Source organism: Cibotium barometz, chromosome 34 (assembly GCF_041138505.1).
Source record: "Cibotium barometz isolate CiBa-2024 chromosome 34, ASM4113850v1, whole genome shotgun sequence".
Lineage (NCBI taxonomy): Eukaryota > Viridiplantae > Streptophyta > Polypodiopsida > Cyatheales > Cibotiaceae > Cibotium > Cibotium barometz.
In genome coordinates this window covers 27230469-27302557 of record NC_141079.1, presented here as the reverse complement: position 1 = coordinate 27302557, position 72089 = coordinate 27230469, and positions in this window count along the sequence as shown.

Sequence of the window (72089 nt, the reverse complement as noted above, 5' to 3'; positions counted from 1 at the left end):
TGGATGGATGTATGGATGATGTGGACTGATGCGATTGGATGTGATTTGATGTGGGAATGATGTGATGTGATAGGGATCGATGAAGAAAATAAAGTTGTGGGAAGATGAGAAAAGATGGGGACTAATGTGAAAGGATGTGGAGTAATGAGAAAAGATGGAAATATTGTTAGAACTGTATTTGTATGTGAAATCTATTTTTAAATGACTATTTTATGTCAAGAATGCTGGGGAAGCATTTTGACCGTCTTGTAAATAAGGTTGTGGAGACCTATATGTTAAAGTTGCAATTGCTGAGACGGAGAGTCATCGGAGGACATCTCGTGTAGCAAGGTCGGCATAGGTCTTACCAACCTCAGTTTTATTTAAATGGTGAGCTTCCGGTACAGTGGATGAGGGAACAAGGAAACGGCCTATAAGTGAAGAGCTAGGTGACCTGCCAAGGATCCTAGAGGGTGCTGATCATACGGTGCTCGGGCTCTAGGTCGCCGAAGATACCCACACGTACGTCGGGGAAGATTTTTGGAACAAGGAGTAAGAGTTGTTTTCTGAATTCGGGCATGGATCTGGTAGGTTGACCTTGCTGGTCCTCAACGGATGAGTCCATGGCTCTTTTATATGGATCCGTTGGTTGATCTTGCTGATCTTCAACGGAGTTTTCCATTTTGTTATGTGAATATATTGCCAGTTACTATGAGCTAGGAACTATCAAAAAGGCCCCTGAGTGAACAGGTGGTTCGTTCTGGTTACCAATGATGCCATAGGTACACCGATGAAGTAATGTTTGGAAATAAGGATTCAACTAGATAATTAAAGAATTATGATCAGTAACACTATAGTTTCATTAAATGATTGTTGAATCTGTGAAAAAGGCAAGTTCATATTGGGTGTGTAAGTGGTGTGACTAGTTTTATGTTTGCATGAATATCCGGCTAGGGGGCCTGGGAACTCTTTTCCCTGGTACCTGGGACAAAACCTAACCAAATTCCTAATTGAATCCCATCACTACAGTGGTTGGGCGGTTGGCTAACCCATGGGACTAGATGGGGGTTAGGCTGGACTGATGGATCCGTAAAATGAGACTCAATTTCTATATAGTACGATAGATGAGGTAAATCCTGGATAAAAATTATTCTATGGAAAAGAATCAACAGCTGTGCCTCTCAATGAGGAAAAATGCATTGGTCTCTATGATCCAAGTACAATCTTTTCCCTCATCTGACTATGGGACTTACGGGTTCGGTCAGATCAGTTCAGGTAGTTCAGGCTTTTGACTACGTTAAAGAAAAGTTATCTTGGAGGAATCGCTCGTGCTTTTCGGACAAGGGAAGTTTTTTCGGATTCGGATTTGGAAGAACCGATTAGTCTCTTGTCCGGGTATCCGTGGGTGAGGCCCCGAGTGTGGGACCGTGTCTCGGAGCAAAAGGTGCTACTTGCGCTGTGTGTAGTTTTTTGGGAACCTCAAACTCAACGTGTACATGTGTACATGAGTGATGTTCGTGTTGTGATAAGGTCATGGGAGCAGCCATTGACTCAGTGTGGGCGTCATGGATGCGGCAATCAAGCATAGGGCTTTGATGGAAGTGTATGTGCAGGAAAAAATGTTGAGATTCTGGAAGCACAGGCTCGTCCGGAACGTAGCTGCTGGAGGTAGTATCAGTTGTTCGATGGCTCTGGATAAATGTACGTGTCCCCAAGGATAAGTGAGCATTGGAAAGTTGCTATTGGAAGAGGCATGAGGTGCATGGGCAATAAAAGATAAAGAGGCCAAGGTTGCCTTTGCTTTGGTGTGAAAAGGAACATGGTGGCCATCTTTTAGGTAAAATGAAGAAATTATGATATTAATGTGCCCAAAAAGCAAAGACACGTGGAAGCTAGAGCTACTGCAAGCGTAGCTGGCTAGCACGTGAAGAGAAGATACGTGAAGCGAAGCTGGCGAGTCGGCGCAGCTGAAAAGGGAAAAGGGGTGACGCCGCCGTGCAGAAAACGGGGCCTCTGGAGCGTGCAGGCGTGGTGGCTGGAGGTCCAACATGAAGACGGGCTGGCGTGTGGAGCCAGGCGCGCAGGAGGACCGCGAGTGGGAGCTGCCTAAGAGCTATTGGCGAGGACAAAAGGGACCCCGTGTGTTTTTGGGTGGCTAGCTGCAGCCACAGGAGCAGACAGACGTGAAGTGAGATCGCCGTGTGGAGAGTTGGAGGCTCTTGGGTGTGTGGCCGCTTGGTGAAGAGCAGCGAGAAGGCGGCTCTAGAGGCTGGAGGGCGCTAGCTGTGAACGTCGACGTGTGGGCGAAGGCGTGACAGGCTTGCTATTGCTGCTGACGATGACAAGCATATAGCTGGTGACAGGCTGGTGTGAGCTACCTCCGGCAACTGATAAGGGTTGCAGGTTGGTGCTGGTGGATAAGGGGTCGTGGGAGGATGTCGATAGGCTGGAGACAAGTTTTTTTTTGGGTCGGTAGTAGCGCAAGCGAAGAGAGAGCAAGGGCGGCCTCTGGTTGTGGTAAGAGAGAGGAGCCGTCTCTGATAGGCAAAAGGAGAGAAAGTGTTGCGTGTGGCGCTGGTTGCAGCAGAGAGGGAGCTAAGAGAGTGAGCCGCCTAGGTGCTGGTGTAAGGAAGGGTTTGCAGAGAAGCTAGAGAAGTGTGGTTGCTGCCGTGTGGAGGAGAGACCTTTCAGGTGCGTGGAGGCAAGCTGCTGGGCAGAGGTGTGAAGACAGCCAGCGTAGGTGACCGGTTCTGGTGTGAAGGGAACATGCATAGGCTGGTGTTGGTGCTAGTTGAAGGCGCCTGGATTATCAAGTGAAGAGTCTGAATTGCTGAGGTGACTGGGGAGACAGCTACAGGCAGGCGAAGTGCAGAGGGGCGCAGGCTTGGTGGGCCTTTGGTATTGTGTGGCTTGGGCTGGTTGTTGGGTTTGTGACAAAGTCAAAAGGGTGACTGGTTCTTTGCGTGAGGACTGGTAGTGTGCTGGTGGTGTAGCAGAGAGACCTTCAGCTGAGGAGCAGATGCAGAGAACGAAGAGGTCAGCTACAGAGAACCAAGAGTGAGCGGATTGGGAGCGACCAGGAGCTGGAGAGGGCTGATTGCGAGCGGGTGCTTGATGCAGCTGGTGTCTGGGATATCTAACCCTGTAAAGGAAGGTCTGTTTGAAATATAAGTCTTGTTCATGCTCTCTGGTCTAGTGTTCTGGTGTGTTTGCATGCGTGTGTGGAAGTGTGGCATTCTATAAAGGCGTAGACAGCTTTACCGCTTCCGTGCCATCACCGCTGCTAGCACCCCTGAATTCGTTGCGCGGTGGGGACAGGGATCTCACAGCTAGTATCAGAGCAAATTGGCTAATGAGGATCAACCGAGAAGCCAAAAATGTCAAAAATTTATAAAGCAGTAAAAGGTTGTAATTGTGTGATAAAATTCATACAAATTGATATTCAAACTGAAATTCGTAAATTGGTAATTGGGTCTTCAGATAGAAGTATCGCAATTTTATGGAATCCCTGACTTGCTTGAGGCCTAGACATGAGGGTATTTACCTTATAGTTCCAAGGACCGTGACTACCCGTATATACCGAGGGTATAACTGTAGCTCTTTACTGGCAGTATATACGAGTAAATCTAAGACTTGAAATTATAAGCATTAATACTATCCAGACGATGAATTCGAATGTGGTTGATATGATTTTAAATTCTGGTTGAGAACTGATGAGTTGATTTGGATTTTGATAGAAAAATGAAGATTCTTGAATTTTGGTTGAAATGTAATAAACTAAGCAAAACCACAATGAGGATGAATGGGGACGAGTCCCTGTGATAATGTTCGTAGTAGCTGGAATGATGTTAATGACTTCAGCAAATCACTACGAGATTAGTGGATTGTGCTGGCAGATTGCTGCTGTTAACACTTGACCCAGTGGTGGATCAAGTTAAGAGGTGTCAAATTAAAAATCTGTAAATTTGAAAATTTCCATCAAGGACTGTTCAGATAGAAATTTCGATCTATTGGACCATTATTGTGATAAGGATTTGAATGTTACGATCTGAGTGAATTATTATCTGGTGATGAATTTTATATAAGGGATCTTTATCCCAGGATTCTATTGGGTTCACCAGACTATAAGGAACCCCAGAATCAGTTGGATCTTAAGGAAAAGAGTTCTCCTCTAAATTTATGAGATGAGGACATCTCGCGTTTTTTAAGTGGGGTAGGATGTAAGATTCCTCCCTCTGGCTTTTGAGGTGTGCAAGTGTAAGAACCTCTCCTTCTGATCTTATAATTATTCCCCTCTTTATGCATAGAAAGATGCATAAAAGATTTATTTTTATTTCAAAAGTGTTATTCTCCTTAAATTTGAATTTATGCATAATTAGATGAATAAACGGATTTTTATAAAAGTGTTATTTCCCACTGAAGTTGTTCTTATGCATAAATAGATGTGTAAAGAATCTTTATATCAAAAATAAGAATTCTCTTACATTCTATAAATGGATGTGATGAGAATAGAAGTAATGAGAATGAGAGGTAAATAGATGTGATGATATGTGATATGAATCAGATAGATGAGAATGAATAGAGAATGGATATGATGAGAATAGAAGTAATGAGAATGAGGGGTAGATAGATGTGATGATATATGATATGAATCAGATAGATAAGAATGAATAGAGAATGGATGTGATGGGAATAGAACTGATGAGAATGAGAGGTAAATAGATGTAATCAGATGGGATGCGAATCAGATAGATGGGAATGAATAGAGAATGAATAGATGTGATGAGAATGAGAGGTAAATAGATGGAATGAGATGTGATGTGAATAAGATAAATGTGAATAAATGATATAGGATGTGAATGAATGTATTAGCATGTGAATCGGGATGAATGAATGTGATAGCATGTGAATCGAGATGTGAATGAATGATAAGGGATATGATGTGATGTGAATCGAGATGTGAATGAACGATAAGGGACGTAAATGAATGTGTCAGCTTGTGAATCGAGATGTGAATGAATGAGATGTGATGTGAATTGAATGTGATATTATGCGATGTAAACTAGATAGATGTTAATGTATGTGAAGTGATGACATATATGGGTAGATGCAAGTGGATGAGATCTGATGAGGATAAATGAGGAAATAAGTGATGAGATAGAAAAAGATGTGATAAGAAGAGAATGGGAATACTTATGAAATGAATGTGGATTGATGTGTGGATAATGTGGATTGATGTAGATGGATGTATGGATGATGTGGATTGATGTGTGGATAATGTGGATTGATGTAGATGGATGTATGGATGATGTGGATTGATGTGGATAATGTGGATTCATGTAGATGGATGTATGGATGATGTGGATTGATGAGTGGATAATGTAGATTGATGTAGATGGATGTATGGATGATGTGGATCGATGTGTGGATAATGTGGATTGATGTAGATGGATGTATGGATGATGTGGATTGATGTGGATGATGTATGGATGATGTGGATTGATGAGTGGATAATGTGGATTGATGTAGATGGATGTATGGGTGATGTGGATGATGTGGATTGATGTGTGGATAATGTGGGTTAATGTAGATGGATGTATGGATGATGTGGATTGATGTGGATTGATGTGGATGGATGTATGGATGATGTGGACTGATGCGATTGGATGTGATTTGATGTGGGAATAATGTGATGTGATAGGGATCGATGAAGAAAATAAAGTTGTGGAAAGATGAGAAAAGATGGGGACTAATGTGAAAGGATGTGGAGTAATGAGAAAAGATGGAAATATTGTTGGAACTGTATTTGTATATGAAATCTATTTTTAAATGACTGTTTTATGTCAAGAATGCTGGGGAAGCATTTTGACCGTCTTGTGAATAAGGTCGTGGAGACCTATATATTAAAGTTACAATTGTTGAGACGGAGAGTCATCGGAGGACGTCTCGTGTAGCAAGGTCGGTAGAGGTCTTACCAGCCTCGGTTTTATTTAAATGGTGAGCTTCCGGTACAGTGGATGAGGGACCAAGGAAGCGGCCTGTGAGTGAAGAGCTAGGTGACCTACAAAGGATCCTAGAGGGTGCTGATCATACAGTACTCGGGCTCTAGGTTGCCGGCACCGAAGATACCCACACATACATCGGGGAAGATTTTTCGAACAAGGAGTAAGAGTTGTTTTCTGAATTCGGGCATGGATCTGGTAGGTTGACCTTGCTGGTCCTCAATGGATGAGTCCATGGCTCTTTTATATGGATCCATTGGTTGATCTTGCTGATCTTCAACGGAGATTCCATTTTGTTATGTGAATATATTGCCAGTTACTATGAGCTAGGAACTATCGAAAAGGCCCCTGAGTGAATAGGTAGTGATCGTTCTGGTTGCCAATGATGCCATAGGTACATCGATGAAGTAATGTTTGGAAATAAGGATTCAACTGAATTAAAGGATTATGATCAGTAACACTATAGTTTCATTAAATGATTGTTGAATCTGTGAAAAAGGCAAGTTCATATTGGGTGTGTAAGTGGTGTGACTAGTTTTATGTTTGCATGAATATCCGGCTAGGGGGCCTGGGAACTCTTTTCCCTGGTACCTGGGACAAAACCTAACCAAATTCTTATTGAATCCCATCACTACAGTGGTTGGGCAGTTAGCTAACCCTGGGGTTAGGCTGGACTGATGGATCCGTAAAACGAGAGTCAATTTCTGTATAGTACGATAGATGAGGAAAATCCTGGATAAAAATTGTTCTATGGAAAAGAATCGACTGTGCCTCTCAATGAGGAAAAATGTTAAAAAATAGGTAGAGGGAGAGGAGACACACACACAGGAGCAAACCCTAATGTATATTGCAAACCCTAACCATAGAGAGAAGCCATCTCCCTTCTCACACAATGCATAAAGCCATAATCCATAATACACACAACACACTATGAGTTGTGTCCACACACATCTAACCCTAGCTAATGTCCACACTCTATGACCAGCTGGACGCGATCATTTATGTCTCACACATGTTCCTACCTAACATGCCAGCACATAGCATAACTAGCTCACATTGACATCGAGCTTGAATCTCAACAGCCCCTCTCAAGCTCATGATGTACTGCCATAGATGAAGATGTAGATGAGCTTGGGATATCAAAGCTCTCAACACTCCCCCTCAAGCTTATCCCATGTACTCCCAACAACATAGTATGGAAGTTTGAGGTGGCCCCAAAACTCACAAAAAGCATTATCTATATGGTATCTTCTTTGGTTAGAGAACGATTTGTCAAAACCTTTGGGCACCTCCTCCACCACATTCAATCTCAATTTGTGGTATTGTTTGAGAATATGCCCCCAATACCACTCCTTCCTTAGATGCATTCTAAATTTTTAAGTGCTTCTATACTCAGAAATAGGGTCATCCAATCTACAATAGAGAAAATCTTTCTTCCTGTGGTTGCATGTAAGAACAAGAAGCTTATGACTACTCAAGCTTTACCAACATAAACAAAAAGAAATATTTGATTTTAATCCCTGCTAAGTGGCTTTGTAAAGATGTCTGCCACCTGCTCATCAATCTTCACATAGTGTAGATCAACTGTACCATCCAGCATTTTCTCTCTGACAAAGTGATAATGGACCTCTATGTGTTTGGTCCTCACATGAAACACTGGATTCTTTGCCAACTGTATATTGCTCATGTTGTCACAATGAATGACAACTTTGCCATCAATAGGCTCACCCAAATTTGCCAAGAGATTCTTTAACCATACTGCCTCACAAGTAGCAATGGCTGCACCTCTGTATTCAGCCTCTGTACTGGATAAAGCAACTGTAGGTTGCTTCTTGCTACTCCAACTCACCACGGCACTTCCAAGTGTAAAAGCATAACCACTAGTAGACCTCCTGTCATATGAGCTACCTGCCCATTCAGCATCTGTGTAGCCATGTATATCCAAGTCTTTACCTTTCTCATAAAGTAGACCATAATGTGCAGTGGTCTTTACATATCGCATAATGCGTCTCACTGCATCCAAATGAGGTTTTCTGGGGCTTTGCATAAATTGGCTTACTAGCCCCACAGCATAACTCAAATCCGGGCGTGTGATAGTCATGTAAATGAGACTACCAACCATCTTTCTGTACATAGATGGATCATCCAACTCCTCACCAAAATCAGCCCGCAACTTCACATTTTGCTCCAAAGGTGTACTCATAGGCTTACACCCTGTCATGCCATATTTTGCCAACATATCCAATGCATATTGGTGCTGCACTAACCATGTACCTGCATGGTCTTTGATCACTTCAATTCCAAGAAAGTATCTCAACTCACCCAAATCTTTCATGTCAAATTGCCCACTCAATGCTTTCTTGACATGCATCACATCTGCACCATGATCACCTATGATAATCAAGTCATCCACATAGATGATAAGTAAAACAATCCCATGATCTATTTTCTTCACATAGAGTGAAGAATCTGCTGTAGAAATCTGAAATCCAAGAGAGAAAAGATATCTGCTCATCTTATCACTACGAGGTGCTTGCTTCAAACCATATAATGCCTTTTTTAATCTGCATATGATGAGTGGGATACCTTTCGTGTACATAACCTTCCATTGAGGTCCTAATGATGAGTGGGATACCTTGCGTGTACATAACCTTCTGGCTGTGCCATATAAACCTCTTCTTGTAGATCACCATTTAGAAATGCATTTTTGACATCCATTTGATGCATTTCCCAACCATTTGCTGCAGCCATAGCAATGATTGCTCTCACTGTTCCCATCTTTGCCACTGGACTAAACGTTTCATCATAGTCCAGACCTTGGGTTTGTGCATAACCCTTAGCTACCAATCTTGCTTTATGTCTTTCAATGGAACCATCAGACTTGCACTTCACTTTGTAAACCCATTTACAACCAAATCCCATGTATCATTATGAACCAATGCGTCCATCTCAACATCCATTGCTTTCTCCCATACATGCTTTCCAATGGCTTCTGTATAGCATGTAGGTTCCACATGCTTCACCAAAGATGTCATATATGCATAATGCATAGCAAAATCACGGTATGTCAACCTGTCAACTGGATATCTGACTCTTTGGGATCTCCGCAATGCATGCGGATCACTCTGAACACCTGTCACTCTAGCATGTGGTGGCACATATCTATCCTGTCTAGCACCAAGTGTGCGTAAAACAGGTATGCCAAGTTCCTCATCCAAACTCTCTGAACTAGATGACTCATAACCTGTAATTCCAATTCCTTCAACCTTCTTCTTTCCTTTATCCACAGCACTACTCCCAGTGCTCACACTCTCATGCCTCAAACGTCCTGACCATGGACGTACAGTACTACTCTCAGCCTCTGCTGCTGGCCCAGACATAGAAGTAGAACTAGAACTTGCTTGTGGCAAGTTCACAGGCACATCAGCTTCAAGTGACTCAATGACACCCTCATCCTTTGCTTTGTACCAACTAGCAAGCTCATCAAACACCGCATCTCGTGAGATAACAACTTGTCTAGTTTGTGGATTGTAACATTTGTAAGCCTTTCGATCCTGTGCATATCCAACAAATACACATTTTTCTACCTTAGGATCCAACTTCCTCCTCCTTTCATTAGGCACATGTACATAAGCTATGCATCCAAAAACTTTGAGGTGTCCAATGTCTGGCCTATAACCTGTAAGCCGCATCTCTGGCGTACTTCCATGAATGGCTGCTGTAGGTGTTTTATTCAATATATACACCGCGGTAGCACAAGCTTCTGCCCAATAATAATCTGGCATGCTCTTTTCATTGAGCATTGCCTTGGCCACTTCACATATGACTCTATTCTTTCTCTCAGCCACACCATTTTGCTGAGGTGTATACCTGCAAGTCAATTGTCTTCTTATGCCATGCTTTCTCAAGAAATGCTCAAAAGCATTTGAGGTGTATTCACCACCTCCATCTGTCCTCAAACACTTAATCCATGAGCCATATTGCTTTTCTGCAAAAGCTTTGAAATCCATAAACTTTTCCAACACTTCACTCTTCTCTCTGAGAAAGTATATCCATGTCATCCTGCTGAAATCATCAATGAATGTCACATAGTATAAACTGCCTTTGATAGATGGGTTTTGTGCAGGACCCCATACATCGCTATGTACTATCTCAAGTGGCCTGCTACTCATGTTTCCTTCTCTAGGAAACCGCAACCTTGCCTGCTTTCCAAACTGACAGGCTTCACAAACATTCATATGCCCATCATACTTGAATCTAGGCAACCCACTAACAATGCCTCTTGCTTGCATGTTCTTTAATCTTTGTATATTGACATGTCCAATCCTCTTATGCCACATATCAATGTCCTGTACCACATTTCTGTTTTTAGAGAACATGGCTGATTTTAACTCAGGAATCCCAGCATCCCAGCTTAAACAACCTGCCTTCTTTCTTGCCTTTAGCAATGACTCTACATCCATGTTTGAAATCCTCCAACGAAGCAACCATGCTCGTTGAAACGAACCTGTAATCCCTGTTCCACCATTTGACCAAGCTTTTTGTGATAGAAGGCACATACAATACATCTGATATAGATTTTGTTTGACCATTGTGCATAACCAATGGTACACTTCCAACATGTGTAATGGCATGCTGAGTATCATCTCCTGTTTCCACATAGCCTTTCACATCCATAGGCTTCATATGCTCAAACCATTCACCATGACAAGTCATATGGTTTGATGCTCCAGAGTCCATATACCAAGTGTCATCATTCTCAGCATTTGTCATCATAGATCCCACAACATGTTTCATGGCAAACAAGTGATTTACGCTGCCATCATTACTGCTTGATGCATAATTTCCACGATGTTGTGCATAATTTCCACGATGTTGTGCTCTACCCCCTCTCAAATCATTCTGTTTGTGGAAACAATCTCTCGCCATATGACCAAATTTCCCACAGTAATGGCATTCCACATCTTGCATAGATGTTTGTTGGCCTTGCCAACGTCCTCTACCACGAGGATTACCTCTGCCTCTCTGAGGTGTATATCCATGACCACCTCTAGCACCATATGAAGGCTGAAAATTCTGTTGTGATGACCTGTCCTGCCATCCACGACCATTACCACGGCCATGTGATGCGAATCTCCCCCTGCCTCTAAATCCTCTTTGCGAATAGAAAGCCTGATTTCTGACATTATCATCATGGCTAGTAGATGCATCCTGAAATGAATCACTGAGTTTGATTTCCTCAACAAGCAAGAGTGAAACCAACTCATTAAAGTTTGGTAAACCTGTACTCCGAACCGAGATGGATGTATCAAAAGATTTATATTCCTTGCCAAGACCACGCAAGGTAATATCCACCAAATCATCATCAGGCATGGGGGCATTTATTGTTGCCAATGCATCTGCAAACCTCTTTATTTCTTGCACATAATCATGGATGCTCCTTCTATTTTGCTTCACATTATGTATATGTTGTCGCAAACAACTGAGACTTGCGAGCACTCGTGTCTATATCAAACAACTTCACCAATGTATCCCATGCATCCTTGGGATTCTCAGCATCATGTATGTGTATGAGCATAGCATCCGAAATACATATAGATAGATAATGCAACACTTTGAATGCTCTTTCTGACCATTACTTATGAGCTATAACCTGCTGTGTAGGTTGTCGGGGTAGCTCCGGCTCTTGCTCAGCACCTGTAATGAGATTCCAAAAACCTTTTCCCTTCAGAAAACTTTTGATCCTGTACTTCTATGCCTGGAAGTTCTTCCTATCTAGCTTTTCACCAACAATCTGTACTGGATTATCCGACATATTTGCTCAAAGCATACACCTTCCGCACACTTCAAATCTATAAATGAGCCTTCCTTAGCTCAACCACACTCCAATGGATGTTCAGATACTCCAATGTAGTCAACAAACTTCAATTTTGATGTAGAAAATCAACCTGTATGCATCCAAAATGAAGTGGCTCACACAGTCCAAGATACCCTGATTGACACCTAAACAACCTCAATGTTGAATATCAACACCATCCGACATGTGTACATATCAATTTTGTTAAACCCCTTTCTCTGTTTTGGGAAAAACCAGAAAAACCAAAAAAACCAGTAAAACTAGTAGTAATTTTGCTCTAATTTCTTCAATCTTTGTCCAAATTGAGCAACCAAGTATTCATTAGCTTAGCAATGATGTCCACTAACTCCATGTAAGAGGAATTTGTCCAATTGTTTAAGAGACCAAAGAGTAATTGATCGATTAAACTCATTCTGTTTCTCTGCAACCAGTAGACATGCTTTTTAATCAGCTCATTTCCAGCTCAATTAGGCATAATTAATCAAACCAACCATGTAGCATCCTTCTCACTAGTGTGTACCACAAATTTGCTAAGCCAATTGTGGGATTTATCAGTCACACTACTTGATTTTGAGCCTCCACCTATCAAAAAATATGAAAAAAATCTATGTTTCTCTGTCCAAAATGCGCCGCCTACTGTAGAGGGCTTTGGGAGTGATTATAGTACTAATTGATGATAGAATCAAGTGCCCAACACACCTAGGCAAGTGTGTAACCAATCAATTCTTTGATTTTTGCCAAAAACATGCTCCAAATGCATCAAATTTTGACTTCCTTTTCTCTGTTTTGTGAGAGCTCAAAAACCAGAATTTTTCACTCATTCAAATGCATCCAAATTGCTCCAAAATGAGTGTAGAGCTTGCATATGAGTTGCCAATACATTCCTCCTTGTAAGATACATGTGTCTTTGCCAGATTTACATGTATTTCCACCATACATCACCGCTTCCAAGCTTTAATGGAAAGCTTCCAAAAACCAAAATTTTTCTTTGCTTTGGGTTGCCCTAATTTGCTTTGTTTTTGCCTGAATCACCTGCAATCCACTCAAGGATGTTTAGAATACCTTACCCGATAGGCCAAGCTCTCAGATCTGATAGTAATTGGTGTGCTCCAAGCTTCACAGCTTCAATGGCAAGCTTCACGGCTTTTCTTCACAGCTTCTTCTCCCTCTTCTCTCACACACTCACATAAACCCTAATAGACAGCACAAGGCTCTGATACCATGTTGAAAAATAGGTAGAGGAAGAGGAGACACACACACAGGAGAAAACCCTAATGTATATTGCAAACCCTAACCATAGAGGGAAGCCATCTCCCTTCTCACACAATGCATAAAGCCATAATCCATAATACACACAACACACTATGAGTTGTGTCCACACACATCTAACCCTAGCTAATGTCCACACTCTATGACCAGCTGGACGCGGTCATTTATGTCACACATGTTCCTACCTAACATGCCAGCACATAGCATAGCTGGCTTACACTGACATCGAGCTTGAATCTCAACAAAAAATGTGTTGGTCTCTATGATCCAAGTACAATCTTTTCAATGATCTGACTATGGGACTTACGGGTTCGGTTAGATCAGTTCAGTTAGTTCAGGCTTTTGACTACGTTAAAGAAAAGTTATCTTGGAGGAATCGCCCGTGCTTTCTGGACAAGGGAAGTTTTTTCGGATTCGGATTTGGAAGAACCGATGGATTAGTCTCTTGTCCGGGTATCCGTTTGGTGGGCGAGGCCCCGGCTGTGGGACCGTGCCCCGAGCAAAAAGTGCTACTTCCGCTGCTAGCACCCTTGAATTTGTTGCGCGGTGGGGACAGGGATCTCACAGCTGGTATCATAGCGAATTGGCTAATGAGGATCAACCGAGAAGCCAAAAATGTCAAAAAGTTATGAAGAAGCAGTAAAAGGTTGTAATTGTGTGATAAAATTCATACAAATTGATATTCAAACTGAAATTCGTAAATTGGTAATTGGGTTCAGATAGAAGTACCGCAATTTTATGGAATCCCTAACTTGCTTGAGGCCTAGACATGAGGGTATTTACCTTATGGTTCCAAGGACCATGACTACCCGTATATATCGAGGGTATAACTGCAGCTCTTTACTGGCAGTATATACGAGTAAATCTAAGACTTGAAATTATAAGCATTAATACTATCCAGATGATGAATTCGAATGTGGTTGATATGATTTTAAATTCTGGTTGAGAACTGATGAGTTGATTTGGATTCTGATAGAAAAATGAAGATTCTTGAATTTTGGTTGAAATGTAATAAACTAAGCAAAACCACAATGAGGATGAATGGGGACGAGTCCCTGTGATAATGTTCGTAGTAGCTGGAATGATGTTAATGACTTCAGCAAATCACTATGAGATTAGTGGATTGTGTTGGTAGATTGCTACTGTTAACACTTGACCCAGTGGATCAAGTTAAGAGGTGTCAAATTAAAAATCTATAAAATTGAAAATTTCCATCAAGGACTGTTCAGATAGAAATTTGGGTCTACTGGACCATTATTGTGATAAGGATTTGAATGTTACGATCTTTGAGTGAATTATTATCTGATGATGAATTTTATATAAGGGATCTTTATCCCAGGATTTTGTTGGGTTCACCAGACTATAAGGAGCCCCAGAATCAGTTGGATCTTAAGGAAAAGAGTTCTCCTCTGAATTTATGAGATGAGGACATCTCGCGTTTTTTAAGTGGGGTAGGATGTAAGATTCCTTCCTCCGGCTTTTGAGGTGTGCAAGTGTAAGAACCTCCCCTTCTGATCTTATAATTATTTCCTTTTTTGAAATAAAAGAAAGATCTTGTTTTACCTTGTATTGGCCTAGAGAGAGAAAATATTCTACAGAGAGATTATTCAATTTTTATATATTTTTGGATGGAAAAATATCTCTTCTTATTAAAATAAATTTTCCCGAAACAGAAGTTCAAAAAGATTTTCAGAAGATGCATTAGAAATTAATTATAATCTGTTCAAAAGGCCTTATCCTAAGGGTCCAGATTTTTGAAAAATTTTAAATTAAGGTTCTGAGGGGCCAATCAGATTCATCCAAATGTAAGGAGGAGATAAATTGAAGAAATAAAGAAAATCCCCCCCAAAAATGAGTAAATACTCACATAAGATGAAGAGTTGACTAAGGATAAGGATATTAGTTAAAAAAGAAGAGATATTTAGAGAAATGATGCATTTTTGACACCTCAGTGTGGGGGAATTCTCCTCATGAAGGAGGCACCTATTTCACATGTGTGGTTGAGTTTTAAACTCACAAATAATGAGATATTTTCATTTCTCCTCTCTCCTGCTTCAACTAGATCCAAAAAGTAAGCTAAACTGATCTAAAAATGGTCAAAAATTGACCAAACTAATCTGAAAATTTCTAGAATCAGTTTGCTTGGTTAGAGGCTCACTTTTTCCTATAAATGAAGCCTCCCCCTTTGTAAATGGTTAATAGTGTTTTATGCACTGTTACTCTACTCCTCTCTCCAGAGCCAAAAACTGTGAATTTATTAATAATTCATTAGTTTTTGTTCATTCCCTCTTCTAAAGAATTGGTGGCCACTCTTGTTGCAAACAAGAGTAGATCCCTCAAACCATCAAGAGGAAAGCTCCCAAAAATTCATGTAAGATAGAAATCCTACTTTTTCTTATTCCTTTTAATGGTTTTCTAATTTTTGTTTTGTTTAAAATGTAAAATGATGCTATGCCTTGTTGGAAAGGCTTTCCCCCTCTCTTCTTTCTTAAATTTAGCCTTTCTTTATTCTAGATAAGTAATCTAATTGTTGGAATTAAACTTTTCATATTATTTCTCTTTTAAAAGTGGAATTTGATTAGTTTAGAATGCTTTAAACCATTTGGGGATAATTTTTAAGTAACTTAAGGATAGGAAAAATTGAAAAATGGTCACCATACAAAGGAGGTTATGGCAAAATTTTCTTAAATTTTGTGAAATAAGTTTTTTCTTTTATTATTAAAAAAGAGTAATCCCCACCGTTTGTGTATTCTAAAAGTGTTATTTTCATTCTAGGCATAGAAAAATGCAAAGTAGAAATATTTTTATTATAAAAGTGTTACTTTCATCAAAATTGATTTTTAAGCATAAATAGATGCATAAAAGATTTTTTTAATTATAAAAGTGCTACTTTCATTCAAATTGAATTTATGCATAAATAGATGCATAAAAGATGTTTTTAAAATTATAAAAGCGTTACTTTCATCAAATTTTGATTTTATGCATAGAAAGATGCATAAAGAAATTTATTTTTTATTTCAAAAGAGTTATTCTCATCAATTTTGATTTTATGCATAGAAAGATACATAAAGAAATTTATTTTTATTTCAAAAGAGTTATTCTCATCAATTTTGATTTTATGCATAAAAAGATGCATAAAGAAATTTATTTTTATTTCAAAAGAGTTATTCTCATCAATTTTGATACATCAGATTTGAGTTGTAAAAGGGTAGACACTACCCTTGAATCTTGAATTGGATCAAGAGGTAAGACCCCCTCACATCATCATGAGCAGTGCACAAGAAATAACTAAATTTAACAGGGAGCAGTTCCATGCATAGCAAACAAAGACCGTGTATTTGCTCATGATGAGGAAAAATCTATGGCGGCTAGTCGAGGGAAGAGATGAATGTCCAAAGGAGCATGGGGAGAATGTGTGGAAGAACAGGAATGAGAAAGCATTAGGACTCATTGCACTTAGCTTAAATGATGAAATCATTCACTACATTGCAGGGATACAACAAGCTAAAGATGCATGGGATGAACTCAATAAATTATTTGGCACTCAAGAAAAAGATTCAAAGATAATTTTGCTAATGCAATTCTACAAACTTGACATGAAGGAAAGTGAACCTTTAACCACACACTTGATTAAATACAAAATCATTGAGCAACAACTGGCAGCCATTGGGAAGAAGTTAGAGGATGATGAGGCACTAGCAGTGCTTCTGAAGTGTGTGGACAAAAGAGAATATGAGAACATTGTGGCAACCTTAAAGAATGTACCAGAATTGAAGCTGCATGAGATAGAAAGAGCCCTACTGGAGCAAGAGACCAAGGTCAAAGAGGAGAAAGGGTTGGACCCAACAATTGGAGAGAAAAAAGCATTCTACACCCAAGGAGGACGAGGACGAGGACGAGGAATGTTGAAAGAACGGTAGAGGAGGAGGAGACACACACACAGGAGCAAACCCTAATGTCTATTGCAAACCCTAACCATAGAGGGAAGCCATGTCCACTCTCACACAAAGCATAATGCACTAATCCATAATCCACACAACACAATGAGTTGTGTCCACACTCTACTAACCCTAGCTAATGTCCACACACTATGACCAGCTGGACACGCGGTCATTTATGTCTCACACATGTTCCTACCTAATCTGCCAGCACATAGCATAGCTGGCTCACACTGACATCGAGCTTGAATATCTCAACAGCCCCTCTCAAGCTCATGATGTACTGCCGATGAAGATGTAGATGAGCTTGGGATATCAACACTCTCAACACTCCCCCTCAAGCTCATCCCATGTACTCCCAACATAGTCCGGAAGTACTCAAACTTCTCCCTGCTAAGTGGCTTCGTGAAGATATCAGCCACCTGCTCATCAGTCTTCACATAGTGAAGATCAACTGTACCATCCAGCACCTTTTCTCTGACAAAGTGATAATGGACCTCTATGTGTTTGGTCCTCGCATGAAACACTGGATTCTTTGCCAACTGTATACTGCTCATGTTGTCACAATGAATGACAACTTTCCCATCAAGAGGCTCACATAAATCTGCCAAGAGACTCTTTAACCATATAGCCTCGCAAGTAGCAATGGCTGCACCTCTGTACTCAGCCTCTGTACTGGATAAAGCAACTGTAGGTTGCTTTTTGCTACTCCAACTCACCACGGCACTGCCAAGTGTAAAAGCATATCCACTAGTAGACCTCCTGTCATATGCGCTACCTGCCCAATCAGCATCTGTGTAGCCATGTATGTCCAAGCTTTTACCACTCTCATAGAATAAACCATAATGTGCTGTGGTTTTCACATATCTCATGATGCGTCTCACTGCATCCAAATGTGGTTTCCTGGGGCTCTACATAAACTGGCTGACTAGCCCCACTGCATAACTCAAATCTGGGCGTGTGATAGTCATGTATATGAGACTACCAACCATCTTCCTGTACATAGAAGGATCATCCAATTCCTCGCCATAATCAGCCCGCACCTTCACATTTTGCTCCAATGGTGTACTCATAGGCTTACACCCTGTCATGCCATACTTTGCCAACATATCCAATGCATATTGGCGCTGTACTAACCAAGTACCTGCATGATCTTTCACCACTTCAATGCCAAGGAAGTATCTCAACTCACCAAGATCTTTCATGTCAAATTGCCCACTTAAAGCTTTCTTGACATGCATTACATCTGCACTATGATCACCTGTAATAATCAAGTCATCCACATAGATGACTAGTAAAACAATCCCATGCTGTGTCTTCTTCACATACAGTGAAGAATCTGCTGTAGAAATCTGAAAACCAAGTGAGATAAGATATCTGCTCATCTTATCACTCCAAGCACGAGGTGCTTGCTTCAGACCATACAATGCCTTTTTCAACCTGCATACGTGAGTGGGATATCTAGGGTGTACATACCCTTCTGGCTGTGCCATGTATACTTCCTCTTGTAGATCTCCATTCAGAAATGCATTCTTAACATCCATCTGATGCATTTCCCAGCCATTAGCTGCAGCCATAGCAATGACTGCTCTCACTGTGCCCATCTTAGCCACTGGGCTAAACGTCTCATCATAATCCAATCCTTGGGTCTGTGCATAACCCTTTGCTACCAATCTAGCTTTATGTCTTTCAATAGAACCATCAGTTGCACTTCACTTTGTAAACCCATTTACATCCAATAACATTCTTATCCTTTGGTAGTGCAACCAAGTCCCATGTATCATTATGGACCAATGCGTCCATCTCCACATCCATTGCTTTTTCCCATACATGCTCTCCAATAGCCTCTGTATAGCATGTAGGTTCCACATGCTTCACCATAGATGTCATGTATGCATAGTGCATAGCAAAATCTCTGTATGTCAACCTGTCAACATGATATCTGACCCTCTGGGATCTCCGCAATGCATGCGGGTCACTCTGTACACCTGTGACTCTAGCATGTGGTGGCACATATCTGTCCTGTCTAGCACCAGGTGTGCGTAACACAGGTATGCCAAGCTCCTCATCCAAACTTTCAGAACTGGATGACTCATATCCTGTGATTCCAATTCCTTCGACTTTCTTTTTGCCTTTGTCCATAGCACTACTCCCAGTGCTTACACTTTCATGCCTCAAACGTCCTGACCATGGACGTACACTGCTACTCTCAGCTTCTGCTGCTGGCCCAGACATAGTAGTAGAACTAGAACTTGCTTGTGATGGCAAGTTCACAGGCACATCTGCTTCCAGTGACTCAATAACACCTTCATCTTTTGCTTTATACCAACTAGCAAGCTCATCAAACACCACATCACGTGAGATGACCACTTGTCTAGTTTGTGGATTATAACACTTGTAGGCCTTTCGATCCTGTGCATATCCAACAAATATACATTTCTCTGCCTTAGGATCCAACTTTCTTCTCCTTTCATCAGGCACATGCACATAGGCTATGCATCCAAAAACTTTAAGATGTCCAATGTCTGGCCTGTAACCTGTGAGCCGCATCTCTGGCGTGCTTCCATGAATGGCTGCTGTAGGTGTTTTGTTCAATATATAAACTGCAGTAGCACATGCTTCTGCCCAATAGTAATCTGGCATGCTCTTTTCATTAAGCATTGCCCTTGCCACTTCACATATAACTCTATTCTTTCTCTCAGCCACACCATTCTGCTGAGGTGTATACCTGCATGTCAATTGTCTCCTTATTCCATGCTTCCTCAAGAAAGGCTCAAAAGCTTTTGAGGTGTATTCACCACCTCCATCTGTCCTCAGACATTTAATCCAACAGCCATACTGCTTTTCTGCAAAAGCTTTGAAATCCATGAATTTTTCCAATACTTCACTCTTCTCCCTGAGAAAGTATATCCATGTCATCCTGCTAAAGTCATCAATGAATGTAACATAGTATAAGCTGCCTTTGATAGATGGATTTTGTGCAGGACCCCATACATCACTGTGTACTATCTCAAGTGGCCTGTTACTCATATTTCCTTCTCTAGGAAATCTCAATCTTGCCTGCTTCCCAAACTGACAGGCTTCACAAACATGCATATGTCCATCATATTTGAACCTAGGCAAACCATTGACAATGCCTCTTGTTTGCATGTTCTTTAATCTCTATATATTTACATGGCCAATCCTCTTGTGCCACATATCAATATCATGTACCACATTCCTGCTCTTTGAGAACATGGCTGATTTTAGCTCAAGAATTCCAGCATCCAGCTTAAACAGTCTTCCTTCTTTCTTGCCTTTAGCAATCACTCTACATCCATGTTTAAAGTCTTCAACGAAGCATCCATGCTCATTGAATCTAACCTGTAATCCCTGTTCTACCATTTGACCAACTGAGGCCAAGCTTTTAGTGATCGAAGGCACATACAGCACATCTGACATAGACTTTGTCTGACCATTATGCATGACCAATGGTACACTTCCAACATGTGTAATGACATGCTGGGTATCATCACCTGTTTCCACATAGCCTTTGACATCCATTGGCTTCATGTGCTCAAACCATTCACCATGGCATGTCATATGATTTGATGCTCCTGAGTCCATATACCATGTATCATCATTCTCAGCATTTGTTGTCATAGAACCCACAACATGCTTCATGGCAAACAAATGATTTGCAGTTCCATCATTGCTACTTGATGCATAGTTGCCACCATGTTGTGCATAGTTTCCACCATAATGACCACCACGTTGTGCTCTTCCCCCTCTCAAATCATTCTGTTTGCGAAAGCAATCTCTTGCCATATGACCATATTTGCCACAATAATGGCATTCCACATCTTGCATAGAATTTTGTTGACCTTGCCAACGTCCTCGACCACGGGGGTTACCTCTGCCTCTTTGTGGTGCATATCCACGACCACCTCGAGCACCATATGAAGGCTGAAAATTCTGCTGTGGAGGCCTATCCTGCCATCCACGACCATTACCACCACGTCCACGTGATGCGAATCTCCCCCTGCCTCTAAAGCCTCTCTGCGAGTAGAAAGCCTGATTTCTGCCATCATCATGGCTAGTAGATGCATCCAAAAATGAATCACTGAGCTTGATTTTCTCAACCAACAAGAGGGAAACCAACTCATCGAGGTCAGGTAGACCTGTACTCCTCACTGAGATAGATGTATCAAAAGATTTGTATTCCTTGCCAAGACCACGCAAGGTAATATCCACCAAATCATCATCAGGCATGGGGGCATTTATTGTGGCCAATGCATCTGCAAACTTCTTGATTTCTTGCACATAATCATGTATGCTCCTTTTATTCCTTTTCACATTATGTATCTGCTGTCGCAATTGAGACTTGCGAGCACTCGTATCTGTATCAAACATCTTGACCAAAGTATCCCATGCATCTTTGGGATTCTCAGCATCCTGAATGTGTATGAGCATAGCATCAGATATACATATAGACAAATAATGCAGCACTTTGAATGCTCTCTCTGACCATTGCTTATGAGCAATAAGCTGCTGCTGTGTAGGTTGCCGAGGTAGCTCAGGCTCAGGCTCAGCACCTGTAATGAGATTCCAAAATCCTTTCCCTTTTAAGAAACTCTTTATCCTGTACTTCCATGCCTGGAAGTTCTTTCTATCCAGCTTTTCACCAACAATCTGAACTGGATTATCCGACATGTTGCTCAATGCATACACCTTTCGCACACTTCAAATCTGTAAATGAGCCTTCCTCAGCTCAACCACACTCCAATTAATGTTCCAGATACTCTAAGATAGCCAACAAACTCCAAATGTGATGTAGAAAATCAACCTGTAAGCATCCAAGACGAACTGTCTCACTCAGTGCGGGATACCCTGTATTGACACGCCTTCCAAGACTCCAGATCGCAATGTAATGGTGCAATCAAGTATAGGCAACTTGCATTGACACCTAATGAACCTCAATGTTGAGTATCAACTCCATTTGACATGTATAATTATCAATTTTTGAAAACCCCTTTCTCTGTTTTTGGAAAAACCAGAAAAACCAGAAAAACCAGTAGAAAATTTGCTCTAATTCCTTCAATATTTCACCAAATTGAGCAAGCAGGCATTCATTGGCTTAGCAATAGTGTCCATCAAGTCCATGTAAGAGGAATTTGTCCAATTGTAAAACACCAAAGATTAATTGCTCGATTAAAATGCTCTGTTTCTCTGCAACCAGTGGACAGCCTGTTTTAATCAGCTCATTCCCAGCTCAATTAAGCATAATTGACCAAACAAATCACATAGCCCTCTTCTCCAAAGTGTAAAGCATCCAATTGCTAAGGAATTTGTGGAAGTTATCAAGCAACCGAGTGATATTCGACCTCCTCATGGTGAAAAACCAGAAAAACTACCCTGTTTCCTACTGTCTGGCTGCGCCGCCTGCAATTGAGGTGTTTTGGAGTGTTTATAATGTCAATTGATGATAGTTATAGGTTCCCAACACACATAGGTACATGTGCAATCCACCAAAGCTTTGATTTTCACCAAAAATAGGCTCCAAATGCATCAATTTTTGACTTTCTTCTCTCTGTTTTGTGAGAGCTCAAAAACCAGAGTTTTCCACTCAATTAAATACATCCAAATTGCTCCAAACTTTGTTCAAGGCTTGCACATGGGTTGCTAATACATCCCTCTTTGACAAATGCATATGTCTTTTGCCAGAATCACTTGTATTTTCACCATACATCAATGTTCCCCAAGCTTTAATGGAAAGCTTCAAAAACCAGAATTTTGCCTTGCTTTGATTTGCTCTAAAATGCTTTGCTTTTGCCTGTTTCACCTGCAATCCGCTCAAGGATGTTTAGAAGACCTTACCCGGTAGGCCTAGCTCTCAGATCTGATAGTATTTGGTGTGCTCCAAGCTTCACAGCTCCAATGGCAGCTTCACAGCTTCTTTTCACAGCTTCTTCTTCTCCCTCTTCACTCACTCACTCATAAACCCTAATAAACAGCACAAGGCTCTGATACCATGTTGAAAGAACGGTAGAGGAGGAGGAGATACACACACAGGAGCAAACCCTAATGTCTATTGCAAACCCTAACCATAGAGGGAAGCCATGTCCACTCTCACACAAAGCATAATGCACTAATCCATAATCCACACAACACAATGAGTTGTGTCCACACTCTACTAACCCTAGCTAATGTCCACACACTATGACCAGCTGGACACGCGGTCATTTATGTCTCACACATGTTCCTACCTAATCTGCCAGCACATAGCATAGCTGGCTCACACTGACATCGAGCTTGAATATCTCAACAAGGAAGAGGAAGGGGAGGAGGATTCTCATGAGGATGAGGAGAAAGGGTTGGACCCAACAATAGGAGAGGAAAAAGCATTCTACACCCAAGGAGGATTCTCATGAGGATGTGAGGATGAGGACGAGGACGAGGAAGAGGAAGGGGAGGAGGAAGGACTCATCCGTTGAGGACCAGCAAGGTCAACCTACCAGATCCATGCCCGAATTCAGAAAACAACTCTTATTCCTTGTTCCAAAAATCTTCCCTGACGTAAGTGTGGGTATCTTCGGCGACCCAGAGCCCGAGCACCGTATGATCAGCACCCTCTAGGATCCTTCGCAGGTCACCTAGCTCTTCACTCATAGGCCGCTTCCTTGGTCCCTCATCCACTGTACCGGAAGCTCACCATTTAAATAAAACCGAGGCTGGTAAGACCTTTGCCGACCTTGCTACACAAGACGTCCTCCGATGACTCTCCGTCTCAGCAATTGCAACTTTAACATATAGGTCTCCACGACCTTATTCACAAGACGGTCAAAATGCTTCCCCAGCATTCTTGACATAAAACATTCATTTAAAAATAGATTTCACATACAAATACAGTTTCAACAATATTTCCATCTTTTCTCATTACTCCACATCCTTTCACATTAGTCCCCATCTTTTCTCATCTTCCCACAACTTTATTTTCTTCATCGATCCCTATCACATCACATCATTCCCACATCAAATCACATCCAATCGCATCAGTCCACATCATCCATACATCCATCCACACCATCCACATCATCCATACATCCATCCACATCATCCACATCAATCCACATCATCCATCTACATTAATCCACATTATCCACACATCAATCCACATCATCCACATCACCCATACATCCATCTACATCAATCCACATTATCCACTCATCAATCCACATCATCCATACATCATCCACATCATCCACATCAATCCACATCATCCATACATCCATCTACATCAATCCACATTATCCACACATCAATCCACATCATCCATACATCCATCTATATCAATCCACATTATCCACTCATCAATCCACATCATCCATATATCCATCTACATGAATCCACATTATCCACATCATCCATACATCCATCTACATGAATCCACATTATCCACACATCGATCCACATCATCCATACATCCATCTACATCAATCCACATTATCCACACATCAATCCACATTATCCACACATCAATCCACATTCATTTCATAAGTATTCCCATTCTCTTCTTATCACATCTTTTTCTATCTCATCACTTATTTCCTCATTTATCCTCATCAGATCTCATCCACTTGCATCTACCCATATATGTCATCACTTCACATACATTAACATCTATCCAGTTTACATCGCATAATATCACATTCAATTCACATCACATCTCATTCATTCACATCTCGATTCACAAGCTGACACATTCATTTATGTAAGAGAATTCTTATTTTTGATATAAAGATTCTTTACACATCTATTTATGCATAAGAACAACTTCAGTGGGAAATAACACTTTTATAAAAATCCGTTTATTCATCTAATTATGCATAAATTCAATTTTAAGGAGAATAACACTTTTGAAATAAAAATAAATCTTTTATGCATCTTTCTATGCATAAATTCAATTTTAATGAGAATAACTCTTTTGAAATAAAAATAAATTTCTCTTGAGATTCCATTTTGTTATGTGAATATATTGCCAGTTACTATGAGCTAGGAACTATCGAAAAGACCCCTAAGTGAATAGGTGGTGATCGTTCTGGTTGCCAATGATGCCATAGGTACACCGATGAAGTAATGTTTGAAAATAAGGATTCAACTGGATAATTAAAGGATTATGATCAATAACACTATAGTTTCATTAAATGATTGTTTTAAAGATTGTTGAATCTGTGAAAAAGGCAAGTTCATATTGGGTGTGTAAGTGGTGTGACTAGTTTTATGTTTGCATGAATATTCGGCTAGGGGGCCTAGGAACTCTTTTCCCTGGTACCTGGGACAAAACCTAACCAAATTTCTAATTGAATCCCATCACTACAGTGGTTGGGCAGTTGGCTAACCCATGGGACTGGATAGGGTTAGGCTGGACTGATGGATCCGTAAAACGAGACTCAATTTCTGTATAGTACGATAGATGAGGTAAATCCCGGATAAAAATTGTTCTATGGAAAAGAATCAACGGTTGTGCCTCTCAATGAGGAAAAATGCGTTGGTCTCTATGATCCAAGTATAATCTTTTCCCTGATCTGACTATGGGACTTACGGGTTCGTTCAGATCAGTACAGTTAGTTTAGGCTTTTGACTACGTTAAAGAAAAGTTATCTTGGAGGAATCGCCCGTGCTTTCCGGACCAGGGAAGTTTTTTCAGATTCAGATTTGGAAGAACCGATGGATTAGTCTCTTATCCGGGTATCCGTGGGTGAGGCCTCGAGTGTGGAACCGTGCCCCGAGCAAAAAGTGCTACTTTCGTTGAATTCGTTGCGCGGTGGGGACAGGGATCTCACAGCTGGTATCAGAGCAAATTGGCTAATGAGGATCAACCGAGAAGCCAAAAATGTTAAAAATTTATGAAGAAGCAGTAAAAGGTTGTAATTGTGTGATAAAATTCATACAAATTGATATTCAAACTGAAATTCGTAAATTGGTAATTGGGTCTTCAGATAGAAGTACTGCAATATTATGGAATCCCTGACTTGCTTGAGGCCTAGACATGAGGGTATTTACCTTATAGTTCCAAGGACCGTGACTACCCGTATATACCGAGGGTATAACTGCAGCTCTTTACTGGCAGTATATACAAGTAAATCTAAGACTTGAAATTATAAGCATTAATACTATCTAGATGATGAATTCGAATGTGGTTGATATGATTTAAAATTCTGGTTGAGAACTGATGAGTTGATTTGGATTCTGATAGAAAAATGAAGATTCTTGAATTTTGGTTGAAATGTAATAAACTAAGCAAAACCATAATGAGGATGAATGGGGACGAGTCCCTGTGATAATGCTCGTAGTAGCTGGAATGATGTTAATGACTTCAGCAAATCACTACGAGATTAGTGGATTGTGCTGACAGATTGCTGCTGTTAACACTTGACCCAGTGGATCAAGTTAAGAGGTGTCAAATTAAAAATCTGTAAAATTGAAAATTTCCATCAAGGACTGTTCAGATAGAAATTTCGGTCTACTGGACCATTATTGTGATAAGGATTTGAATGTTACGATCTGAGTGAATTATTATCTGATGATGACTTTTATATAAGGGATCTTTATCCCAGGATTCTGTTGGGTTCACCAGACTATAACGAACCCCAGAATCAGTTCGATCTTAAGGAAAAGAGTTCTCCTTTAAATTTATGAGATGAGGACATCTCGCGTTTTTTAAGTGGGGTAGGATGTAAGATTCCTCCCTCTGGCTTTTGAGGTGTGCAAGTGTAAGAACCTCCCCTTCTGATCTTATAATTATTCCCCTCTTTGAAATAAAAGAAAGATCTTGTTTTACCTTGTTTTAGCCTAGAGAGAGAAAATATTCTAGAGAGAGATTATTCAATTTTTAGATATTTTTGGATGGAAAAATATCTCTTCTTATTAAAATAAATTTCCCCGAAACAGAAGTTCAAAAAGATTTTCAGAAGGTGCATTAGAAATCAATTATAATCTGTTCAAAAGGCCTTATCCTAAGGGTCCAGATTTTTGAAAAATTTTAAACTAAGGTTCTGAGGGGCCAATCAGATTCATCCAAACGTAGGGAGGAGGTAAATTGAAGAAATAAAGAAAATCCCCTAAAAAATGAGTAAATACTCACATAAGATGAAAAGTTGACTAAGGACAAGGATATTAGTTAGAAAAGAAGAGATATTTAGAGAAATGATGCATTTTTGACACCTCAGTGTGGGGGAATTTCCCTCATGAAGGAGGTGCCTATTTCACATGTGTGGTTGAGTTTTAAACTCACAAATAATGAGATATTTTTATCTCTCCTCTCTCCTGCTTCAACTAGATCCAAAAAGTAAGCTAAACTGACCTAAAAATGGTCAAAAATTGACCAAACTGATCTGAAAAGTTCTAGAATCAGTTTGCTTGGTTAGAGGCTCACTTTTTCCTATAAATGAAGCCTCCCCCTTTGTAAAATGGTTAGTAGTGTTTTATGCATTGTTACTCTACTCCTCTCCCCAGAGCCAAAAATTGTGAATTTATTAATAATTCATTAGTTTTTGTTCATTCCCTCTTCTAAAGAATTGGTGGCCACTCTTGTTGCAAACAAGAGTAGATCCCTCAAACCATCAAGAGGAAAGCTCCCAAAAATTCATGTAAGCTAGAAATCCTACTTTTTCTTATTCCTTTTAATGGTTTTCTAATTTTTGTTTTGTTTAAAATTTAAAATGATGCTATGCCTTGTTGGAAAGGCTTTCCCCCTCTCTTCTTTCTTAAATTCAGCCTTTGTTTATTCTAGATAAGTAATCTAATTGTTGGAATTAAACTTTTCATATTATTTCTCTTTTAAAAGTGAAATTTGATTAGTTTAGAATGCTTTAAACCATTTGGGGGTAATTTTTAAGTAACTTAAGGATAGGAAAAATTGAAAAATGGTCAGCCATACAAAGGAGGTTATGGCAAAATTTTCTTAAATTTTGTGAAATAAGTTTTTTCTTTTATTATTAAAAAAGAGTAATCCCCACCGTTTGTGTATTCTAAAAGTGTTATTTTCATTCTAGGCATAGAAAAATGCAAAGTAGAAATATTTTTATTATAAAAGTGTTACTTTCATCAAAATTATTTTTTATGCATAAATAGATGCATAAAAGGTTTTTTTAATAATAAAAGTGCTACTCTCATTAAAATTGAATTTATGCATAAATAGATGCATAAAAGATGTTTTTAAAATTATAAAAGCGTTACTTTCATCAAATTTTGATTTTATGCATAGAAAGATGCATAAAGAAATTTATTTTTATTTCAAAAGAGTTATTCTCATAAATTTTAATTTTATGCATAAAAAGATGCATAAAGAAATTGATTTTTTTTTCAAAAGAGTTATTCTCATCAATTTTGATTTTATGCATAGAAAGATGCATAAAGAAATTTATTTTTATTTCAAAAGAGTTATTCTCATTAAAATTGAATTTATGCATAGAAAGATGCATAAAAGATTTATTTTTATTTCGAAAGTGTTATTCTCCTTAAAATTGAAAGTGTTATTCTCCTTAAAATTGAATTTATGCATAATTAGATGAATAAACGGATTTTTATAAAAGTGTTATTTCCCACTGAAGTTGTTCTTATGCATAAATAGATGTGTAAAGAATCTTTATATCAAAAATAAGAATTCTCCTACATTCTATAAATGGATGTGATGAGAATAGAAGTAATGAGAATGAGAGGTAAATAGATGTGATGATATGTGATATGAATCAGATAGATGAGAATGAATAGAGAATGGATATGATGAGAATAGAAGTAATGAGAATGAGGGGTAGATAGATGTGATGATATATGATATGAGTCAGATAGATAAGAATGAATAGAGAATGGATGTGATGGAAATAGAACTGATGAGAATGAGAGGTAAATAGATGTGATGAGATGGGATGCGAATCAGATAGATGGGAATGCATAGAGAATGGATGTGATGAGAATAGATGTGATGAGGATGAGAGGTAAATAGATGTGATGAGATGTGATGTGAATCAGATAAATGTGAATAAATGATATAGGATGTGAATGAATGTATTAGCATATGAATCAGGATGAATGAATGTGATAGCATGTGAATCGAGATGTGAATGAATGATAAGGGATATGATGTGATGTGAATTGGGATGTGAATGAACGATAAGGGACGTAAATGAATGTGTCAGCTTGTGAATTGGGATGTGAATGAATGAGATGTGATGTGAAATGAATGCGATAAGATGCGATGTAAACTGGATAGATGTTAATGTATGTGAAGTGATGACATATATGGGTAGATGCAAGTGGATGAGATTTGATGAGGATAAATGAGGAAATAAGTGATGAGATAGAAAAAGATGTGATAAGAAGAGAATGGGAATACTTATGAAATGAATGTGGATTGATGTGTGGATAATGTGGATTGATGTATGGATGATGTGATATGATGTGTGGGGATAATGTGGATTGATGTAGATGGATGTATGGATGATGTGGATTGTTGTGTGGATAATGTGGATTGATGTAGATAGATGTATGGATGATGTGGATCGATGTGTGGATAATGTGGATTGATGCAGATGGATGTATGGATGATGTGGATTGATGTGGATAATGTGGATTCATGTAGATGGATGTATGGATGATGTGGATTGATGAGTGGATAATGTGGATTGATTGTATGGATGATGTGGATAATGTGGATTGATGTAGATGGATGTATGGATGATGTGGATTGATGTGGATGATGTATGGATGATGTGGATTGATGAGAGGATAATGTGGATTGATGAGAGGATAATGTGGATTGATGTAGATGGATGTATGGGTGAGTTGGATGATGTGGATGATGTGGATTGATGTGTAGATAATGTGGATTAATGTAGATGGATGTATGGATGATGTGGATTGATGTGGATGATGTGGATGGATGTATGGATGATGTGGATGGTGTGGATGGATGTATGGATGATGTGGACTGATGCGATTGGATGTGATTTGATGTGGGAATGATGTGATGTGATAGGGATCGATGAAGAAAATAAAGTTGTGGGAAGATGAGAAAAGATGGAGACTAATGTGAAAGGATGTGGAGTACTGAGAAAAGATGGAAATATTGTGGAACTGTATTTGTATGTGAAATCTATTTTTAAATGACTGTTTTATGTCAACAATGCTGGGGAAGCATTTTGACCGTCTTGTGAATAAGGTCATGGAGACCTATATGTTAAAGTTGCAATTGCTGAGACGGAGAGTCATCGCAGGACGTCTCGTGTAGCAAGGTCGGCAGAGGTCTTACCAGCCTCGGTTTTATTTTAAATGGTGAGCTTCCGGTACAGTGGATGAGAGACCAAGGAAGCGGCCTATGAGTGAAGAACTAGGCGACATGCGAAGGATCCTAGAGGGTGCTGATCATACGGTGCTCAGGCTCTGGGTCGCCGAAGATACCCACACGTACGTCGGGGAAGATTTTTGGAACAAGAAGTAAGAGTTGTTTTCTGAATTCGGGCATGGATCTGGTAGGTTGACCTTGCTGGTCCTCAACAGATGAGTCCATGGCTCTTTTATATGGATCCGTTGGTTGATCTTGCTGATCTTCAACAAAGATTCCATTTTGTTATGTGAATATATTGCCAGTTACTATGCGCTAGGAACTATCGAAAAGGCCCCTGAGTGAACAGGTGGTGATCGTTCTGGTTGCCAATGATGCCATAGGTACACCGATGAAGTAATGTTTGGAAATAAGGATTCAATTGGATAATTAAAGGATTATGATGAGTAACACTATAGTTTCATTAAATGATTGTTTTAAAGATTGTTGAATCTGTGAAAAAGGCAAGTTCATATTGGGTGTGTAAGTGGTGTGACTAGTTTTATGTTTGCATGAATATCCGGCTAGGGGGTGTGGGAACTCTTTTCCCTGGTACCCGGGACAAAACCTAACCGAATTCCTAATTGAATCCTATCACTATAGTGGTTGGCTAACCCATGGGACTGGATGGGGTTAGGCTGGACTGATAGATCCGTAAAACGAGACTCAATTTCTGTATAGTACGATAGATGAGGTAAATCCTGGATAAAAATTATTCTATGGAAAAGAATCAACGGCGGTTGTGCCTCTCAATGAGGAAAAATGCGTTGGTCTCTATGATCCAAGTGCAATCTTTTCCCTGATCTGACTATGGGACTTACGGGTTCGGTCAGATCAGTTCAGTTAGTTCAGGCTTTTAACTACGTTAAAGAAAAGTTATCTTGGAGGAATCGCGCGTGCTTTCCGGGCAAGGGAAGTTTTTTCGGATTCGGATTTGGAAGAACCGATGGATTAGTCTCTTGTCCGGGTATCCGTGGGCGAGGCCCCAAGTGTGGGACCGTGCCCCGAGCAAAAAGTGCTACTTTCGCTGCTAGCACCCCCCTGAATTCGTTGCGCGGTGGAGACAGGGATCTCACAGCTGGTATCAGAGCAAATTGGCTACTGAGGATCAACTGAGAAGCCAAAAATGTCAAAAATTTATGAAGAAGCAGTAAAAGGCTATAATTGTGTGATAAAATTCATACAAATTGATATTCAAACTGAAATTCGTAAATTGGTAATTGGGTCTTCAGATAGAAGTATCGCAATTTTATGGAATCCCTGACTTGCTTGAGGCCTAGACATGAGGGTATTTACCTTTTAGTTCTAAGGACTATGACTACCCGTATATACCGAGAGTATAACTGCAGCTCTTTACTGGCAGTATATACGAGGAAATCTAAGACTTGAAATTATAAGCATTAATACTATCCAGAGGATGAATTCGAATGTGGTTGATATGATTTTAAATTCTGGTTGAGAACTGATGAGTTGATTTGGATTCTGATAGAAAAATGAAGATTCTTGAATTTTGGTTAAAATGTAATAAACTAAGCAAAACCACGATGAGGATGAATGGGGAGAGGACGAGTCCCTGTGATAATGTTTGTAGTAGCTAGAATGATGTTAATGACTTCAGCAAATCACTATGAGATTAGTGGATTGTGCTGGCAGATTGCTGTTGTTAACACTGGACCTAGTGGATCAAGTTAAGAGGTGTCAAATTAAAAATCTGTAAAATTGAAAATTTCCATCAAGGACTGTTTAGATAGAATTTTTGGTCTACTGGACCATTATTGTGATAAGAATTTGAATGTAATGATCTGAGTGAATTATTATCTGATGATGAGGGATCTTTATCCCAGGATTCTGTTGGGTTCACCAGACTATAAGGAACCCCAGAATCAGTTGAATCTTAAGGAAAAGAGTTCTTCTCTAAATTTATGAGATGAGGACATCTCGCGTTTTTTAAGTGGGGTAGGATGTAAGATTCCTCCCTCCGGCTTTTGAGGTGTGCAAGTGTAAGAACCTCCCCTTCTGGTCTTATAATTATTCCCCTCTTTGAAATAAAAGAAAGATCTTGTTTTACCTTGTTTTGGCCTAGAGAGAGAAAATATTCTAGAGAGAGATTATTCAATTTTTAGATATTTTTGGATGGAAAAATATCTCTTCTTATTAAAATAAATTTCCCGAAACAGAAGTTCAAAAAGATTTTCAGAAGGTGCATTAGAAATTAATTATAATCTGTTCAAAAGGCCTTATCCTAAGGGTCCAGATTTTTGAAAAATTTTAAAGTAAGGTTCTAAAGGGCCAATAGATTCATCCAAATGCAGGGAGGAGATAAATTGAAGAAATAAAGAAAATTCTCCCAAAAATGATAAAATACTCACATAAGATGACTAAGGACAAGGATATTAGTTAAAAAAGAAGAGATATTTAGAGAAATGATGCATTTTTGACACCTCAGTAGTGTGGGGGAATTCCCCTCATGAAGGAGGCGCCTATTTCACATGTGTGGTTGAGTTTTAAACTCACAAATAATGAGATTTTCATCTCTCCTCTCTCCTGCTTCAACTAGATCCAAAAAGTAAGCTAAACTGACCTTAAAATGGTCAAAATTTGACCAAACTGATTTGAAAAATTCTAGAATCAATTTGCTTGGTTAGAGGCTCACTTTTTCCTATAAATGAAACCTCCCCCTTTGTAAATGGTTAATAGTGTTTTATGCACTGTTACTCTACTCCTCTCCCTAGAGCCAAAAACTGTGAATTTATTAATAATTCATTAGTTTTTGTTCATTCGCTCTTCTAAAGATTTGGTGGCCACTCTTGTTGCAAACAAGAGTAGATCCCTCAAACCATCAAGAGGAAAGCTCCCAAAAATTCATGTAAGCTAGAAATCTTACTTTTTCTTATTCCTTTTAATGGTTTTCTAATTTTTGTTTTGTTTAAAATGTAAAATGATGCTATGCCTTGTTGGAAAGGCTTTCCCCCTCTCTTCTTTCTTAAATTCAGCCTTTCTTTATTCTAGATAAGTAATCTAATTGTTGGAATTAAACTTTTCATATTATTTCTCTTTTAAAAGTGGAATTTGATTAGTTTAGAATGCTTTAAACCATTTGGGGATAATTTTTAAGTAACTTAAGGATAGGAAAAATTGAAAAATGGTCAGCCATACAAAGGAGGTTATAGCAAAATTTTCTTAAATTTTGTGAAATAAGTTTTTTCTTTTATTATTAAAAAAGAGTAATCCCCACCGTTTGTGTATTCTAAAAGTGTTATTTTCATTCTACGCATAGAAAAATGCAAAGTAGAAATATTTTTATTATAAAAGTGTTATTTCCATTAAAATTAATTTCTATGCATAGAATGAATAAACGGATTTTTATAAAAGTGTTATTTCCCACTGAAGTTGTTCTTATGCATAAATAGATGTGTAAAGAATCTTTATATCAAAAATAAGAATTCTCTTACATTCTATAAATGGATGTGATGAGAATAGAAGTAATGAGAATGAGAGGTAAATAGATGTGATGATATGTGATATGAATCAGATAGATGAGAATGAATAGAGAATGGATATGATGAGAATAGAAGTAATGAGAATGAGGGGTAGATAGATGTGATGATATATGATATGAATCAGATAGATAAGAATGAATAGAGAATGGATGTGATGGGAATAGAACTGATGAGAATGAGAGGTAAATAGATGTGATGAGATGGGATGCGAATCAGATAGATGGGAATGAATAGAGAATGGATGTGATGAGAATAGATGTGATGAGGATGAGAGGTAAATAGATGTGATGAGATGTGATGTGAATCAGATAAATGTGAATAAATAATATAGGATGTGAATCAGATAGATGGGAATGAATAGAGAATGGATGTGATGAGAATAGATGTGATGAGGATGAGAGGTAAATAGATGTGATGAGATGTGATGTGAATCAGATAAATGTGAATAAATAATATAGGATGTGAATGAATGTATTAGCATGTGAATCGGGATGAATGAATGTGATAGCATGTGAATGAATGTGATAGCATGTGAATCGGGATGTGAATGAATGATAAGGGATGTAAAGTGATGTGATGTGACTCGAGATGTGAATGAATGATAAGGGACGTAAATGAATGTGTCATCTTGTGAATCGGGATGTGAATGAATGAGATGTGATGTCAAATGAATGTGATAAGATGTGATGTAAACTGGATAGATGTTAGTGTATGTGAAATGAATGTGATAAGATGTGATGTAAACTGGATAGGTGTTAGTGTATGTGAAGTGATGACATATATGGGTAGATACAAGTGGATGAGATCTAATGAGGATAAATGAGGAAATAAGTGATGAGATAGAAAAAGATGTGATAAGAAGAGAATGGGAATCCTTTTGAAATGAATGTGGATTGATGTGTGGATAATGTGGATTAATGTAGATGGATGTATGGATGATGTGGATTGATGTGTGGATAATGTGGATTGATGTAGATGGATGTATGGATGATGTGGATCGATGTGTGGATAATGTGGATTGATGTAGATGGATGTATGGATGATGTGGATAATGTGGATTCATGTAGATGGATGTATGGATGATATGGATTGATGTGGATAATGTGGATTCATGTAGATGGATGTATGGATGATATGGATTGATGAGTGGTGGATAATGTGGATTGATGTAGATGGATGTATGGATGATGTGGATTGATGTGGATTGATGTAGATGGATGTATGGGTGATGTGGATGATGTGGATGATGTGGATTGATGTGGATTGATGTGTGGATAATGTGGATTAATGTAGATGGATGTATGGATGATGTGGATTGATGTGGATGGTGTGGATGGATGTATGGATGATGTGGACTGATGCGATTGGATGTTATTTGATGTGGGAATGATGTGATGTGATAGGAATCGATGAAGAAAATAAAGTTGTGGGAAGATGAGAAAAGATGGGGACTAATGTGAAAGGATAAGGAGTAATGAGAAAAGATGGAAATATTGTTGGAACTGTATTTGTATGTGAAATCTATTTTTAAATGACTGTTTTATGTCAAGAATGCTGAGAAGTATTTTGACCGTCTTGTGAATAAGGTTATGGAGACCTATATGTTAAAGTTGCAATTGCTGAGACGGAGAGTCATCGGAGGACGTCTCATGTAGCAAGGTCGGTAGAGGTCTTACCAGCCTCGGTTTTATTTAAATGGTGAGCTTCCGGTATAGTGGATGAGGGACCAAGGAAGCGGCCTATGAGTGAAGAGCTAGGTGACCTGTGAAGGATCCTAGAGGGTGCTGATCATACGGTGCTCGGGCTGTGGGTCGCCGAAGATACCCACACGTACGTCGGGGAAGATTTTTGGAACAAGGAGTAAGAGTTGTTTTTTAAATTCGGGCATGGATCTGGTAGGTTGACCTTGCTGGTCCTCAACGGATTAGTCCATGGCTCTTTTATATGGATCCATTGGTTGATCTTGCTGATATTCAACGGAGATTCCATTTTGTTATGTGAATATATTGCTAGTTACTATGCGCTAGGAACTATCGAAAAGGCCCCTAAGTGAACAGGTGGTGAGCGTTCTGGTTTCCAATGATAACATAGGTACACCGATGAAGGAATGTTTGGAAATAAGGATTCAACTAGATAATTAAAGGATTATAATCAGTGACACTATGGTTTCATTCAATGATTGTTTTAAAGATTGTTGAATCTGTGAAAAAGGAAGGTTCATATTGGGTGTGTAAGTAGTGTGACTAGTTTTATGTTTGCATGAATATCCGACTAGGGGGCGGCCTGGGAACTCTTTTCCGTGGTACCCAGGATAAAACCTAACCAAATCCCTAATGGGATCTTATCACTACACTGGTTGGATGGTTGGCTAACCCATGGGACTGGATGGGGTTAGGCTGGACTGATGAATCAATAAAACGAAACTCAATTTTTATATAGTACGATAGATGAGGTAAATCTTGGATAAAAATTGTTCTATGGAAAAGAATCAATGGCTGTGCCTCTCAATGAGGAAAAAAGCATTGGTCTCTATGATCCAAGTACAATCTTTTTCCTTATTTGACTATGGGACTTACGGATTTGGTCAGATCAGTTCAGTTAGTTCAGGCTTTTGACTACGTTAAAGAAAAGTTATCTTGGAGGAATCGCCTGTGCTTTCCAGACAAGGGAAGTTTTTCCGGATTCGGATTTGGCAGAACCGATGGATTAGTCTCTTGTCCGGATATCCGTTGGGCGAGGCCCCGATTGTGGGACGATGCCCCTTGCAAGAAGTGCTATTTCCGCTGCTAGCACCCCTGAATTCGTTGCATGGTGGGGGATAGGGATCTCACAGTTGGTATCAGAGCAAATTGGCTAATGAGGATCAACCGAGAAGCCAAAAATGTCAAAAATTTATGAAGAAGCAGTAAAAGGTTATAATTGTGTGGTAAAATTCATACAAATTGATATTCAAACTGAAATTCGTAAATTGGTAATTGGGTCTTCAGATGAAAGTACCACAATTTTATTGAATCCCTGACTTGCTTGAGGCCTAGACATGAGGGTATTTACCTTATAGTTCCAAGGACCGTGAGACTATCCGTATATACCGAGGATATAACTGCAGCTCTTTATTGGCAGTATATACGAGTAAATCTAAGACTTGAAATTATAAGCATTAAAACTTCCAGATGATGAATTCGAATGTGGTTGATATGATTTTAAATTCTGGTTGAGAACTGATGAGTTGATTTGGATTCTGATTGAAAAATGAAGATTCCTGAATTTTGGTTGAAATGTAATAAACTAACCAAAACCACAATGAGGATGAATGGGACGAGTCCCTGTGATAATGTTCGTAGTAGCTGGATTGACGTTAATGACTTCAGCAAATCACTATGCGATTAGTGGATTGTGCTGGCAGATTGCTGCTGTTAACACTTGACCCGCTGGATCAAGTTAAGAGGTGTCAAATTAAAAATCTGTAAAATTGAAAATTTCTATGGACTATTTCAGATAGAAATTTCGGTCTAATGGACCATTATTGTGATAAGGAATTGAATGTTACGATCTGAGTGAATTATTATCTGATGATGAATTTTATATAAGGGATCTTTATCCCAGGATTCTGTTGGGTTCACCAGACTATAAGGAACCCCAGAATCAGTTGGATCTTAAGGAAAAGAGTTCTCCTCTAAATTTGCGAGATGAGGACATCTCGCGTTTTTTAAGTGGGGTAGGATGTAAGATTCCTCCCTCCGGCTTTTGAGGTGTGCAAGTGTAAGAACCTCCCCTTCTAATCTTATAATTATTCCCCTCTTTGAAATAAAAGAAAGATCATGTTTTACCTTGTTTTGGCCTAGATAGAGAAAATATTCTATAGAGAGGTTATTCAACTTTTAGATATTTTTGGATGGAAAAATATCTCTCTTCTTATTAAAATAAATTTTTCCGAAACAGATTATAATCAATTATAATCTGTTCAAAAGGCCTTATCCTAAGGGTCCAGATTTTTTAAAAATTTTAAATTAAGGTTTTGAGGGGCCAATCAGATTCATCCAAATGTAGAGAGGAGGATAAATTGAAGAAATAAAGAAAATCCTCCCAAAAATGAGTAAATACTCACATAAGATAAAGAGTTGACTAAGGACAAGGATATTAGTTAAAAAAGAAGAGATATTTAGAGAAATGATGCATTTTTGACACCTCAGTGTGGGGGAATTCCCCTCATGAAGTAGGCGCCTATTTCACATGTGTGGTTGAATTTTAAACTCACAAAAAATGAGATATTTTCATCTCTCTAGATCCAAAAAGTAAGCTAAACTGACCTAAAAATGGTCAAAAATTGACCAAACTGATCTGAAAAATTCTAGAATCAGTTTGCTTGGTTAGAGGCTCACTTTTTCCTATAAATGAAGCCTCCCCCTTTGTAAATGGTTAATAGTGTTTTATGCACTGTTACTCTACTCCTCTCCCCAGAGCCAAAAACTATGAATTTATTAATAATTCATTAGTTTTTGTTCATTCCCTCTTCTAAAGAATTGTTGGCCACACTTGTTGCAAATAAGAGTAGATATCTCAAACCATCAAGAGGAAAGCTCCCAAAAATTCATGTAAGCTAGATATCCTACTTTTTCTTATTCCTTTTAATGGTTTTCTAACTTTTGTTTTGTTTAAAATGTAAAATGATGCTATGCCTTGTTGGAAAGGCTTTCCCCCTCTCTTCTTTTTTAAATTCAGCCTTTCTTTATTCTAGATAAGTAATCTAATTGTTGGAATTAAACTTTTTATATTATTTCTTTTTTAAAAGAAAAATTTGATTAGTTTAGAATGCTTTAAACCATTTGGGAGTAATTTTTAAGTAACTTAAGGATAGAAAAAATTGAAAAATGGTCAGCCATACAAAGGAGGTCATGGAAAAATTTTCTTAAATTTTGTAAAATAAGTTTTATATTTTATTATTCAAAAAGAGTAATCCCCACCGTTTGTGTATTCTAAAAGTGTTATTTTCATTCTAGGCATTAAAAAATGCATAGTAAAAATATTTTTATTATATATAAAAGTGTTATTTTCATTAAAATTAATTTTTATGCATAGAATGATGCATATTGGAAATATTTTGATTATAAACGTTTTACTTTCATTAGAACTGATTTTTATGCATAAATAGATGCATAAAAGATTTTTTATTATTATAAAAGTGTTACTTTCATTAAAATTAAATAGATGCATAAAAGATATTTTTAAAATTATAAAAGCGTTACTTTCATCAAATTTTGATTTTATGCATAGAAAGATGCATAAAGAAATTTATTTTTTATTTCAAAAGAGTTATTCTCATCAATTTTGATTTTATGCATAAAAGATGCATAAAGAAATTTATTTTTATTTCAAAAGAGTTATTCTCATCAATTTTGATTTTATGCATAGAAAGATGCATAAAGAAATTTATTTTTATTTCAAAAGAGTTATTCTCATTAAAATTGAATTTATGCATAGAAAGATGCATAAAAGATTTATTTTTATTTTGAAAGTTTTATTCTCCTTAAAATTAAATTTATGGATAATTAGATGCATAAACAGATTTTTATAAAAGTGTTATTTCCCACTGAAGTTGTTCTTATGCATAAATAGATGTGTAAAGAATCTTTATATCAAAAATAAGAATTCTCTTACATTCTATAAATGGATGTGATGAGAATAGAAGTAATGAGAATGAGAGGTAAATAGATGTGATGATATGTGATATGAATCAGATAGATGAGAATGAATAGAGAATGGATATGATGAGAATAGAAGTAATGAGAATGAGGGGTAGATAGATGTGATGATATATGATATGAATCAGATAGATGTGATGATATATGATATGAATCAGATAGATAAGAATGAATAGAGAATGGATGTGATGGAAATAGAACTGATGAGAATGAGAGGTAAATAGATGTGATGAGATGGGATGCGAATCAGATAGATGGGAATAGAACTGATGAGAATGAGAGGTAAATAGATGTGATGAGATGGGATGCGAATCAGATAGATGGGAATGAATAGAGAATGGATGTGATGAGAATAGATGTGATGAGGATGAGGTAAATAGATGTGATGAAATGTGATGTGAATCAGATAAATGTGAATAAATGATATAGGATGTGAATGAATGTATTAGCATATGTGAATCGGGATGTGAATGAATGATAAGGGATGTGATGTGATGTGAATCGGGATGTGAATGAACGATAAGGGACGTAAATGAATGTGTTAGCTTGTGAATCAGAATGTGAATGAATGAGATGTGATGTGAAATGAATGTGATAAGATGCGATGTAAACTGGATAGATGTTAATGTATGTGAAGTGATGAGATATATCGGTAGATGCAAGTGATAAGATGCGATGTAAACTGGATAGATGTTAATGTATGTGAAATGAATGTGATAAGATGCGATGTAAACTGGATAGATGTTAATGTATGTGAGTGATGAGATATATGGGTAGATGCAAGTGGATGAGATCTGATGAGGATAAATGAAGAAATAAGTGATGAGATAGAAAAAGATGTGATAAGAAGAGAATGGGAATACTTATGAAATGAATGTGGATTGATGTGTGGATTGATGTAGATGGATGTATGGATGATGTGGATTGATGTGGATGATGTGGATGAATGTATGGATGATGTGGATGATGTAGATGGATGTATGGATGATGTGGATAATGTGGATTGATGTAGATGGATGTATGGATGATGTGGATTGATGTATGGATTGATGTGGATGATGTGGATGGATGTATGGATGATGTGGATTGATGTGGATGATGTGGATTGATGTGGATGGATGTATGGATGATGTGGATTGATGCGTGGATGATGCGATTGGATGTGATTTGATGTGGGAATGATGTGATGTGATAGGGATTGATGAAGAAAATAAAATTGTGGGAAGAAGAGAAAAGATGGGGACTAATGTAAAAGGATGTGGAGTAATGAGAAAAGATAGAAATATTGGTAGAATTGTATTTGTATGTGAAATTTATTTTTAAATGACTGTTTTATGTCAAGAATGCTGGGGAAGCATTTCGACCGTCTTGTGAATAAGGTCATGGAGACCTATCTGTTAAAGTTGCAATTCCTGAGATGGAGAGTCATCGAAGGACATCTCGTGTAGCAAGGTCGGCCAAGGTCTTGACCAGCCTCGGTTTGATTTAAATAGTGAGCTTCTGGTACAATGGATGAGGGACCAAGGAAGCGGCCTATGAGTGAAGCGCTAGGTGAATTGTGAAGGATCCTAGAGGGTGCTGACCATACAGTGCTCGGGCTCTTGGTCGCCAAAGATACCCACATGTACGTCGGGGAAGATTTTTGGAACAAGGAGTAAGAGTTGTTTTCTAAATTTGGGCATGGATCTGGTTGGTTGACCTTGCTTGTCCTCAACGGATGAGTCCATGGCTCTTTTATATGGATCCGTTGGTTGATCTTGCTGATCTTCAACGGAGATTCCATTTTGTTATGTAAATATATTGCCGGTTACTATGAGCTAGGAACTATCGAATAGGTCGCTTAGTGAACAGGTGGTGAGCGTTCTGGTTGCCAATGATGTCAAAGGTACACTAATGAAGGAATGTTTGGAAATAAGGATTCAACTGGATAATTAAAGGATTATGATCAGTGACACTATGGTTTCATTAAATGATTGTTTTAAAGATTGTTGAATCTGTGAAAAAGATAAGTTCATATTGGGTGTGTAAGTGGTGTGACTAGTTTTATGTTTGCATGAATATCCGGCTAGGGGGCCTGGGAACTCTTTTCCCTGGTACCCGAGACAAAACCTAACCAAATTCCTAATTGGATCCCATCACTACAGTGGTTGGGCGCGGTTGGCTAACCCATGGGATTGCTGGATGGGGTTAGGCTGGACTGATGGATCCATAAAACGAGACTCAATTTTTGTATAGCACGATAGATGAGGTGAATCCTGGATAAAAATTGTTCTATGGAAAAATTGTTCTCTTGGCCATTACGAATTTGCAGTGATGTCCTTTGGTCTCACCAATGCACCGACATTCAACAAAATGATGTCTCGGGTTTTTCGGGATCTCATTGGCAAATGTGTCTTCATCTTCTTAGATGACATTCTTATCTTCTCAGGGACTGCAGAGCAGCATGAGCGAGATGTGGCATAAGTTTTGCAACTCTTGCAGGACAATGAGTTGTTTATCAATGCCAAGAAGAGTGAGTTTGGAGTACGTGAAATCCATTACGTGGGATACATCATTAGTTCTTTAGATATTAGCCTCGACCCTAAAAAGATATAGGCCATTGTTAGTTGGGATGTTCCCACTACAACCCAGGAAATCCGCTCATTTGTGGGTCTTTGTTAGGTCTACAACACCCACATGGACAAGTTTTCTGACCTTGCAACACCTCTTATTGACTTCCTCAAGGGCGTAAAGACTCGTCATCAGAAAGTGTCCGTCACAAGCGACTCAAGGCATTCTAGGCAATGAAGAAAGTTGCCTTTGAGTCATCAGTTTTAAAGTTGGCATCATGGGATGATCCTTTCGAGGTGATTACCGATGCTAGTAACCTTGCCATTGGAGCTGTTTTACAGCAAGACGGTACTTATTTTATAGCCGCATTGAATAATGCCGAGAAGAATTATTCAGTGTATGACAAAGAGCTCTTGGGGGTGATGACCGCTCTTAAGCATTGGAAGCACTTTCTTTACAGGATGGACTTCACAGTTAAGACAGATCACCAGGCACTTAAATGGTTGCAAACCATGCCTAGTGCCCAATGGAGTGACAAGTAGTCCAGGTGGAGTCAATTGTTTCAACAATTTGGGTGAATGATTGAATACGTCCTAGGCAAAAATAACTTCGTTTTTGCCGATGCTCTTAGTCGAAAGGGCACCATAGGCATTGCATGAGTCATCTGTGCTAGAAATTCAAGGCAAAGACTTAGACATTATGAAGGGATTTGGAGGAGTTCGGGACTCAATATCAATTGGCTCTCAGTTCAGAACAAGGCCACTACAGTATCCGAGATGGTTGGCTGATTTTCAAGAACCATCTTTGTGTACTCAAAGAAAAGTGTCAAGTCCTTCTCCACGATGCCTATGATTCTCTTGTTGGGGGTCATAGGGGTATCAATAGTACCTTGGAGAAGTTAGAGAGGTCATTGTATTGGCCTAAGATGCGACGAGATGTCTACCAACATGTCCAATCATGCTAGATATGTGAAAAAAGTGAAAGTTCCTCATACCAAATAGGCAAGGTTGCTTAAGCCTTGAGGGACCCTTTCATGACATCAGTATGGACTTCATAGGTTCTCTTCCCGCCTCAACTGGATCTAGAAACACACAGTTTATGACAATTGTCAATATATTTAGTATGTTTTGCATGCTCATTCCATACAAGCAGATAGCCACAGCCAAGGACATAGCTCGCTTGTTCATTTGGTTTTGATACCCCATTGGTGGTTTGCCACGAACTATCACTTCAAATAGAGATTGAAAATTTACGTCCCATTTTTGGAGAGCATTGTTTGACAATTTTGGGAATAAGGTGCAATTGTCCAGCGTAATCCCACTTGAGCTAGCCTTGCAAAGGTCATCTATGCCTTTGCCATGCAGTTGGCCAACCCATGTGGCTTAGGGCACCAGTCAGCCAGTACCCGACTATTCCTATGTGGCAGTCGACTGGGCTTTGTGCCAGTCGTCATCATGAGCTTTGTTATGCAACCGACTGTGAATAGCAGCAACCAACCGTGTTTCAGCAGGCTGACTGAACATTTAAATCAGTCGTGGGCTTTTACAGCCAACCAACAGGGATTTTCAACAGACTACTAATCCAGTCATGGAGATATTCTACAAGCCGACTGATCATTTGCAGTAGCCGACCAGCAGTGGTAGATGATATAAAAGCGTGGGCCTTAGTCCCACTTTAGTCATTTAGGTATTCAGCAAAGTACACACAGTTTGCAGCATCTAGTTGACTCTAGGCTAAGGAAGGAAGCTTCTCTTCACATTTAGCCACAGCATATGTGCAATCCTACAGCTATCTAGACTTGCATCAGAGGCCAAGGAGAGTCTTCAGTAGAGCCTCGGACTAGGTGAATACTTAGTCAACGTACGGTCTTCCTCATCCTTGCGTTAGGCATTCATATCACTTGTACTCAGCATTGTATAGCATTTCTCCAAAGATAGGAAAATACTCTTGCTTGCATCGGGGGGTCCTTTTGTGACCACTCCCTACAGGAGGCCTACAGATCGGAAGACAATATACACATATTTAGAGTACTTAATTTAATTGTTATACAATGGAAACAACATCAGCAACACAAATTCTGGAAATACTGAAAATACAAATGACACCAACATTGGGGCCGGAAAGGGCTCCCCCCCTCCCTCAATACTTTTTGTATTTCTTGGAGTATTTATATTTGTACAAGTGTCACGGGCCTGACATGCTAGATTTCTTCACAAGGGAGTGAAAACAACCAAATAAAACTGATTCAAGTCGATGAAGAGGTGCTGGTCGGAGTAGCCCCAAATCACAGGCTTATTCCCACCTTTACTGGGTGGACACTTGCCTTTCACTGGTCTTCCGGGACCGTGCACCAACAGGCACGCCCGTACTAACGCAGGCCAAGGGGTACACTGCGGAGGGAGCATGTCCTGGTTCTCCCCAATGAGCTTTGCTCCCAAATTTCCTGGTGAGTCAAACCTTCATTGGCTCTCAGAAGCTTTTAGAGCGCGGTTAACAACACCACACAAGGAAATATACTGACCACACTAGGAAGAACATTCTTGAGCATGGTCAATATATACATGCTTTGCTCCTACACTACACAACTTAGAGAATTCTCTGAATTTAAATTAACAAATTTCAGAATTACACAAATGAGAAAACATGAGGGTACCTGGTACGGTGGGTACAATCTAGGTACAACAGGTATAATTTGTAGCGGGTACAATCAAGCACATCAGGTACAGCAAGATAGTATTCAGGTTCTAAATGCTTCACACATGTGCAGATACAACCAGCCAAGTACTATGCAGGTACTGTACTTGTAGAAGGTACAACAGATACATTAAATGCTTCACGTGTGCAGGTACAATCAGCCAGGTACTATGCAGGTAAAGTAGGTATATTAGATGCTCCACACGTGTGCAGGTACAACCAGCCAAGTGCTATTCAGATTTTGCAGCAGGTACATCAGGTGATGTACTTACAGATTCAGTACATGGGTAGCAAGTACAGGCTGGTTCAGAGCAAGAAGGTACATTTTTCAGCAGCCTTACAGCACACGTGTGTAGGTGGGAGGCAGGTACAGTAGGTACTTCAGTCGTACGGCACACAAGCAGCCTGTTCCATTCAGGTGGGCAGTAGGCGAGTACAAAAATGGAGTAGAATACGAGGCGATGGAGAGAGCAGAGTAGGCGACCGGGAGAAAAAAATTCAGCCAGCCAGAAGGAAGTCTTACCAAGGCTCACCATCCGAAAGAACTCGAACAATCAACTTACCCAATAGAGCACAGATCTAGATGGAGGTGTCAATGATGCCTAGGCTCCCCGGACCGAGTGAGAAAGTGCACATCGTCCCTTCCAGAAAGCCCCAATGTACTTTGTCATAGGCTTCTCGAAATGGAGGAGAACAATCAGATGATGTTGATGCATCTTGACCGATGTGGTCGCCTCCCAGAAAATGAAGATGTCATCCAAAATACTTTGATCTTGAACGAAACCCATCTATGTACCATGAATAAAGTCGGGGAGAAAGGGTTGCAATATGTCAATGAAAATTTGATCACATCCTTTAAAGCTAACCTTGCCTCAAATTTTGAGATGTCAAATCTTTGTTATTTATACTACTATTTAGGTATGGAGTTTATACAACAAGATGATGGTATAGTCAAAGTACATCAAGGCACTACTCAAAAGGTTCGACATGGAAAGTTGCAAACCAATCTCTACACCAATGGAACCTAGTGTCTGCAAGATCTCGAAGAATCATTTAACATCACCACCTATGCTCAAGCTATTGGATGCCAAATCAACTCTTGGCCAGACATCTAGTATCTTGTCTCACAACTTCCAAAGTTCATGAATTTCCTACGCATCAAACATTGGTAGGTAGTTAAACATATCCTTCACAATACTTGGAAGGTACTCAAGAGGATTGTTCTATGCTAAGGGCGGTGATTTACAACAACTGGAGGCTTTCAGTGATTTAGACTGGGCAGGTGATTATGATACATGATAGTCCACATTTGGAAGTAGTTTCTTTCTTGGTAGCTCAAGTATATCTTGGCTAAGCAAGAAGCAACCAATTGTGGCAACATCATCTTGTCAAAAGATGAATACAGAGAAGCATTGACATTGACACTTGAATATGTATAGTTGAGAAGATTGATGGAGGATCTTTGTGTCCCTTCAGACATTCCTACTCGTAATCTCAATAACAACCAAAGTGCAATGGTGCAAAGAATTGTGTATTTCATGCTAGGACCAAGCACATTGAAGTGCACTACCACTATGTCAGAGAGACTCCGTGCAGGTGAGATCAATCCAATCTACTACAGTTGTAACATGCGAAAGCTTACAAACAGGATTATACTAGATCATTCTGATCTACTACAGTTGTAACATGCAAAAGCTTACAAACAGGATTATACTTTCGATAATGATTATTCAGTCCCTTGTTCTTGACAATTTACACAATGTAGCAGAAGTAAGAGAGGGAGAGAGGGAGAGGAGACAATAAGGCACAATACACCTGATTGGGTCCCAAATACCCTCTACAAAGCCCCCCACCAAGGATAGTGTATTTGCTTTATTGAATGATGAGAAAAAAACTCAGTTTTGTAGATCTTCTCTTGGTTGTAGACTTTCAGTCTGTAGATGATCTGATTCTTGACCTTCAATCTTCACCTTTGCTTGAGGATTCCCTTAGCTATCATGGCCCTTGAATGCCTTCAGCACTGTGTGAAATGTAAGATGCTAATATGACTAACTAGCCTAGGTCTATATAGTCATCAATCTATGCTTGTCGTTGGATGCAAAAGGGCAGTCGGCTTGTTGATTTGTCTTCCACCACGACCTGATTATCGTGCATATAAAATGTGCCTCTTTGCTCTATTGGCTGGCCGCATCAGTAAATGCTGTCCAGGCTATCTGAAGTGTTTGAAAATTGACCTTTTAACATGGCCCACCGTTTCCTTATTTTAGTCCCCTCTTAATCATCATATATTATTGGGGAGCTTGGAATACTCCAAACGCCCTCCCTATAAGATTCTTCCCTGAGGTGTACAGGTGTAAGAACCTCCCCTTTTGATCTTATAATTATTCCCCTCTGAAATAAAAGAAAGATCTTGTTTTACCCTGTTTTGGTCTAGAGAGAAAATATTCTAGAGAAAGGTTATTCAATTTTTAGATATTTTTGGATGGAAAAATCTCTTCTTATTAAAATAATTTTTTTCGAAACAGAAGTTCAAAAAGATTTTCAGAAGGTGCATTAGAAATCAATTATAATCTGTTCAAAAGGCCTTATGCTAAGGGTCCAGATTTTTGAAAAATTTTAAATTAAGGTTCTGAGAGGCCAATCAGATTCATCTAAATATAGGAAGGAGATAAAATGAAAAAAAGAAAATCTCCCAAAAAATAAGTAAATACTCATATAAGATGAACAGTTGACTAAGGATAAGGATATTAGTTAAAAAAGAAGAGATATTTAGAGAAATGATGCATTTTTGACATCTTAGTGTGGGAGAATTTTCATCATGAAGGAGGCGCCTATTTCACATGTGGTTGAGTTTTAAACTCACAAATAATGAGATATTTTTATCTCTCCTCTCTCCTGCTTCAACTAGATCCAAAAAGTAAGCTAAACTGACCTAAAAATGGTCAAAAATTGACCAAATTGATTTGAAAAATTCTAGAATCAGTTTGCTTGGTTAGAGGCTCACTTTTTTCTATAAATGAAGCCTCCTTATTTGTAAATGGTTAATAGTGTTTTATGCACCGTTACTCTACTCCTTCCCAGAGCCAAAAACTGTAAATTTATTAATAATTCATTAGTTTTTGACCATTTCATCTTCTAAAGAATTGGTGGCCACTCTTGTTACAAACAAGAGTAGATTCCTTAAACCATCAAGCCAAAGGAAAGCTCCCAAAAATTCATGTAAGCTAGAAATCTTACTTTTTTTATTTCTTTTAATGATTTTTTAATTTTTGTTTTGTTTAAAATGTAAAATGCTGCTATGCCTTGTTGAAAAGGCTTTCCCCCTCTCTTCTTTCTTAAATTCAGCTTTTCTTTATTCTAGATAAGTAATCTAATTGTTGAAATTGAACTTTTTATATTATTTTTCTTTTAAAAGTGAAATTTGATTAGTTTAGAATGCTTTAAACCATTTGGGGATAATTTTTAAGTAACTTAAGGATAGGAAAAACTAAAAAATGGTCAGCCATACAAAGGAGGTTATAGCAAAATTTTTTTAAATTTTATGAAATAAGTTTTATCTTTTATTATTCAAAAAGAGTAATCCCCACCGTTTGTGTATTCTAAAAGTGTTATTTTCATTCTAGGCATAGAAAAATGCATAGTAGAAATATTTTTATTATAAAATTATTATTTTTATTAAAATTAATTTCTATGCATAGAATGATGCATATTGAAAATATTTTGATTATAAAAGTGTTACTTTTATCAAAATTGATTTTTATGCATAAATAGATGCATAAAAGATTTTTTATTATTATAAAAGTATTTTTTATTAAAATTAAATTTATGCATAAATAGATACATAAAAGATGTTTTTTAAATTATAAAAACGTTACTTTCATCAAATTTTGATTTTATGCATAGAAAGATGCATAAAGAAATTTATTTTTTATTTCAAAAGAGTTATTCTCATCAATTTTGATTTTATGCATAAAAAGATGCATAAAGAATTTTTTTTAATTTCAAAAGAGTTATTCTCATCAATTTTGATTTTATGCATAAAAGATGCATAAAGAAATTTATTTTTATTTCAAAAGAGTTATTTTCATCAATTTTGATTTATACATAGAAAGATGCATAAATAAATTTATTTTTATTTCAAGAGTTATTCTCATTAAAATTGAATTTATGCATAGAAAGATGCATGAAAGATTTATTTTTATTTCTAAAGTGTTATTCTCCTTAAAATTAAATTTATGCATAATTATATGCATAAATAAGTTTTTATAAAAGTGTTATTTCTCACTGAAGTTGTTCTTATGCATAAATAGATGTGTAAAGAATCTTTATATCAAAAATAAGAATTCTCTTACATTCTATAAATGCATGTGATGAGAATAGAAGTAATGAGAATGAGAGGTAAATAGATATGATGATATGTGATGAATCAGATAGATGAGAATGAATAGAGAATGGATGTGATGAGAATAAAAGTAATGAGAATGAGGGGTAGAAAGATATGATGATATGTGATATGAATCAGATAGATAAGAATGAATAGAGAATGGATGTGATGGGAATAGAAGTGATGAGAATGAGAGATAAATAGGTGTGATGAGATGAGAGGAAAATGAACGATAAGGGACATAATAGAATGTTTTAGCTTGTGAATCAGGATGTGTGAATGAGATGTGATGTGAAATGAATGTGATAAGATGCAATGTAAACTGGATAAATGTTAATGTATGTAAAGTGATGAGATATATGGGTAGATTCAATGTTAATATAAACTGGATAAATGTTAATGTATGTAAAGTGATGAGATATATGGGTAGATTCAAGTGGATGAGATCTGATGACGATAAATAAAGAAATAAGTGATGAGATAGAAAAAGATGTGATTAGAAGAGAATGGGAATACTTATGAAATGAATGTGGATTGATGTAAATGGATGTATGGATGATGTGGATTGATGTATGGATGTATGGATGATGTGGATTGATATGTGGATAATGTGGGTTGATGTAGATGGATGTATGGATTATATGGATCGATGTGGATAATGTGGATTGATGTAGATGGATGCATGGATGATATGGATCGATGTGTGGATAATGTGGATTGATGTAGATGGATGATGTGGATTGATGAGTGGATAATGTGGATTGATGTAGATGGATGTATGGATGATGTGGATGGATGTATGGATATTGTTGATTGGTGCTGCGTGGATGATGCGATTGGATGTGATTTGATGTGAGAATGATGTGATGTGATAGGCATCGATAAAATAAAATAAAATTGTGAAAAGATGAGAAAAGATGGGGACTAATGTGAAAGGATATGGAGTAATGAGAAAAGATGAAAATATTGTTGGAACTGTATTTGTATATAAAATCTATTTTTAAATGACTGTTTTATGTCAAGAATGCTGGGGAAGTATTTTGACCGTCTTGTCAATAAGGTGGTGGAGACCTATCTGTTAAAGTTGCAATGCTGAGACGGAGAGTCATCGGAGGACGTCTCGTGTAGCAAGGTCGACGGAGGTCTTGACCAGTCTCGGTTTGATTTTGTATTTCAAAAGAGTTATTCTCATCAATTTTGATTTTATGCATAGAAAGATGCATAAAGAAATTTATTTTTTATTTCAAAAGAGTTATTCTCATCAATTTTGATTTTATGCATAGAAAGAGGCATAAAGAAATTTATTTTTTATTTCAAAAGAGTTATTCTCATCAATTTTGATTTCATGCATCTAGAAAGATGCATAAAGAAATTTATTTTTATTTCAAAAGAGTTATTTTCAATGCATAGAAAGATGCATAAAGAAATTTATTTTTATTTCAAAAGAGTTATTCTCATGAAAATTGAATTTATGTCTTAAAGATGCATAAAAGATTTATTTTTATTTAGAAAGTATTACTCTTTAAAATTGAATTTATGCATAATTAGATGCATAAATAGATTTTTATAAAAGTGTTATTTTCCACTGAAGTTGTTCTTACGCATAAATAGATGTGTAAAGAATCTTTATATCAAAAATAAGAATTCTCTTACATTCTATAAATGGATGTGATGAGAATAGAAGTAATGAGAATGAGAGGTAAATAGATGTGATGATATGTGATATGAATCAGATAGATGAGATGGAATAGAGAATGTATGTGATAAGAATAGAAGTAATGAGAATGAGAGGTAGATAGATGTGATGATATGTGATATGAATCAGATAGATAAGAATGAATAGAGAATGGATGTGATTGGAATAGAAGTGATGAGAATGAGAGGTAAATAGGTGTGATGAGATGGGATGCGAATCAGATAGATGAGAATGAATAGAGAATGGATGTGATGAGAATAGATGTAATGAGGATAAGAGATAAATAGATGTGAGGAGGTGTGATGTGAATCAGATAAATGTGAATGAATAATATAGGATATGAATGAATATGTTAGCATGTGAATCGAGATGTGAATGAATGATATAAGATGTGAATGAATGTGATAGCATGTGAATTGGGATGTGAATGAATGATAAGGGATGTGAATAGATGTGATGTGATGTGAATCGAGATGTGAACGAACGATAAGGGACGTAAATGAATGTGTTAGCTTGTGAATCGGGATGTGAATGAATGAGATGTGATGTGAAATGAATGTGATAAGATGCGATGTAAACTAGATAGATGTTAATGTATGTGAAGTGATGAGATATATGGGTAGATGCAAGTGGATGAGATCTGATGAGGATAAATGAGGAAATAAGTGATGAGATAGAAAAAGATGTGAAAAAATAGAATGGGAATACTTATGAAATGAATATGGATTGATGTGTGGATAATGTGGATTGATGTAGATGGATGTATGGATGATGTGGATTGATGTAGATGGATGTATGGATGATGTGGATCGATGTGTGGATAATGTGGATTGATGTATGGATGATGTGGATTGATATGTGGATAATGTGGATTGATATAGATGGATGTATAAATGATGTGGATTCACATGGATTGATGTGGATGATGTGGATGGATGTATGGATAATGCCAAATGATGCGTGGATGATGTGATTAGATGTGATTTGATGTGGGAATGATGTGATGTGATATGGATCGATGAAGAAAATAAAATTGTGGAAAGGTGAGAAAAGATGGGGACTAATGTGAAAGATGTGGAGTAATGAGAAAAGATGGAAATATTGTTGGAACTATATTTGTATGTGAAATCTATTTTTAAATGACTGTTTTATGTCAAGAATGCTGGGGAAGCATTTTGACCGTCTTGTGAATAAGGTCATGGAGACCTATCTCTTAAAGTTGCAACTGTTGAGACTCATCGGAGGACGTCTCGTGTAGCAAGGTCGGCCGAGGTCTTGACCAACCTATATGTTAAAGTTGCAATTGCTGAGACGGAGAGTCATCGGAGGACGTCTCATGTAGCAAGGTCGGTAGAGGTCTTACCAGCCTCGGTTTTATTTAAATGGTGAGCTTCCGGTACAGTGGATGAGGGACCAAGGAAGCGGCCTATGAGTGAAGCGCTAGGTGACCTGTGAAGAATCCTAGAGGGTGTGACCATACGGTGCTCGGGCTCTAGGTCACCAAAGATACCCACACGTACGTCGAGGAAGAGTTTTGGAACAAGGAGTAAGAGTTGTTTTCTGAATTCACACATGGATCTGGTTGGTTGACCTTGCTGGTCCTCAATGGATGAGTCCATGGCTTTTTTATATGGATCCGTTGGTTGATCTTGCTGATCTTCAACGGAGATTCCATTTTGTTATGTGAATATATTGCCGATTACTATGAGCTAGGAACTATCAAAAAGGTCGCTGAGTGAACAGGTGGTGAGTGTTCTGGTTGCCAATGATGCCATAGGTACACTGATGAAGGAATGTTTGGAAATAAGGATTCAATTGGATAATTAAAGGATTATGATCAGTGACACTATAGTTTCATTAAATGATTGTTTTAAAGATTGTTCAATCTGTGAAAAAGACAAGTTCATATTGGGTGTATAAATGGTGTGACTAGTTTTATATTTGCATGAATATCCGGCTAGGGGACCTGGGAACTCTTTTTCCTGGTACCCAGGACAAATCCTAACCAAATTCTTAATTGGATCCTATCACTACAGTGGTTGGGCGATTGGCTAACCCATGGGACTGTGGATGGGGTAAGGCTGGACTGATAGATCCATAAAATGAGACTCAATTTCTGTATAGTACGATAGATACAAATTATTCTATGAAAGAGAATCAATGGCTGTGCCTCTCAATGAGGAAAAAAGCGTTGGTCTCTATGATCCAAGTACAATCTTTTTCCTGATCTGACTATGGGACTTACGGGTTCGGTCAGATCAGTTCAGTTAGTTCAAGCTTCTGACTACGTTAGAGAAAAGTTATCCTAGAGGAATCGCCGTGCTTTTCGGGCAAGGGAAGTTTTTTCGGATTCGAATTTGGAAGAACCGATGGATTAGTTTCTTGTCTGGATATCTGTGAGCGAGGCTCCGAGTGTGGGACCCTGCCCCGCGCAAGAAGTGCTACTTCCGCTGCTAGCACCCCTGAATTCGTTGCGCGGTGGAGACATGGATCTCACAGCTGGTATCAGAGCGAATTGGCTAATGAGGATCAACCGAGAAGCCAAAAATGTCAAAAATTTATGAAGAAGCAGTAAAAGGTTGTAATTGTGTGATAAAATTCATACAAATTAATATTCAAACTGAAATTCGTAAATTGGTAATTGGGTCTTCAGATGAAAGTACCGCAATTTTATGGAATCCCTAACTTGCTTGAGGCCTAGACATGATGGTATTTACCTTATAGTTTAAAGGACCGTGATGACTACCCGTATATATCGAGGGTATAACTACAGCTCTTTACTGACAGTATATACGAGTAAATCTAAGACTTGAAATTATAAGCATTAATACTATCCAGATGATGAATTCAAATGTGGTAGATATGATTTTAAATTTTGGTTGAGAACTGATGAGTTGATTTGGATTTTGATTGAAAAATGAAGATTCTTAAATTTTGGTTGAAATGTAATAAACTAAGCAAAACCACAATGAGGATGAATGGGACGAGTCCCTGTGATAATATTCGTAGTAGCTGGAATGACGTTAATGACTTCAGCAAATCACTATGAGATTAGTGGATTGTGCTGGAAGATTGTTGCTGCTTACACTTGACCCAGTGGATCAAGTTAAGGGGTGTCAAATTAAAAATCTATAAAATTGAAAATTTTCATGAAGGACTGTTCAGATAGAAATTTCCATGAAGGACTCTTCAGATAGAAATTTCGGTCTAATGGACCATTATTGTGATAAGGATTTGAATGTTATGATCTGAGTGAATTATTATCTGATGATGAATTTTATATAAGGGATCTTTATCCTAGGATTCTGCTGGGTTCACCACACTATAAGGAACCCCATAATCAATTGGATCTTAAGGAAAAGAGTTCTCTCCTAAATTTGCGAGATGAGGACATCTCGCGTTTTTTAAGTGGGGTAGGATATAAGATTCCTCCCTCTGGCTTTTGAGGTGTGCAGGTATAAGAACCTCCTCTTTTGATCTTATAATTATTCTTCTCTCTGAAATAAAAGAAAGATCTTGTTTTATCCTGTTTTGGCTTAGAGAGAGAAAATATTTTAGAGAGAGATTATTTAATTTTTAGATATTTTTGGATGAAAAAATATCTTCTTATTAAAATAAATTTTTACGAAACAGAAGTTCAAAAAGATTTTCAGAAGATTCATTAGAAATCAATTATAATCTGTTCAAAAGCCCTTATCCTAAGGGTCCAGATTTTCAAAAAAAAATAAATTAAGGTTCTGAGGGACCAATTAGATTCATCCAAATGTAGGGAGGAGATAAATTAAAGAAATAAAGAAAATCCTCCCAAAAATGGGTAAATATACACATAAGATGAAGAGTTTGACTAAGGACAAGGATATTAGTTAAAAAAGAAGAGATATTAAAAGAAATGATGCATTTTTAACACCTCAGTGTGGGGGGATTTTCCTCAGGAAGGAGGTGCCTATTTCACATGTATGGTTGAGTTTTAAACTCACAAATAATAAGATATTTTCATCTCTCCTCTCTTCTGCTTCAACTAGATCCAAAAAGTAAGCTAAACTGACTTAAAAATTGTCAAAAAATTGACCAAACTGATTTAGAAAATTCTAGAATCAGTTTGCTTGGTTAGAAGCTCACTTTTTCTTATAAATGAAACCTCCCCCTTTGATAGTGTTTTATGCACTGCTCCTCCCAGAGTCAAAAACTGTGAATTTATTAAAAATTCATTAGTTTTTGACCATTCTCTCTTCTAAAGAATTGGTGGCCACTCTTGTCGCAAACAAGAGTAGATCCCTCAAACCATCAAGCTAAAGGAAAGCTCCCAAAAATTCATGTAAGCTAGAAATCCTGCTTTTTTTAATTCCTTTTAATGGTTTTTTAAACTTTATTTTGTTTAAAATATAAAATGATGCTATGTCTTGTTGGAAAGGCTTCCCCTCTCTTCTTTCTTAAATTCACCCTTTCTTTATCCTAGATAAGTAATCTAATTGTTGGAATTAAACTTTTCATATTTGTTCTCTTTTAAAAGTGAAATTTGATTAATTTAGAATGCTTTGATTAGTTTAGAATGCTTTAAACCATTTGGGGATAATTTTTAAGTAACTTAAGGATAGGAAAAATTTAAAAATGATCAGCCATACAAAAGAGGTTATGGTAAAAATTAAATTAAATTTTGTGAAATAAGTTTTATCTTTTATTATTCAAAAAGAGTAATCCCCACCGTTTGTGTATCCTAAAAGTGTTATTTTTATTCTAGGCATAGAAAAATTCATAGTAGAAATATTTTTATTATAAAAGTATCATTTCTATTAAAATTAATTTCTATGCATAGAATGATGCATATTGGGAATATTTCGATTATAAAAGTGTTACTTTCATTAAAATTGATTTTTATGCATAAAAGATTTTTTTATTATAAAAGTGTTACTTTCATTAAACTTGAATTTATGCATAAATAGATGCATAAAAGAATTTTTTTAATTATAAAAATGTTACTTTCATCAAATTTTGATTTTATGCATAGAAAGATGCATAAAGAAATTTATTTTTTATTTCAAAAGAGTTATTCTTATCAATTTTGATTTTATGCATAGAAAGATGTATAAAGAAATTCATTTTTATCTCAAGAGTTATTCTCATCAATTTTGATTTTATGCATAAAAAGATGCATAAAGAAATTTATTTTATTTTAAGAGTTATTTTTATCAATTTTTATTTTATGCATAGAAAGGTACATAAAGAAATTTATTTTTTATTTCAAAAGAGTTATTCTCATCAATTTTGATTTTATGCATAGAAAGATGCATAAAGAAATTTATTTTTATTTCAAAAGAGTTATTCTCATTAAAATTGAATTTATGTCTTAAAGATGCCTAAAAGAATTTTTTTTCGAAAGTGTTATTCTCCTCAAAATTGAATTTATGCATAATTAGATGCATAAACGGATTTTTATAAAAGTATTATTTCCCACTGAAGTTATTCTTATACATAAATAGATGTGTAAAGAATCTTTATATCAAAATTAAGAATTCTCTTACATTCTATAAATGGATGTGATGAGAATAGAAGTAATGAGAATAAGAGGTAAATAGATGTGATGATATGTGATATGAATCAGATAGATGAGAATGAATAGAGAATGGATGTGATGAGAAAAAAACTAATGAGAATGAGGGGTAGATAGATGTGATGATATGTGATATGAATCAGATAGATAAGAATGAATAGAGAATGGATGTGATGGGAATAGAACTGATGAAACTCAGAGGTAAATAGGCGTGATGAGATGGGATGCGAATCAGATAGATGGGAATGAATAGAGAATGGATGTGATGAGAATAGATGTGATGAGGATGAGAGGTAAATAGATGTGATGTGAATTAGATAAATGTGAATGAATGATATAGGATGTGAATGAATGTGTTAGCATGTGAATCGAGATGTGAATGAATGATATAGGATGTGAATGAATGTGATAGCATGTGAATCGGGATGTGAATAGATGTGATGTGATGTGAATCGGGATGTGAATGAACAATAAGGGACATAAATGAATGTGTCAGCTTGTGAATCGAGATGTGAATGAATGAGATGTGATGTGAAATGAATGTGATAAGATGCGATGTAAACTGGATAGATGTTAATGTATGTGAAGTGATGAGATATATGGGTAGATGCATGTGTATGGATGATGTGTATCGATGTATGAATGATGTTAATGTATGGATGATGTGTATCGATGTGTGGATAATGTGAATTGATGTAGATGGATGTATGGATGATGTGGATTGATGTAGATTGATGTAGATGGATAATGTGGATTGATGTAGATGGATCTATGGATGATGTGGATTGATAAGTGGATTATGTGGATTGATGTAGATGGATGTATGGATGATATGGATTGATGTGTGGATAATGTGGATTGATGTAGATGGATGTATGGATGATATGGATGATGTGGATGGATGTATGGATGATGTGGATTGATGTGGATTGATGCGTGGATGATGCGATTGGATGTGATTTGATGTGAGAATGATGTGATGTAATAGAGATCGATGAAGAAAATAAAATTGTGGGAAGATGAGAAAAGATGGGGACTAATATGAAAGGATGTGGAGTAATAAGAAAAGATGGAAATATTGTTGGAACTGTATTTGTATGTGAAATCTGTTTTTAAATGACTGTTTTATATCAAGAATGCTGGGAAAGCATTTTGATCGTCTTGTGAATAAGGTCGTGGAGACCTATCTCTTAAAGCTGCAACTGTTAAGACGGAGAGCCATCGAACGACGTCTCGTGTAGCAAGGTCGGCCGAGGTCTTGACCAGCCTCGGTTTGATTTAAACGGTGAGCTTCCGGTACATTGGATGAGGGACCAAGGAAGCGGCCTATGAGTGAAGCGCTAGGTGACCTGCGAAGGATCCTAGTAGAGGGTGCTGACCATACAGTGCTCGGGCTCTGGGTCGCCGAAGATACCCACACGTACGTCGGGAAAGATTTTTGGTGCATAAACGGATTTTTATAAAAGTGTTATTTCCCACTGAAGTTGTTCTTATGCATAAATAGATGCATAAAGAATCTTAATATCAAAAATAAAATTCTCTTACATTCTATAACTAGATGTGATGATATGTGATATGAATCAGATAGATGAGAATATGAATAGAGAATGGATGTGATAAGAATAGAAGTGATGAGAATGAGAGGTAAATAGATGTGATGAGAATGAGAGGTAAATAGATGTGATGATATGTGATATGAATCAAATAGATCGGAATGAATAGAGAATGGATGTGATGAGAATAGAACTGATGAGAATAAGAGGTTTCATTAAATGATTGTTTTAAAGATTGTTGAATCTGTGAAAAAGGCAACTTCATATTGGGTGTGTAAGTGGTGTGACTAGTTTTATGTTTGCATGAATATCTGGCTAGGAGGCTTGGGAACTCTTTTCCCTGGTACTCGGGACAAAACCTAACCAAATTCCTAATTGGATCCCATCACTACAGTGGTTGGACGGTTGGCTAACCCATGGGACTGGATGGGGTTAGGCTGGACTGATGGATCCATAAAACGAGGCTCAATTTCTGTATAGTACGATAGATGAGGTAAATCCTGGATAAAAATTATTCTATGGAAAAGAATCAATGGTTGTGCCTCTCAATGAGAAAAAAAGCATTGGTCTCTATGATCCAAGTACAATCTTTTCCCTGATCTGACTATGGGACTTACAGGTTTGGTCAGATCAGTTAAGTTAGTTCACTGAAAGAATCACCCGTGCTTTCCGGGCAAGGAAAGTTTTTCCAGATTCGGATTTGGAAGAACCGATGGATTAGTCTCTTGTCTGGATATCCATGGGCGAGGCCCCGAGTGTGGGACCCTGTCTCGCGGCAAGAAGTGCTACTGCTGCTAGCACCCCTGAATTCGTTGCGCGGTGGGGACAGGGATCTCACAGCTGGTATCAGAGCAAATTGACTAATAAGGATCAACCGAGAAGCCAAAAATGTCAAAAATTTATGAAGAAGCAGTAAAAGGTTGTAATTGTGTGATAAAATTCATACAAATTGATATTCAAACTGAAATTCGTAAATTGGTAATTTGGTCTTCAGATGGAAGTACCGCAATTTTATGGAATCCCTGACTTGCTTGAGGCCTAGACATGATGGTATTTACCTTATAGTTCAAAGGACCGTGACTATCCGTATATACCGACGGTATAACTGCATCTCTTTATTACTGGCAGTATATACGAGTAAATCTAAGACTTGAAATTATAAGCATTAATACTATCCAGATGATGAATTCGAATGTGGTTGATATGATTTTAAATTCTGGTTGAGAATTGATGAGTTGATTTGGATTTTGATTGAAAAATGAAGATTCTTAAATTTTGGTTGAAATGTAATAAACTAAGCAAAACCACAATGAGGATGAATGGGACGAGTCCCTGTGATAATGTTCGTAGTAGCTCGAATGACGTTAATGACTTCAGCAAATCACTATGAGATTAGTGGATTGTGCTGGAAGATTGTTGCTGCTTACACTTGACCCAGTGGATCAAGTTAAGGGGTGTCAAATTAAAAATCTGTAAAATTAAAAATTTCCATAAAGGACCGTTCAGATAGAAATTTCGGTCTAATGGACCATTATTGTGATAAGGATTTGAATGTTATGATTTGAGTGAATTATTATCTGATGATGAATTTTATTTAAGGGATCTTTATCCTAGGATTCTGTTGGGTTCACCAGACTATAAGGAGCCCCAGAATCAGTTGGATCTTAAAGAAAAGAGTTCTCTAAATTTGCGAGATGAGGATATCTCACGTTTTTTAAGTGGGGTAGAATGTAAGATTCCTTTCTCGGGCTTTTGAGGTGTGTAGGTATAAGAACCTTCCCTACTGATCTTATAATTATTTCCCTGTTTGAAATAAAAGAAAGATCCTGTTTTATCCTGTTTTGGTCTAGAGAGAGAATATTCTAGAGAGGTTATTGAAATTTTAGATATTTTTGGATGGAAAAATATCTCCTTATTAAAATAAAGTTTTTCGAAACAGAAGTTCAAAAAGATTTTCAGAAGGTACATTAAAAATCAATTATAATTTGTTCAAAAGGCCTTATCTTAAGAGTCCTGATTTTTGAAAAGTTTTAAATTAAGGTTCTGAGGGACCAATCAGATTCATCCAATTGTAGGGAGGAGATAAATTGAAGAAATAAGAGAAATCTCTCCAAAAATGAGTAAATACTCACATAAAATGAAGAGTTGACTAAGGACAAGGATATTAGTTAAAAAAGAAAAAATATTTAGAGAAATGATGCATTTTTGATACCTCAATGTGGGAGAATTTTTCTCATAAAGGAGGCGCCTATTTCACATGTGTGGTTGAGTTTTAAACTCATAAATAATGAGATATTTTCATCTCTCCTCTCTCCTGCTTCAACTAGATCCAAAAAGTAAGCTAAACTGACATAAAATGGTCAAAAATTGACCAAACTGATCTGAAAAATTCTAGAAAAAGTTTGCTTGGTTAGAGGCTCACCTTTTTCTATAAATAAAGCCTCCCCCTTTGTAAATGGTTAATAGTGTTTTATGCACTATTGCTCTACTCCTCCCTAGAGCCAAAAACTGTGAATTTATTAATAATTCATTAGTTTTTGTTTATTCTCTCTTCTAAAAAATTGGTGGCTACTCTTGTTGCAAACAAGAGTAGATCTCTCAAACCATCAAGCCAAAGGAAAGCTCCCAAAAATTCATGTAAGCTTAAAATCTTACTTTTTCTTATTCCTTTTAATGGTTTTCTAATTTTTGTTTTGTTTAAAATGTAAAATGATGCTATGCCTTGTTGGAAAGACTTTCTCCCTCTCTTCTTTCTTAAATTCAACCTTTCTTTATTCTAGATAAGTAATCTAATTGTTGGAATTAAACTTTTCATATTATTTCTCTTTTAAAAGTAAAATTTGATTAGTTTAAAATTCTTTAAACCATTTGGGGATAATTTTTAACTAACTTAAGGATAGAAAAATTTGAAACATAGTCAGTCATACAAAGGAGGTTATGGCAAAATTTTCTTAAATTTTGTGAAATAAATTTTATCTTTTATTATTCAAAAAGAGTAATCTCAACCGTTTGTGTATTCTAAAAGTGTTATTTTAATTCTAGGCATACAAAAATGCATAGTAGAAATATTTTTATTATAAAAGTGTTATTTTCATTAAAATTAATTTCTATGCATAGAATGATGCATATTGAGAATATTTCGATTATAACGTATTTTTATGCATAAAAGATTTTTTATTATTATAAAAGTGTTACTTTTATTAAAATTAAATTTATGCATAAATAGATACATAAAAGATATTTTTTAAATTATAAAAGTGTTACTTTCATCAAATTTTGATTTTATGCATAGAAAGATGCATAAAGAAATTTATTTTTAATTTAAAAGAGTTATTACATAAAAAATTTTATTTTTATTTTAAAAGAGTTATTCTCATCAATTTTAATTTTATACATAGAAAGATGCATATAGAAATTTATTTTTATTTCAAAAGAGTTATTGTCGTTAAAATTGAATTTATCCATAGAAAGATACATAAAAGATTTTTTTTAATTTCGAAAGTGTCATTCTCCTTAAAATTGAATTTATGCATAATTAGATGCATAAACGGATTTTTATAAAAGTGTTATTTCTCACTGAAGTTGTTCTTATACATAAATAGATGTGTAAAGAATCGTTATATCAAAAATAAGAATTCTCTTACATTCTATAAATGGATGTGATGAGAATAGAAGTAATGAGAATGAGAGGTAAATAGATGTGCTGATATGTGATATGAATCAGATAGATGAGAATGAATAGAGAATGGATATGATGAGAATAGAAGTAATGAGAATGAGGGGTAGATAGATGTGATTATATATGATATGAATGAGATAAATAAGAATGAATAGAGAATGGATGTGATGGGAATAGAACTGATGATAATGAGAGATAAATAGATGTGATGAGATGGGATGCGAATAAGATAGATGGGAATGAATAGAGAATGGATATGATGAGAATAGATGTGATAAGGATGAGAGGTAAATAAATGTGATGAGATGTGATGTGAATCAGATAAATGTGAATAAATGAAATAGGATGTTAATGAATGTATTAGCATGTGAATCGAGATGAATGAATGTGATAGCATGTGAATCGGGATGTGAATGAATGATAAGGAATGTGAATAGATGTGATGTGATGTGAATCGGGATGTGAATGAACGATAAGGGACGTAAATGAATGTGTTAGCTTGTGAATCGGGATGTGAATGAATGAGATGTGATGTGAAATTAATGTGATAAGATGTGATGTAAATTGGATAGATGTTAATGTATGTGAAGTGATGAGATGAGATATATGGGTAGATGCAAGTGAATGAGATCTGATGAGGATAAATGAGGAAATAAGTGATGAGATAGAAAAAGATGTGACAAGAAGAGAAAGAGAATACTTATGAAATGAATATGGATTGATGTGGATATAATGTGGATTGATGTAGATGGATGTATGGATGATGTGGATTGATGCGTGGATAATGTGGATTGATGTAGATGGATGTATGGTTGATATGGATTGATGTAGATGGATGTATGGATGATGTGGATTGATGTGTGGATAATGTGGATTGATGTAGATGGATGTATGGATGATGTGGATCGATGTGTGGATAATGTGGATTGATGTAGATGGATGATGTGGATTGATGTGGATAATGTGGATTGATGTAGATGGATATATGGATGATGTGGATTGATGTAGATGGATGTATGGATGATGTGGATTGATGTGTGGATAATGTGGATTGATGTAGATGGATGTATGGATGATGTGGATTGATGTGGATGTGGATGGATGTAAGGGATCATATGGATGATGTCGATGGATGTATAGATGATGTGGACTGATGCGTGGATGATGCGATTGGATATGATTTGATGTGGGAATGATGTGATGTGATAGGGATCGATGAAGAAAATAAAATTGTGGGAAGATGAGAAAAGATAGGGACTAATGTGAAAGAATATGGAGTAATGAGAAAAGATAAAAATATTGTTGGAACTGTATTTGTATGTGAAATCTATTTTTAAATGACTGTTTTATGTCAAGAATGTTGGGGAAGCATTTTGATCGTCTTGTGAATAAGGTCGTGGTGGAGACCTATCTCTTAAAGTTGCAACTGTTGAGACGGAGAGCCATCGGAGGACGTCTCGTGTAGTAAGGTCGACCGAGGTCTTGACCAGCCTCGGTTTGATTTAAATGGTGAGCTTCCGGTACAGTGGATGAGGGACCAAGGAAGCGGCCTATGAGTGAAGCGCTAGGTGACCCGCGAAGGATCCTAGAGGGTGCTGACCATACAGTGCTCGAGCTCTGGGTCGCCGAAGATACCCACACGTACGTCAGGAAAGATTTTTGGAACAAGGAGTAAGAGTTGTTTTCTAAATTCGGACATGGATCTGGTTGGTTGACCTTGCTGTCCTCAACGGATGAGTCCATAGCTCTTTTATATGGATCCATTGGTTTATCTTGCTGATTTTCAACAGAGATTCCATTTTGTTATGTGAATATATTGCCAGTTACTATGAGCTAGGAACTATCGAAAAGGCCCCTGAGTGAACAGGTGGTGAGCGTTCTGGTGTTGCCAATGATGCCATAGGTACACCGATGAAGGAATGTTTGGAAATAAGGATTCAACTGGATACTTAAAGGATTATGATCAGTGAAATAAGGATTCAACTGGATAATTAAAGAATTATGATCAGTGACACTATGGTTTCATTAAATGATTATTTTAAAGATTATTGAATCTGTGAAAAAGGCAAGTTCATATTGGGTGTATAAGTGGTGTGGCTAGTTTTATGTTTGCATGAATATCCGGCTAGGGGACCTGGGAACTCTTTTCCCTGGTACCCGGGACAAAACCTAACCAAATTTCTAATTGGATCCCATCACTACAGTGGTTGGGCAGTTGGCTAACCCATGGGACTGGATGGGGTTAGGCTGGACTGATGGATCCATAAAAGAGGCTCAATTTCTGTATAGTACGATAGATGAGGTAAATCCTGGGTAAAAGTTGTTCTATGAAAAAGAATCAACGGTTGTGCCTCTCAATGAGGAAAAAAGCGTTGGTCTCTATGATCCAAGTACAATCTTTTCCCTCATCTGACTATGGGACTTACGGGTTTGGTTAGATCAGTTCAATTAGTTCAGGCTTTTGACTACAATCTTTTCCCTGATCTGACTACGTTAGTTCAGGCTTTTGACTACGTTCAGGCTTTCCGGACAAGGGAAGTTTTTTCGGATTCGGATTTGGAAGAACCGATGGATTAGTCTCTTGTCCAGATATCCATGGTGGGCGAGGCCCCGAGTGTGGGACCGTGCCCCACGCAAGAAGTGCTACTTCCGCCCCTAGCACCCCTGAATTCGTTATGCGGTGGGGATAGGGATCTCACAACTGGTACCAGAGCAAATTGGCTAATAAGGATCAACCGAGAAGCCAAAAATGTCAAAAATTTATGAAGAAGCAGTAAAAGGTTATAATTGTGTGATAAAATTCATACAAATTGATATATGAAATTTGTAAATTGATAATTGGGTCTTTAAATGAAAGTACCATAATTTTATGAAATCCCTAACTTGCTTGAGACCTAGACATGAGGGTATTTACCTTATAGTTCCAAGGACCGTGACTACCCGTATATACCGAGGGTATAAGTGCAGCTCTTTACTGGCAGTATATACGTGTAAATTTAAGACTTAAAATTATAAGCATTAATACTATCCAGATGATGAATTCGAATGTGGTTGATAAGATTTTAAATTCTGGTTGAGAACTGATGAGTTGATTTGGATTCTGATTGAAAAATGAAGATTCTTGAATTTTGGTTGAAATGTAATAAACTAAGCAAAACCACAATTAGGATGAATGGAGCGAGTCCCTGTGATAATGTTCGTAGTAGCTGGAATGACGTTAATGACCAATAAATCATTATGAGATTAGTGGATTGTGCTGGCAGATTGCTGTTGTTAACACTTGACCCACTGGATCAAGTTAAGAGGTGTCAAATTAAAAATCTGTAAAATTAAAAATTTTCATGAAGGACTGTTTCAGATAGAAATTTCCGTCTAATGGACCATTATTGTGATAAAGATTTGAATGTTACGATCTGAGTGAATTATTATTATTTAATGATGAATTTTATGTAAGGGATCTTTATCCCAGGATTCTATTGGGTTCACCAGACTATAAGGAACCCCAAAATCAGTTGGATCTTAAGGAAAAGAGGTATCCTCTAAATTTGCGAGATGAGGACATCTCGCGTTTTTTAAGTGGGGTAGGATGTAAGATTCCTCCCTCCGGCTTTTGAGATGTGCAAGTGTAAGAACCTCCCCTTCTGATCTTATAATTATTCCCCTCTTTGAAATAAAAGAAAGATCTTGTTTTACCTTGTTTTGGTCTAGAGAGAAAATATTTTAGAGAGAGGTTATTCAGTCTTTAGATATTTTTGGATGAAAAAATCTCTTCTTATTAAAATAAATTTTTTCGAAACAGTAGTTTAAAAAGATTTTCAGAAGGTGCATTAGAAATCAATTATAATCTGTTCAAAAGGCCTTATCTTAAGGGTCCAGATTTTAAATTAAGGTTTTGAGGGGCCAATCAGATTCATCCAAATGTAGGGAGGAGATAAATTGAAGAAATAAAAAAAATCCTCCCAAAAATGAGTAAATACTCATATAAGATGAAGAGTTGACTAAGGACAAGAATATTAGTTAAAAAAGAAGAGATATTTAGAGAAATGATGCATTTTTGACACCTCAGTGTGGGAGAAATCCCCTCATGAAGGAGGCGCCTATTTCACATGTGTGGTTGAGTTTTAAACTCACAAATAATGAGATATTTTCATCTCTCCCCTCTCTTGCTTCAACTAGATCCAAAAAGTAAGCTAAACTGACCTAAAAATGATCAAAAATTGACCAAATTGATCTGAAAAATTCTAGAATCAGTTTGCTTCGTTAGAGACTCACTTTTTCCTATAAATGAAGCCTCCTCCTTTGTAAAAGGTTAATAGTGTTTAATAATTCATTAGTTTTTGTTCATTCCCTCTTCTAAAGAATTGGTGGCCACTCTTGTTGCAAACAAGAGTAGATCCCTCAAACCATCAAGCCAAAGGAAAGCTCCCAAAAATTCATGTAAGTTAGAAATCCTACTTCTTCTTATTCCTTTTAATGGTTTTCTAATTTTTGTTTTGTTTAAAATGTAAAATGATGCTATGCCTTGTTGGAAAGGCTTTCCCCCTCTTCTTTCTTAAATTCAGCCTTTCTCTATTTTAGATAAGTAATCTAATTGTTAGAATTAAACTTTTTATATTATTTCTCTTTTAAAAGTGAAATTTGATTAGTTTAGAATGCTTTAAACCTTTTGGGGATAATTTTTAAGTAACTTAAGGATAGGAAAATTTTAAAAATGATCAGCCATACAAAGGAGGTTATGGCAAAATTTTCTTAAATTTTATGAAATAAGTTTTATCTTTTATTATTCAAAAAGAGTAATCCTCACCGTTTGTGTATTCTAAAAGTGTTATTTTCATTCTAGGCATAGAAAAATGCATAGGAAAAATATTGTTAAAATTAATTTCTATGCATAGAATGATGCATATTAAAAATATTTCGATTATAAAAGTGTTACTTTCATCAAAATTTATTTTTATGCATAAATAGATGCATAAAAGATTTTTTATTATTATAAAAGTATTACTTTCATTAAAATTAAATTTATGCATAAATAGATACATAAAAGATATTTTTTAAATTATAAAAACGTTACTTTCATCAAATTTTGAGTTTATACATAGAAAGATGCATAAAGAAATTTATTTTTTATTTCAAAAGAGTTATTCTCATCAATTTTGATTTTATGCATAGAAAGATACATAAAGAAATTTATTTTTATTTCAAAAGAGTTATTCTCATCAATTTTGATTTTATGCATAAAAAGATGCATAAAGAAATTTATTTTTATTTCAAAAGAGTTATTCTCATCAATTTATATTTTATGCATTGGATCCCATCACTACAGTGGTTGGGCGGTTGGCTAACCCATGGGACTGGATGGGGTTAGGCTGGACTGATGGATCTGTAAAACAAGAAATTGTTCTATGAAAAAGAATCAATGGCTGTGCCTCTCAATGAGGAAAAGAGCGTTGGTCTCTATGATCCAAGTACAATCTTTTCCCTGATCTGACTATGGGACTTACGGGTTCGATCAGATCAGTTCAATTAGTTCAGGCTTTTGACTACAATCTTTTCCCTGATCTGACTACGTTAGTTCAGGCTTTTGACTACGTTCAGGCTTTCCGGACAAGGAAAGTTTTTCCGGATTCGGATTTGGAAGAACCGATGGATTAGTCTCTTGTCCGGATATCCATGGTGGACGAGGCCCCGAGTGTGGGACCGTATCCCACGCAAGAAGTGCTACTTCCGCTGCTAGCACCCCTGAATTCGTTACGCGGTTGGGACAGGGACGTGATAAAGTCATACAAATTTATATTCAAACTGAAATTCGTAAATTGGTAATTGGGTCTTCAGATGGAAGTACCGCAATTTTATGGAATCCCTAATTTGCTTGAGGCCTAGACATGAGAGTATTTACCTTATAGTTCCAAGGACCGTGACTACCCGTATATACCGAGAGTATAACTGCAGCTCTTTACTGGAAGTATATACGAGTAAATCTAAGACTTGAAATTATAAGTATTAATACTATCCAGATGATGAATTCGAATGTGATTGATATGATTTTAAATTCTGGTTGAGAACTGATGAGTTGATTTGGATTCTGATTGAAAAATGAAGATTCCTGAATTTTGATTGAAATTTAATAAACTAAGCAAAATCACAATGAGGATGAATGGGATGAGTCCCTGTGATAATGTTCGTAGTAGCTGGAATGATGTTAATGACTTCAACAAATCACTATGAGATTAGTGAATTATGCTGGTGACAGATTGCTGCTGTTAACACGTGACAGATTGCTGCTGTTAACACGTGACCCAGTGGATCAAGTTAAGAGGTGTCAAATTAAAAATTTATAAAATTAAAAATTTTCATAAAAGACTGTTTCAGATAGAAATTTCGATCTAATGGACCATTATTGTGATAAGGAATTGAATGTTACGATCTGAGTGAATTATTATCTGATGAGTGATGAATTTTATATAAGGGATCTTTATCCCAGGATTCTGTTGGGTTCACCAGACTATAAGGAACCCTAGAATCAGTTGGATCTTAAGGAAAAGAGTTCTCCTCTAAATTTGCGAGATGAGGATATCTCGTGTTTTTTAAGTGGAGTAGGATGTAAGATTCCTCCCTCCGACTTTTGAGGTGTGCAAGTGTAAGAACCTCCCCTTCTGATCTTATAATTATTCCCCTCTTTGAAATAAAAGAAAGATCTTGTTTTACCTTGTTTTGGCCTAGAGAGAAAATATTCTAGAGAGAGATTATTCAATTTTTGGATATTTTTGGATGAAAAATATCTCTTCTTATTAAAATAAATTTCCCCGAAACACAAGTTCAAAAAGATTTTCAAAAGGTACATTAGAAATCAATTATAATATGTTCAAAAGGCATTATCCTAAGGGTCCAGATTTTTAAAAAAATTTCAATTAAGGTTCTAAGGGACCAATCAGATTCATCCAAATTTAGAGAGTAGATAAATTAAAGAAATAAAAAAAATTTCTCCAAAAATGAGTAAATACTCACATAAGATGAAGAGTTGACTAAGGACAAGAATATTAGTTAAAAAAGAAGAGATATTTAGAGAAATGATGCATTTTTGACACCTCAGTATGGGAGAATTCCCCTCATGAAGGAGGCGCCTATTTCACATATGTGGTTGAGTTTTAAACTCACAAATAATGAGATATTTTCATCTCTCCTCTCTCCTGCTTCAACTAGATCCAAAAAGTAAGCTAAATTGACCTAAAAATGATCAAAATTTGACCAAACTGATCTGAAAAATTCTAGAATCAGTTTGCTTGGTTAGAGGCTCACTTTTTCCTATAAATGAAGCCTCCCCCTTTGTAAATGGTTAATAGTGTTTTATGCAGTGTTACTCTACTCCTCTCCCCAGAGCCAAAAACTATGAATTTATTAATAATTCATTAGTTTTTATTCATTCCCTCTTCTAAAGAATTGGTGGGCACTCTTGTTGCAAACAATAGTAGATCCCTCAAACCATCAAGCCAAAGGAAAGCTCCCAAAAATTCATGTAAGCTAGAAATCCTACTTTTTCTTATTCCTTTTAATGGTTTTCTAATTTTTGTTTTGTTTAAAATGTAAACTGATGTTATGCCTTGTTGGAAAGGCTTTCCCCCTCTCTTCTTTCTTAAATTCAGCCTTTCTTTATTCTAGATAAGTAATCTAATTGTTGGAATTAAACTTTTCATATGCATAAACGAATTTTTATAAAAGTGTTGTTTCCCACTGAAGTTGTTCTTATGCATAAATAGATGTGTAAAGAATCCTTATATCAAAAATAAGAATTCTCTTACATTCTATAAATGGATGTGATGAGAATAGAAGTAATGAGAATGATGATATGTGATATGAATCAGATAGATGAGAATAAATAGAGAATGATGATATGTGATATGAATCAGATAGATGAGAATAATAGAGAATGATGATATGTGATATGAATCAGATAGATGAGAATAAATAGAGAATAGATATGATGAGAATAGAAGTAATGAGAATGAGGGGTAGATAGATGTGATGATATATGATATGAATCAGATAGATAAGAATGAATAAAGAATGGATGTGATGGGAATAGAATTGATGAAAATGAGAGATAAATAGATGTGATGAGATGAGATGCGAATTAGATAGATGGGAATGAATAGAGAAGGGATGTGATGAGAATAGATGTGATGAGGATGAGAGGTAAATAGATGTGATGTGAATCAGATAAATGTGAATAAATGATATAAGATGTGAATGAATGTATTAGCATGTGAATCGGGATGAATGAAAGTGATAGCATGTGAATTGGGATGTGAATGAATAATAAGGGATGTGAATAGATGTGATGTGATGTGAATCGGGATGTGAATGAACGATAAGGGACGTAAATGAATGTATTAGATTATGAATCGGGATGTGAATGAATGAGATGTGATGTGAAATGAATGTGATAAGATGCGATGTAAACTGGATAGATGTTAATGTATGTGAAGTGATGAGATATATGGGTAGATGCAAGTGGATGAGATCTGATGAGGATAAATGAAGAAATAAGTGATGAGATAGAAAAAGATGTGGTAAGAAGAGAATGAAAATACTTATGAAATGAATGTGTATTGATGTAGATGGATATATGGATGATGTGGATTGATGTGTGGATAATATGGATTGATGTAGATGGATGTATGGATGATGTGGATCGATGTGTGAATAATGTGGATTGATGTAGATAGATGTATGGATGATGTGGATTGATGTGGATAATGTGGATTCATGTAGATGGATGTATGTATGATGTGGATTGATGTAGATGGATGTATGGATGATGTGGATTGATGTGAATAATGTGGATGGATGTATGGATGATGTGGATTGATGAGTGGATAATATGGATTGATGTAGATGGATGTATGGATGATGTGGATCATGTGGATTGATGTGTGAATAATGTTGATTAATGTAGATGGATGTATGGATGATGTGGATTCAATTTTACCACCTTGAGCACCATGTCACAGCGGCCTATGAGGGATGTATATTAGGGTGATATGAGAGCTCTCTGCTCATGTACCTATATCAGATTTTAAAGTTCTAGATTTTTGTTATCTTTCTTTATTACTATTTTGTACCCATGATTATGTACCTCATGGATATAATGCAACCTTTTGGTCTCATAGGTCATTTTGGCCTTTTAAAGACGTTAATACAACTTTCTTTCTTTCTTTCTCACTCACACACACACACATGCACACTCCCTCTCTTTTCTTACACTCTCCCACACATAGAAGTGCTCTCTCTCTCTCTCTCTCTCTCTCTCTCTCTCTCTCTCTCTCTCTCTCTCTCTCTCTCTCGTACACACTATAGTATATATAATATTATGTTTTAGATACATATACCTATACAGACACATATACTTATACATATACACATGTATTTAAAAATATAAATATAAACATCGATATAATTGAATTAATTTTGATTAAATTTTAATGTGCGAAGATGAGTGATAAGCTATCGTCACTTTTAAATATGTAGATAGATACATCATACACGCGTCGAAACACACTTATATACACACATATATATGTGTATATACATATATACATACATATATATGTGTGTATATACATATATATGTGTATATATGTATATACATATACACACACATATATATGTGTGTATATACATATATATGTGTATATACATATATACATACATATATATATATATGTATGTATGTATAAATGTAAATAAAAACACACATGTATACACACATATACATATATGTTTTCTATTTAACTTATATTTTTGTTTATATTTTATTAAAAGCTACTTTTTATTCTCTCTCTCTCGCTCTCTTTCTCTCTCTTTTCACCCTCTCCCTCGTTACATCTCTCTCTTTCTTTCTCTCTCTCCAGGTTTGCCCCATCTCACTCTCTCTCAAGCACATTCTACACAGATGCAGATGTATGTACATGCATGCATATACTCTCTCTCTCTCTCTCTCTCTCTCTCTCTCTCTCTCTCTCACACACACACACACACACACATGTACACACCGCACATACACTAATGCAAACACACTCTCTCCTCCCACACAAACTATCTCCTACGTAGAAATTCTTTGCCTCTCTCTCTCTCTCTCTCTCTCTCTCTCTCTCTCTCTCTCTCACACACACACACACACACACACACATGTACACATCGCACATACACTGCAAACGCATACTCTGTGTCACCAGCCTGGACATTTCCCAGTATGAAAGGGGTCTGGTGGACTCCAGGATGTCTAAATATTTGGAAAGTACAAGCTTTGGGAATGGGAGATTATCCTAGAATACAAAGGACCACACTCCTAAAATTTAGGAGAGTTGCTATTTTTGGCCCGACT